General features: G+C 38.9%; 1 protein-coding gene across 2 annotated transcripts; it reads right to left on the bottom strand.

Moving 5' to 3' along the window:
• Positions 1-37,771: 37,771 nt before the first annotated feature.
• THBS2 (thrombospondin 2) lies at positions 37,772-70,787 on the bottom strand. 2 transcript variants are annotated; one of them, XM_063390559.1, is made up of 22 exons: positions 70,752-70,787; positions 69,299-69,373; positions 67,816-68,372; positions 66,236-66,320; positions 61,619-61,812; positions 60,740-60,880; positions 60,413-60,509; positions 59,528-59,698; positions 58,531-58,707; positions 57,625-57,798; positions 57,057-57,184; positions 56,758-56,910; positions 55,490-55,708; positions 52,318-52,425; positions 50,377-50,536; positions 48,791-48,909; positions 48,140-48,374; positions 45,043-45,270; positions 44,316-44,587; positions 43,224-43,321; positions 40,956-41,095; positions 37,772-40,284 (listed from the first exon to the last, which is right to left on the bottom strand). In XM_063390559.1, exons 2-22 carry the CDS (start codon positions 69,366-69,368, stop codon positions 40,277-40,279), a joined length of 3,534 nt encoding a protein of 1,177 aa, XP_063246629.1. In that variant the 5' UTR covers positions 69,369-69,373; positions 70,752-70,787; the 3' UTR covers positions 37,772-40,276. The 2 variants fall into 2 exon arrangements, with proteins under 2 accessions (XP_063246629.1, XP_063246628.1); XM_063390558.1 differs by lacking the exon at positions 70,752-70,787 and adding an exon at positions 70,515-70,734.
• Between the last annotated feature and the right edge of the window lie 1,302 nt (positions 70,788-72,089).

The following is a 72,089-nucleotide window of genomic DNA, read 5'->3' as shown; positions in this document are numbered from 1 at the left end:
GCACAATATTACTGTTCCAAGTTTTAGATTTCAAGTTTTTCTGTCTGAAGAGATACTTTCCATGGTCCAGGCTGGATTGATCAAATGGTTTCTTTTCTCCAGGGTTTGTCAGCTGAAAACTTTACTGTAAATCATGGCCCCCCCTCCATTCTCTAAATATATATTAAAAGAGAGCAGCATATTGGAGGTATTGCTAACAAAACTGCAGCACACCTTGAGTTCTGCTCTAGGTAACCTCCTTAACAGATAAATGCATAGCCATGCTCTACATTAGACATGTTTTTGTAAAAATAAATTGGTTGCTTGATCAAGCAATCCTTCTTGATAGAAAAAAAGAAGAGAACTCAAATGCAACACAAAGGTTGAAGTGGGACAAGGCAACAGTGTAGACAAAATCCTCGAGAACTTGACTTAAGGGCATAAAAGTTATTAAAGTGAATCAGATTATGCTCACATTATTTCTGGAACCAGGTTGCTGACATTAGCTAATTATGCTGCTTAGAGGAATTGAAAAATTGTCGTTATGTACCTCTTTATTTCAGGCTCACATGGCATACTCTATTTTTTACACATGCTTAGAGATTTTAGGACTTCCAAAGCATCATTACCCACTGAATGCTAGACTTTAAAAGACTGGGCAAAAGTATTTTATGGTTATTGCAGCAAAGATTTAATAGATCTTTCTATTTGTTATGCACTGCTCTAATATCTGCTCAATACCCAGCCATGTTAGAAATTTCTAGCACACTGTCAACTATGCATCTGATAAGCTAAAGAAATTAACCTTTCCTCATCTAGCAGCTGGCATCTGATGCCTGGTTTTGCTCAGAGAGTAATCTTTTCCCTCTGGGTAGCTGAGACTGAATTTTATGATAAAGCTTATAGAAAATGCAGGACATGAGGGCTGTGTCTACATTAATTAGACAGAGTTGGTGTTACCAGAAAGTGAAACAATCTTCAGAGCCAGTAATTCACACCGGAACAGGTCCCAGCATGGTTTTGACCTGGATTTCTCCCAAATCCACGAGAATGGTGCTGGGATTAGCACGACCAGGGAGTTATTACCCAGTCTGCATCTAGCTATGCAGTACTGGATCTGGGGAGACGTGGACGTGCCCAGATTGTGACACTTCTCTGCAAGGACAGGGAACAAATGTTTCCATTTGCTGTTCAATTTACTAGCAAGGATGTGCCCACCAAGATAAGTTTTCAAAGAAGTGTAAGGGCTAGTGATGCATTTGTTACAAGCATTTTGGCCAGGTATTAAACTGCCACAGGAATGTGGCAAACACCAACATTTCAGGCACTTCATTCGCTTAGCTCATTCCCAAAAAATGATCACCGAGTTCATTATCAGAGAGATACATGTGTTCTGTGGAAACATTTCTGTTGGAAATATTTAACAAACATGTTAAAGCCAGAAATATGGGGTTTGTTCTTGCTAATTCTCCTAGCAGCCACAATCTATTTTTTTTAGTTTGTTACTCATGTCCTTCAGTACATGCAAGTGTGCAACTGCCATGGTCAAGGAAGAAAAAACTTCCGGATAAAAAGGATATTTATATGATCCCAGGGCTGAGAGACATTAGGAAAGGAGTGTAGGTCTTGCAGAAGAGAAACAGAGCCAGTTACTGTTTGTGACACTGATGAGCTATCTTTCCTGAAGAAAGAGCTACAAAATATATGGCAAAAATTGATGTACTATCACTATCTTGTCTTAATATTGTTTGTTTGAGTTTTTTAATTGTATGTTTATTTATCTAGCAATGTGGCTTACAGAACATAAATGAGTTCAGGCAGCTTAAAAACTCCTTTAAAGTCTCCAGAGAAGTTTTAGATAAAAAAGTGGGTTAGTTCCTGTCTTACTGTATTGCAGGAGTTTATGGTCCACCAGGATAATGAGCAAGGAAAGCTTCCTAATGGGAAATTAAGTGTTTTTATACTGGATATGATTTAATTATTCATTTTTATTCTAATTTATTTCATTAGTGTTAACAGACAATTAACAATTACTTTTTTCCACTTGAAAAAAACTGATCTGAGGAGAAAGAGACATTTGCTAAGATGTCTTTAAAAATTAGGTCAAAATTCTTATTACCTGCAGGAGATATAAATTAGCAGATAATTTCTAAAATATAAGATAATAAAGTTTTGTTCTCTAGAAAGTTTTAAAGAGAAAGTTTAACTTATTATGTGCATTTCTTTGTTTTATTGATGATATGCTAAAGGGGATAAGTTTTGTAGTCAAGTTAATGTAAAAGTTATCATTTTTCGCATCCTCAAGGTAAAACCTTACGTGTTGGAAAACTTATTTTAAAATTGTGTTTTTCTTTAGTTAAGTGTAAATTTCAGAACTGGGAACTGCTCATGATTAGAAAACAGGCTTCACCTTAAGAAAACTACTGACACATCTGAAAAAAAATTCATAAAGACATTGGAGAAGAAGTTCCTATTTATGTTAGGAGAAACCATACATCAAAATCTCATATGGATAAAAGCCATTGACCACAGCCCCTCAGAGAGCAAGGTAGGAAAATGTGGGGAGATGCTGGGACTAATACACAGGCAGAAGACTAAATGCTGAAAATTTATACTAAGCAAGTGTCTTAACTAATTATATCAGGTATTCTATTATTTTTGGCTACTTTAAAGAAATTGCCATCTGAATTTCACCCTTTCTAACTGCTTTTGGTGCATATTTTTTTTACTAAAACATTTTAAGCTGGAAAATCAGAATGTTTTGCCCATAAAAGGTCAAAATTTTCTGGCAGCTTGAAATGTAAGCTGACCATCAAAGTTAACTTTTCTGCATATTTCTGCTTCCACTTTGCTGTTTGTGACATGTGGTGTAACCAAGTGTACCCATTCAGTTTGTCTATCATCACTGCAAAATTATAAAACTATAAAACTATAACACTATAAAATTATAAAATTATAAAATTTGCTTTCCCCAGGAAGTAGTACATCTTTGAAAACAGCCAGCCCTGCAGATCTAGACAGAAATCAAGGTGCATGTTTTGAGTCCATTGCAGAAAAAAAATTTGACCCTGCACTGTCTATATACATGTGTACGTAATGTGCTCCTAATTATTTTTGCATTATATGTATTTTATACACAAAACCCCACAAGCCTGAATGAGATGAAACCTGGAAAAAAAACGCTAGGGGTCCCTCTTGGCAATGAAGCACTCTGCAGCATTGAAAAGAACAGAGCCAATTCCTGAGACAAATTTAGCTTTACTGGAAATGCCTTCTCTTGAGAAGGGGGGAAGGATGGAAAAAAGGGAAAGATAATTTATGGCTTTCTGTTCAAAACCTTCCTGGACCAAATTCACTTTTGCACTTTTTGTCACCTTCCAGCTCTGAAACGGAGACTGGCCTAAGCCGTGTAAGGGCTCATCTATCCTCTCTTGAACTTCCCTGCTGGATTTGAAGGCATCAGCACTTCAAAAGAGCCCAAATACGGCTTGAACCTGGACTTGGAGGGGGTGGGGACCTGCCAAGACTGAACTCAGTGCTCAGCCTTCAACAGCCCTGTAAGAATGCGGTTGAGAAAGGGAGAGGAGATTCATTTCTAATGAATGCAGTTTGAAATATATACTTCAAGACTTAAATGAATAGGTTTTTAGTTACAGTGTGGTGCAGGGAAGAGTAGATGTGGAACAACTGCTTACACAGACACAAAACAGTCTCTCATTCTCTCACTCTCCCTGGGTCCCTTAGGATGCGATTGGACAGATGGATGCAAAAAACGCCTAGGAAGACAGACAGAGAAAAAAATCTTATGTAACAAAAATGTAATTAAATCCTCTGGTAATGAGGCCAAGAGCTTGTAATTGCACATTTTCTGGGCATGCTATTTACACCAATTGCAAGTTTCCTGCTCTAAAAATACTTATCAAGAAAATCTTTCTAGTTGTATTCTTACAGGGGCTAGAATTAACATAATTTCTGTATAAAACCAGCTGGGAGAAAAATTGTGAAGTTTTAAAATTCATTTTATATGCACTAAATCTCATTGTTTGCAGCAGATTGTTTTCAATGAAAACATTTGGCAAGAGATACTGTTGTGACAATTTTTTCCAGCACTCTTACTATTGCACTGTGTCTGTTGTATCTTATGTTTCCCCTATTTTTTTTGTGACAAAGGAAAGAACAAATAGCTCAGAAATCCAATGCTGGATTTACAGTCTCCACTTGTACCTGTGCAATGAAATCATAGAGTGTTTGCAAACATGGCGTGTATAGAAGGCTATAAAAAGTTACAAAGACAGAATTTTCAAGTTCTTTTCAAGTTCTTCATAGAATCACAGAGGGGTTTCAGTTCAAAGAGAGTTTAAAGGTCCTCTAGTTCCAACCCCCCTGCCAGGGGCAAGGACACCTTCCACTAAACAGAGTTCCTCTAAGAACTATGCAACGTGGGCTGGAACACTTCCAGGGATGTCATATCCACAACTTCTTTAGGCAGCCTGTTCCAGCTCTTCACCACCCTCACAGATAAGAATTTCTTCCTAATATCTAATCTAAAGTTGCCCTCTTGTCCTATCACTTGAAGTAAATTAGATGCTTGTCATTTCCCACTGGATTTCAATGGGAATTGTGGACCTAGTTCTCTTCAGTATTTTAGGAAATCTCATTTAAAAGATGAGTTATGAGTTCCATTGCTGTTACACTGTATGTAATTAGGCTTTCTAATGAGCTCAAGGTCAGTGAAGTACCATATATTTTGCTTAAGGTCTCTGAAATTTTGGTAAATCCCAGTTAAAAGACCCAGACTGCAAACTGTCAGGATTATCTCAAGTCTCCTGGCCAACCCAGTATCTTTCTTTTCTCCGATTGACATAGTCATAGATTAAGAGTGAAGCAAAGACACCTGAACTCATTATGTGGTGGTATCAAAAGTTTCCATTTAGCATGGGTCTGTTTCTACCTAAAAAAGTTCCTCACAGGAAAAAAAGAAAACTGAAATTGATAAATTTGACCTTTCACTTGGGAATAGTAAACATCCAACTTCCTGGGCTATAGCCCTCGTGCAGAGAACCTCAAACCAGTCTTGCGTGTGCTCTGTGTGGATCCATCTTATTACATATATGCAGCTTATGTAAGGAATTTGTACCCTATGCATCTGCTCAGAGGATGCACATGGGTCTTGTGTCTCCTTGGTACATCTCATAATAAGGTGGCTTGCAGACTAATTCATGGCTGGGTCCTGAACTGGGCCTGGGAGTTGTTGGGAAAGCTTTAATTCCACTGAATCAAATCCATAATAAGGAATATTCTAATAATTTGCCAGTAGATAAGAATGAACTCCCATGTCCATATCTATTTCTTGGCTCTGTTCAATTTATGGTGCAGACTAAATGCACATACTTCTGTCCTGGAAATATCTAGAAATAATTTGACAGCTGATAAATATGAATAAACTGCAATAGCAAACCCCAATGATCTCTAAAGTCACAAGGTAGAGCAGAAATTAAACTAAGAAATACCAGCTTCAGATGTAAGGTTCCAGTCTTCTTTTTAAATGGGTAGGTGAAACAACCCTTCACCTTTACCTATCTCCTTGGATGAGTGTGAAAATCAAATTAATCCAGATTAGTTTCTCTCTTGTTATTCAAAGGTACACTAACAAAGAAGGCGACCTGTACAATATTGTGCCTGAACATAGTTTCTTAAATGCCTTGCACAGTAAAATAAATAAATATTTTTAAAAAAAGGTATACAGAAAAGAGTGGGTATTCAGAAAAGTGTTCCTTGGTGTCCTTCCATTCAGCTTCAAAATAGTTGCAATGGGCCACAACATAGGGAATGACATGTCATTAAACACATTATTTTGGTAAATAGGAGAAAGTCACTAAATTCACCCTTCTGAAAGTAGCCCTTGGAATCAGAAGTGCAGGTAGATGAATGTCTAATAACTGAACTGTGGATATGTTTCTACTTCAAGTAAAAACAACTGAAAACATCCTACAAGTGGATTTTGTCAAGTCGGGTGTACACATATAAACTGCTACCAAGTACAAGAAACATTGTGAAGTACAGATGTGTTTATAAATCTGGAGTTCTCTGTGTTCCATTGGAATTGTTTTCAAATAGCCTTAAAATCAGTAACATCTACACTGAAAATCCACTTGTTTATTAATATTTATTTAATTAAGATGAGGATTATTCACTGTCTGCCTCTACCTGGTGAATTTTTGTGTTAGGAGGCCTGAGTGAGCATACTTGGATCCAGTTGGATCTAAGTTTACTTGGATCCGGAGTTGACTCATCAGTGAAGAGGCAATCTGTGACCAAAATATGGAGGTGCCCAGCTGGATATCAGCTGCTGCATGGTCTGCCTGAATTCCTTGGGTCTGCCCTAAACAATGTTATGACTGGTGGGAGAAGTTTGGGATTAAAACTTTTGGAGCACTTTATAAGACTCAAACCCACATGAAACCAGATTTATTGGCCCTGTTACTCACAGAGCAACACCTCAAGGTATGGCTTTTTCCTACAAGTAATTTCCAAGCACCTGACAGGCCTCACAGGTGACTTTCTGGTGTCAGCAGGTGCTGCCAGGTGACACTGAACACCACCAGCTGATACCCAGGCTGGAAGCTCATGTGGCACAAAAAGCTGTGGCCTGAGGCAGCCACTGAGTTGGTCTGTGGGTCATAGCCTGACAGGAATGGTTGCAAGCTGCCTCACTCAGGAAAGAGCAGCACTTTGGCACAATTGCTTTGATGACAGAGTCTATACCCTGGCTTTTACTTGGAGAACAGTGTGAGGGCCCGGCAGGGAGAAAAGTTGTCCCAGTATTTGTCTCAGGAGACTGAGCCTTGAACGGCATGCTACACTCAAGCCCACCCTTTGCCTGGCTCAAGCAGATCATTTTCAGTTTTCTCTCATTCAGCACAGAGCAGAACCTCACAGCATGGGACATAACTTTGTCTGGGAGTTTTTGAGGCTGCAGTCATGATCATGAGATACCATTCATCAAATGAGTCAACATCCGGAGCTATCACTTAGGCTCTGAGAAAACTTTAGCATTAAAAAGATTTATGCCAGAGAACATATGATTTGGTTTACCATATGCTGTTTTATCTGATAAAGATAAGTGAAGAGCAGTTGCCAAGAGAAGAGAAGCAAAGAGCAAAAACAATGCAACAGAAATGTTTTCATTTAGTTCACCTTTAAGATATTGTCTAAATATCTAGAAATAATTCCCAGCTATATTTATCCCAAGCCTGTAAAATCCTTTCCCATCACTACAGAGCCTTTGCAGGATTTGCCCAGGGTTTCTTAGAGTCCCTTCCCTCCACGTACTGTCAAGATTTCAAGTCCTTCTGAACAGTTTCAAATTCCAAAAAAATTACTGAATAATGAAACAGTCTCCAATCTCATTTGTTCAAGGTCTGACTTGGACAAAAAAAGAGTAAAATACAGTGAGACTTATAAACCAAGTGCTTTACTGAGACTGCCTGAACAAAGCCAGGACCGTAGCAATTAGTGAGCACTACAGATCACGTCAACAGCTTGCAGTGATAATGCTATTCAAAGGTTTTATTTACAATCCCTGCATCCAATATGGGCCAGTGTTTTCTCAACAATGAGAAGAGGTTTTTTTTAAGCAGTCACACTGAAAAGTAAAGTTCTATTGCAATTGATTATTTTTCTTGTTTTTGTTTCTAGTTCATTTTCTAGAGTTTTATTTCACTTTATCTCACAGAGTATGTCTAACAAGAAAAGCCCATAGAATGAGAAATTTTACTCACTTGCTGTCATTGGCATGTCTTCAGCTTACAAGGACATGACTCTTGAATGTCTTCCACCAAAAAAAATTAAGGCACTGTCATATATGTAATTTGTCTGTCATTCCTAAAATTTTCTGTTAAAAGTGAAATGGTTTTCCCCATTTGCACATCACATAGTACATGAGACCAAAATTTATGGTTGTTCTTTTCCTAGGAATGCATTATTTTATAGGGTTTGAACTGATTAACATATGAATCATATCCACTAATTGATGTTAGCTTTAAGATAATTTGCTAGAATTACTTATTACTGAAACCTTGCATTACAATTAGAGATCATAAGATCTCATATTAAAATAGGAAAGTACAATGATACAGTCCTGGTTTATCTCATTGTAAAGAGCCAATGAATTTCAGATTTACTTTGGGTCTAAGTTGCCATAATTATTAGATTTCCAAATCTGGGTATCAATTCAAGCTTTTCCATTTTTCAACATTATAATTTACCATCTAAAAATTTTTCTGTCACATTTTCTAACATGAAAATTTGTTTCAATAAATAACCAAATACCTGTTTTAAAATTCAAGTAACAGTAATATCAGAATATGAGAAAAGTGTCAAGAAAGCCATTGCAATATGAGTGCAAAGAGAGACAAGAGACACATGAATGCAATTGTCTGAAAAATGGACAGCAATGAGACAAAGGAATAAGATTATGCTAAAATACTTCAGAACTCTATAGAAGACAAACTTTATGGTGAATATTCAATTTTTTTTAACCACAGAGTCAACTATGAAACTTGGAAAATAGAACAGGTGATGAAATTGTGCACAACTGACACTAAAGAAGGAATTTGACATTTGTCTAAGCAATTTATCAAATTAACAAGTGAACATGTTTTTATACAGGTTTGTTTTTCTCATCACATACTTTTTAATTAGTAGTGGATCTGTGCTGGTTTTAACATAAGCACAAAATTAAACTCCAAACAAACCACTCCCCTTCCCTACCCCTCCCGGTAAGGGAGGGACAAAAAGGAAGAGATTATGACAAAAAAAAGAGATATCATTGTTGCATTGTATCCCCACACCCAAGCAAATGTTTCCAAATAGGGAAAAGGATTTCAGTTTCACCTCAGAACTTTTAAGGGAAGAGCACCAGAAACTTCTGTGTTTCCTTCACTGTAATTGACCCAGTGCCAGCACAGAGGCACCAGTTGGATCTTTGGGATGTTTCTCAAAACCTGTAGCTGTTTGTATTGGACAGCAAGCCAAAAAATCCTCCTAAAACCTTAAGTACATAAGAAAGAGCACAGAGGTGCTCAGAGCTTTTTGAGTTGTCTTAGCCAGATGTAAATGGGCTTCTCTGCATCTGTGCATGGCTTTTGCTTTTGTTTTATATAGTTTGTTTTTTTCTCTTTAATTAAAACCTTTTGCTTTTCAAAACACATCCGATGAGCCATCTTGCAAATTATTATTAAGCCACTTCTGAGAGGTTGCAGGTCAGCCCTCAGAGCATGATGAACCCTCGTGGATAACTGCGTGGAACCCTGATAACACGCTGGCCCCACGCAGAATTTCATCAGACCATTGGCTGAGGTAACAATTTGCTAAAAGTGCAAAGCAGTGGAACAATACGTGCACAATAACAAGAGTAGTATTAATAGAAAAAAAAAAAAAAAAAAAAAAAAAAAAAAAAAAGGTGTTTTACCCAAAATAACCGGTATTCATCAATGGGAAGTAAAGCAAGCTGACAGACATTCCCTGCAGGTAGAGTCTGTGTGGTTTTCCCAGACAAAGGCAATATGGCAACCATTCCTTCACTGTGCCACATGGTATTCCACAGGGAATGAGGGCAATAATGAAGGCAATATGCCGTGGCTCATACTTCCCACCCCCCAGCCCAAAACAATAAAAAGCAGTGATAAATAAACTTCCAGAAGCAACATCATCCAAGTAGGGGTTGCCACACTGCTGTGCCGAGCTCAGTCCTGCACAGGTGCTCCTGCTGCAGCTGCGAACTTCGCGCCACGCTGCAGGGTCACCCTGCTGCTCTTCCCCCTGCTCCGCTCAGCCGTGCTCTTCTCAGCCCAGCTGGACCAAACTGGGTCGGGGCTGTCCCACTGCTACCAGCAGCTTCCCTGCTGGTGCTGTCCTTTCAGTGCTGCATCTGGTCTTATCGTGTTTTGGATTCTGTCTCTTCCAGCGCTAAAGGTTCACAGTTGCACTCCAAACAGAAAGGGAGAGGGGGCCAGCAGGACAGCAGTGGTATCAAATCCTCAGGGATTGATGCTTACACCTCCCCAGAGCAAGGAAAAATGGTCAACTTCCAGTAAATGATATCAGGCTTTTCCTGAAAAAAAATGCACCCCCAGAGATACTAACAACATAGTAACAACCACACAGCACTAAACTCAGCTCCACTCTGTGACCAGGACAATATCTCACCTGCATGATAACCAAAAAAAGGAATAATTAAAGCAATTTGATTCTATAGAATTATATTTGTTTCTAAGTATTATTTTAAAAGCCCTCTTACCATTTTTTTGCTTAATCCCCTCTGTGGTTAACTGGTTCTTCATACATCCAACAGATTTCAAATACTCAGTAGCCTAAAGTGCACTGTCTTGGCACTGCTAGGGACCAGGACAATATGCACAGACTTGTACAGACTTTGTGAAAAAGAAATTCCCTTTAATCATGTCATCCACTCTCCAATAATCACTCTGGCCATACTTCCTCTCCCTCAATTATGTTATTACTAGAGAGTAAATGAAGAAGGGGGGCCTAGGTCAGCTTCTATACAAAGATACACCCGTACAGACATGTCTACTCTTTTGTCCTTTGTTCACTTTTATATAATCCCTGTAAATCCACAATGTAGTCAGGACTAAAGGAACTTTCTCTGATTTTTTTATCAGCTGTCACTTCTTTAATACTAATACCATCCCAAACCACTAGGAAAGGATTCATTTGTGGAAGAACTGGGCGTGCTTGCCTAGATGTGGCTCAGCATTGTCAGGTTTGAGAAGTAATAGGGCTACTACAATAAAGTTCATAACCACCAGGAAGAGTAAACATATTTTCCTGGAGCAGTGGGATGTATTCCTAGTCCAATTACAGTTACAAACATTTTATATAATTTTTGAAAATGTATTCCCTGTTTACTTCTCTCACTGTTGTATTTGGCAGAGTAAGGATTTCAGACACTGTAAGAACATCATTTAAATCTGAAACACACCTGTACATTTACTTTTCTGTATATCATACTCACAGTTCATCAATGACAGAGGTTCTCTCAGTTTAATCCTGTGTTGGATCTGTCTGGGATGAAGTTAATTTTCTCCATAGTAACCTGCAATGTGCTGTGTTTTGAATTTGTGACTAAAACAAAGATGGTGTTAGAGAAGCATTTGCTGAACAGTTCTTGCACAACATTAAAGAGTTAATCTTTCTAACTCTTCCCCTCAGTGAGTAAATTTGGGATGCACAAAAAGCTGAGACATGATGCACCCAGGAGAGATGATCCTAAGTAACAAAAGGATATTCCATGCCATATAACATCATGCTCAGAAATAAAACAAAGCGGGGGGATTTGGGCATGGTTTTCTTGTAGACTGGGTAGGCATCAATTTACTTGGGGGAGGTGATGAATTATTTGGTTTTCCATTATTTGTTTTGTTTTCTTTCTTCTTCCTCTTTCCTTTGCTTACTTAGCTACCTAGCTTTATCTCAAACCATGATCTTTCTTAGTTTTGCTCTTCCTGTAATTTCTCCTGTCCCACTGGGGAAGGACGGAGGGAGTAAGTGTTTGAACTGTGCTTAGTTGCCTAACTGTAGTTAATCTATAGCAGATCATTAAAATGTTCATCCCATCTGACTTCAGCTACCAAGAGCCAGATACCAATGCTAACCTAAATATTTCTTCTCTCTCCCTCTATAATCAATTGTGAGGTACAGGTAAGGACAGCCAAGAGCTGATTTGCAGTCTTTATCAGTCTCTCTCCACCCATTGACTGAAGAGGGAACTTGACAATAGTGAAAGAGGACAAAGCCTTGAGCTGGCATGGGCAAACTGTTAGGTATCTGCTTCACTACCTGGGCAGGTTTTGGATACCTAGTTTTGGATTGCCTGCACAGAAATCTGTGCACAGTAACCCTTAAGTGTCCTGATACATGATCTGTGTTTCTTGAATAAGAATTTGAGTCCAAAACTCCATGGAGAACTGCCCCACCTGTTTTGCAGTGTTCATGTACCAAAATTGCCAGATTAAATCAGGTTAAAATCAAATGTTTGGAAAAAAAAGTCTTTTTCCAACCCAGCATATCTTCTCACCAGGAATCATTCTCTCCAGCCTTGCTCTTCAGTCCAGGACTTTTCACAGCCACAGCTTTTGCAGAAGCTCCCCTGGGGCTCTGGGTGGGCCCCCTGATGCACTCTGGCCACGCAGCTGCCCCAAGCCACCCTGTGGGCTCACTGCCTGAACTGCCTGCTGTGCCAGGCACTGGCAGCGTGGACTCCACACGTCCTCCCTCAGCTCCGTGTTTGCTGTCAGAAAAAAGGCACTATTGCTCCATTTGTCCAGTGAATTGTGCCTGAGCCTCTGTCTTCTATGTTAGTCTAAGGCCATGTCATTTTAGGGAAGGATGTTATCCTGTGAGCAGTACAATGTGAGTGAACAAAGGGCACAGCCCATCCACGAGACTCAGACCTGCTGTGCATTTTTCTCTGGGCACGAGCAGTAAATTTGACGTGCACAGGAGGCATTTAGCTTCCGCTGCATGTGCAGCCCACATGGGATGGAGACGTTCAGGGGTTTCAGCCAGCCCTTCCCAGAACCTGTGCACTTGCACAGTGCTGGGCTGCACAGCACTTCCAAACAAGGCACACAGCAGTCTGCAATCTTGGGACTTATGATGGAGAGAATGCCTGGGGTCTGCAGATGGAAAGTCTGATAAAACCATCTGCCCTGCAAAGGCTACCAGTCAGCCAAGGCATGTACTGCATTTCCACTTCAAAAGACTGTTCAAGGTGAAAAATAAAAAAGCCCAGGAAATCCTGGATGCTTCGAAGGCTGGCATCTGGGGTATCACAGCTCTCTTGCCAGCACTGCCCATGTTAGACTACTGAAATCTTAGAGACGTTTGTCTAGGTGAGGCTCAAACACAGGAGTGACTGCAGTGCAAACACTAATTTGATAGATGTTATGACAGGAACAATAGAAAGAGGTGTGTTGCCAAGCACAGTTCTGAGTTGCAAAGGGAAATAATGGAAACATGAGGTAAAGTATTATTTTTGGATATCGGAGAGTGCATAGTATGGAATATTTTGGAATTAATTTCTATTTGTTTGGCGGCTTGTTTGATTGGGACAGATAGCATTTGGATTTTGTTTTTTCTTCTTACCACATTTTTTGGCTTTTAGACATGAAACATCATGAAAGGAAAAATTATTTCCATACTCTCAGAGCTCTGCTTTGCCTTTTAATGACCCTTTCTATTCTCTTAAGGCTTTGTGACACACCTATGTTAAAAACTCAGTGCTGAGCATAGTAGATAAAACAGTGTCCTCTGACTTCATAAGAATGAATATCTGTTAGATATCACTGCTGATTGAAAGTGTGTGAATAACAAGAAAATAGGGGACATACTGAACTTAAAGAAAAATAAACCTTGGACAAAATTGACTGACACGTAGAAAAAAAAGAGTAATTATTTGCCCTGGAAGTTGTTGCTGTGCCTTTGATGCTCATTAAAGTTTCAGAGGGACAATTTCAAAATCATCCCTGTGAGGGGCCCAAATGCAGCAGTAAAGTGAGTTAGGAATGCAGCAGTGAAGATGAATTAGTAATGATAGCTGAAGATCAGTTGATAAACTTTGAACTCAGGTTCTAAATGGAACATCATCAAAAGGATCATCTTCACTGCAAAATAAAAATCAGGTTGTTAGTATAAGGAGCTACCATTATGTGTACATATCATGCACTTCTAGACTACTTTTCTCTTTCAAACACTCAGGAAAGTGACACCATGAGCAACTGTGTGCTTTTTTCATATACAGGACATGGTTGAGCCTTTCAGATATTCCTCTTACCAGAGATAATGCTGGTAATATACTTGAATTAAAAAAAAAATAAAATTCTCCCCTCAGAATTACTATATCTGGCACTGTAGAGGAATTTATTTTTTACTTAGAACATAGATTGTGACCATATGCAGTGCTGTTCTTTTAACTGTTCCTGCTGTTTTCTTTCCTTTAGACAGTTCCCATACTGGAGAGCTCCTGGAAATAATTTTGGAGTCAGAAATTCTTTCTGTGTAAAAAATTTGAGACTTCCTGCTGCTGTGGGATATGAGCCAGCAGACAGGAGATTTGGACTTGCTTGCCAGCTCCTTGCACAGTGCGTGGCAGAAGAAAGGTCCATAATACCATCAAAGTTTGCTGTGGAGGTTTTCCACTTAAGAAACAAGGCAACAATGAGTGTTAAACACTAGAACAGAAAGAGAAATAAAAGTATTATTTGGTTGTTCAGGACAGGTACATATGTAGATTTTCACCCTGATTTTCATGAAGAGGGAACAGTATCAGATGTGGCACCTGTCCCACTTACTACTCTTTCTGGCATGTCTCTTCCCCTTATCCAATGCATATTCTGGACCTGGACCACACACAAGGGCTTTGCCAGTCTGATGGTAGCACATGAGCATCCCAAGTCCTCATTCCAGAAACAAGGGAAAACAGTTCCCAGAACGGCTCCTCCCAGAATAAACTCAGGGGAATATGCTCTGCTCTGGAGTTGGGAAAACATGCCAGTGCAGTCATAATGTGTTATCACTTTTGTTAGCAAGATAGGAAAAAAAAACTTGTTACGAGTGAAATTTGAGCTCTAGGGAAAATCAAGAAGAGGTTGATGTTAGGTCCAGTGACAACAGGATTAAACTCTGTGTCTTTACTGCCAAATTTAAAAGGCTTCTTGGGCAAATGTGCTAAAAGTGTTAAAACATAATTGAGGAACTTCAATCAAAATAATCTCTCCTAGGGATTTCAGATCACTTACTCACATGTTTCCAAACTACAACTTCTATGGGGGAGAAACTTTGATTTCTCTAGAAACACCTCCATTAGCTGCCAGCCACAAACTGGCAAATCAGCACCATGCTATTATTTTTCATCTGGAAATCTTAGCTGAGGTTGTTATTAGTTCAGGAGTCTCTCTATGTCCTGTTGCTTTACCCAATAAGTTTCCTTAAGACACATATTTTAAATATCATTTAAAATGCAAATACAAACGGGACAAAAACAGGGCCAAGGGTGGTAGTATCCAAGTTGGGAATGTATGGCAAGCAAGTGTATAAGGAGAAGAGATTTCATGATTAGGAGGTGCAAAAATACACAGGAAAAAGGAAATCAAATCATTATTGGACTGGAGTAGCCATTAAATCTTTGGCGGGAATTGCAGTTCTGTAATGGACTTTTGACTATGGACCTCAAATGCAGGGCTGTGGTAAAGTAAATAAAGGCCAAACTTCTGTGGCTGGCTTGACAGGACAGGCAGCTGGAGCTGTCCTTTCCTTTAATGAGACCTGCTCCACCCATACTGCACCTGAGTTCATTCTTGCTGCTGCCATGTCCCACGTCATGTGCCAAATGCTAGAACAAGAAGAAGAAGAAAAAAAAGCAAACATAAATATTTATTCTTTGCCTCGTAACAAATTTACAGTGTTTGGCAAAGGTTAAAATTCCTAGCCATATGCTTTTTCTAGGTTTCTTGTTGTAGCTTTTCTTTGTGCTAAACAATATTTTTTATCTATCCTACAATCAACAAGCAGATTTCAGAGGAGGGAGGAGATGATCTAATGTGCCTCATAAGGGACGAACTTCTCATTTCCTCAAGGAAGCAGAAAACACAGTGAAAATAAAAAAAAATAATTAAAAAAAAATTAAAAAAAAAAAAAAAAAGTTTTTCATTAAAGTACAGAAGTAATCCATTCAGGAAAGAGTTTGCTAGGCCTCAGGAGCATGACTGAACCACAGTATTGAATATTTATCCCTTACCTAATCACTTTCCTAATACATGCTTTTAGTGCAATGCTTTCTGAAGAGCGGTAGAGGCAATCAAACCATTCGATGTCAAACACAGAGTACCAGAATTTTCCAGTCAGTAGCTGTCTAACAGCTGCTGCACCTATGTAAAAGCATATTCTGCTCCTTGCTGGAGCTTGACTATTACAGTCAATAGTGGTTTAGTCTATATAATCAAGAAGGCTTTATTCTGCTGCCCCCACATAGGCTTCCTCATTGGAGATATGTTAAGGGGTACACTCATTGGATCCAAGGGATCCACACAGAGCTGGAAAGTATGTTACAGGACCTGCAGAGGATTAATGCCTTCCTGGTGAGTGGGTGGGGTATTAAATCCTCACATACAAGCAGCTGTATGGATGTTGATGACGTCTGGAAAGTTATTCTATTAACTGTTGCCAAGGATCTGCCATAGTGTCAAGTTAATTATTCAGTATGGGTTCCATTAATTTTATTGACTTGACTGTCAGTGAGTTCTCAGACTTTAGTTCATATACAGAAGCCTGAATAAAGCTGGAGCTGAATCCCACCCTCACTGAACAGAGCCCAGAACGGTTTACTCAGTTCTTTCTTGATCTTAATCCCGCTGTATTGCAGTAGAGACATGTGTCTTCTTTCCTACTTAGAAAAAGATCTTGATTTTCCAGTTCTGTGCTTTTAGGTATTGAGTATTTGAATATTTGTTTTCACCCCAGAATATCTAAAACCAGAGCTAGTCTTAATTCCAAATGCCAAATTCAACCTCTTTACTTGGAAATTTTCAGATCTCTAAATAGCCACATCTGCTTTGAGCCACGTTCACAGCCAGGTTCCAGCCTTTTCCAGGTTCCATGCTCGCCTGCCACAGGCTGGATTCCTCTGGTCAGGACCTGTGCCCAGGCTGTGCCTGCAGGCTCAGCACTTCCCAGCTGAGGGACCACTGACTGCCACGACCAAAGCTCTGCTCCATTCCCTCTGACCTCCATCCTGACATCTCCTTGTATGTAATTAACTGTCCCAGCTACAGTGCTATCCAGCTGCAGGATTTTTAGCCAATGAGTCACTTACCTCCCTGCCAAAAAGGCTTTGTTTTTTCCTTCTTTATTTGTTTTGCTTTGCTTTGTTTCTGTGTAACAGGCAGCCAAACACGTTAGCCTTTCTTTAGGGATTCCCGTATTCTGGGCAACTGTAGCGTATGCAAATCTTTCTCACAAGGAATTCTCAGGAAAAAGCAACCTCAGTTATAGACGTTTTTACTTACTGGCTATGAAAGACCAACTTCCCAGCTTCTGGGAGTCCTGATAAGCTGTGGGTCACACCACTCGTTCAGAGACTTGCACTCCTCTGCCACAGGCAATTTCTGCACCACTGCTTAAAGATCTCCCTAGCACAGCCATTGATAATGGAAACAGTAGGAAATCAAACACATAGCTCTACAGAGAAGCATGCAGACAGATGATTCTATTGGCAAAGGTATGCTAGCAGTCTTGTTATATTTAGATTTCAGGCTTTGTTTTCCTCGGAGGAACTAATTGTTTCTAAATCCCTGAAAGTGACTAAGAAAGGAATTGTTTCTAAATCCCATCATGTATGCATGAACAAAGCAGCTTAAGGTACTTCATTTTATCCTAGTTCTGTGAGTGCTGGTAAACACAAGCGAGCAGGCAGATAGGCAGTGACTTGAAGCTTGTGGTGAAAGCAGTTCTGAATGATGAGGGATCCATGCCCACTGTCTCCTCCATGGCATCTTTCACACAGTACAAAACCCACTGATAAAGTTTGTCCAAATTTTCTTATCTGACTCCAAACTTGTGTGAAATGCACAGTTACCTGAGGTAGAATATATTTCAGGGCAATGTATGTGTAGGTTATACAAACACTTGGCATAAACCTATGCAATACAAGTAACATTTGAACTCACCAGTGGCTTTAGCCATTGTCAGGGATTTGAATACATATGGCAATCCAAGACAAATAGGGAGCTCAGAAAAAAATTATAGTGGACACAGTCAAATTTTTGCAGCATTGAGAGGACAGAACTTCTATTACAAATAGCATTTTTTTTTAACCTACAAACCCAAACACTTTAAAAAAACCACATTATGTGTCCTTGAATGCCTCTTACACAGGAATTGGAAACAGCAAAAGGAACTACACAGCAAAATGTGGTGCAAGTCTGACTGTGGAAAATGCTCTTGTGAATCAGAAGGGGGGTAGGTTCAGACACAGACTTCCTTAGTTCTTTCACATGGCTAGAAGTCATGAAATTGTTTTCATGACCAGTCATGAAGCTTTTCTCTGTGGCTGGAAAAATGAAAAGTTTTTAGCTTTGAGCAGTTTACACACATCAGGAAAGAAGATTTTTTAGAGTTAGGATTGGAGTCTTTTAATTGTTTTTAGGGGCTGATGCAGAGATTCTGAAACAGCAGATATATTCCCATTTTAAAAGATTGAACACAATTATTCCTTGAAGTTAATTTTTTTTTCCCTTACCCAACAAAAGATGACATAACAAATCAGGGAACACATAGGCTCAATAAAGTCCAGGATGACTTAACACAGCACATCAATGAGTGTATAGCTGGGTACTGTAGCACATTTTCTGTTTAAGCAGAATTCACTAGGAAAATACTATAATTTTTCTCTGAATTCATCTTTTACTCTGAAGTACAGCTATGCAAAACTGACATTGTTCTACTCAAGGTACCTGCTCTTTCCCTGCATCAATATCTAATATTCTAAATTCAGGGTTTAAAAAATACACTGTTTCTCTTCTCTATTGCAGGCCACAGTGTACAGTCTTTTCAGTAAGATTTTACATGAATTATGATTCCAGAATCTTTATTGTTAATTTTGGAGCCAGAAGGAGCTCAGATTGACTTTTAGATTTTGTGTTTAATTTTTCAAGGTTTTCAGCCAATTGAGACAACCTTCTAGCTGTAATTTGAGCAGATTTTTCATGGAACTTCTCAAAGACAATATATAGATCCACAAATTCAAGACACTCTTAGACAGAATATTCAAACTATTCTAAATTCCTGCTTAATAATAAAATTATTAAGCTTTCTGAAAGGATTCTTCTGGTTTTTTGTCTTTAATGTCCATGCAGAAATTTTGTCAGGACTTAAATTACAATTTTGGTTTTTGGTCAAATGAATAAGAAATAGGCTGAAACCTGCAACGCATTTATCCTTCTCTTAATGATACTTGTTATGTTAGGAAGCTACAGAGCAGATCGTAATACTCAAAGAATTATCTCAGTAATGTTAGCAGCAGTCTAGAGACAGAAAATGGCAAAATGCTCCTCTTTGGAATATTGTTAGTGTCTGTACAAACCTGGTCATTCAGATTATAGGAGAGCTAAGGTAGTATTTGTAAATATTTCCAAAATGGCTAGTAAGTCTCTATTAAGATCTCCCCAGGCTTGTCTTTCAATCAGTTCTAATCTTCAAGTCCAAAATATTTTAAAAATATTCAAATGCTCTCAGTGAAATCTGATTTATTTTTTTGTTCCTTACAAGGCCTCATTTACATGGCCTCCCTGTCACAGAATTGATAACTCTCCATCTTAATGAAGTGCAGAAATGCTTCTTACTGAGAAAATATTCTGGTGATAGATATCTTCCTGATTCTTAATCCTTTCTTTAGAACAACAATAAAGAAAATACAGGTCACTTGATTTTTTTCCTTCACCAGGTCACTTCTTAATATTCCTAAGTGACATCAGTCCTGTTGGAAAGGGATATACATCAGGTCTACACAATACTCAGTCATGTTTAAGTACTACTTGTGTTTAGGAACATAAGTGACTCTTAGCTTCTGCAGCCCTCCAAAAGTAAGCCATAGGTAGGGATTGTAGATAATGATCCATGTCCTAATTTAGCCAAAAATTCCCAAAGTACATACTCAAGGGTTTTTTTCCATCACTAAACATTTTCTGAAGGATCTTCAGGAGCTGATATGGTTCTGAAAATATACTTTCTACCTAGTTAACTTTTGCTTTCTGCTTCTTAGCAAGCTTACCTATCTGTCCGGAGAACATCCGTTCACCATCATCACCCACCCTACTTTCACCTGATTCTGCCTTTGCTTTATTTAATTATTTTCCTTTTATACCCACCATTGCTCCAGCTCACATTTGATATAATAGGGTACAGTAAATAAACTCTAGTCCAATCCACCAGTGGATAAAAACTGGAATGTCTAAACAAAAAATAATTTGGAAGCAATGGATTTGCAAGTCATCATGTGGGTTATGCATTTCTACCCTTTCCTAAGCCTGCTTGTTTCCATTAGAGGACCTTTCAAGAGAAGACTCTCTCTTACCTTCTTCTTACCTTCTACTGACAGAATGGGCTCTAATGACCACTGGAACCTCCAAGGACCACTGCATAGCAAAAAAAAACCAAAAAAACAAAAAAACAAAAAACAAAACCAGAAAAGAGAAGAATGTGTCCATGAGACAGAAGGTTTAGTTCTTTTATCACTATTGCAGAAATTTAATCAGATTTGACCAAAATTTTTCATTAGATTTTTCATTGCCAAGGAAGATTTTTTAGATCATATTGACCCAGACAAAACAATTACAGAGTCATCTGAACTATAAATATTCCTCTTTCTTTCTTTAGCCTTGGCTGTTATTTTTTTTCCTTGACTTAAGCAATACTATTTCATTCTGGAAGGTTCAAGGGGAGTGAATCAAAAAATTAGTAAATACATATAAGATGGATAAATAACAGAACCCCACTATGGTTCATTTAACTCTCACTAGCCATGAGAAAAGAGTTCTGGGGTCTCACAAGGGTTATAGCTCTCATATAGATTTCCAAAGATTATGACACTTGAGACTACAGATTTAAGATGCATTAATACATAGCATTGTACAATCCCCTCACAGTATGATGTGTTTGTGTGTTTATGAAGCATCTTGGGAGGTTAATGAGTGGAAGTGCATACTACAGATTCTCCACATATTTTACTGTGCTTGAGACATGAAGATAATGAAAAAAGCTCTTATTATGTCCTGATAAATGGTAGCAGAGAATTTTAAAAGAAGAGAACATATTGCTTTAGCTTCCCTCAGAGACCCAGACGTGCCTCTCCTTTTTAACCAGTGCAGAAGACTGGTTAAGTTAAAAGACGTATCTTCAAATGGTAGCCATTCCTCCTCTTTCCACAAAGTTTATTGAAACACTTCTGCAGTGCTTGCTCCAGCTGTCAGTTGTCAGGGTGTCTTTTTGCCAAAAACTCTCAATCTATCTAGCTATACAAATCTCACTGTTCTTGGAAGCAGGTCTGATTTCATGACCGAGCTCTCCAAGAGCTGACTTCTGCACTGGTGCACAAGAGGATAGCTCAGGTCAAACATTGGAATCAGCAAGGTAATTTTTCATAAACAAAGGAGACCTAGACTGAAGAGTGTGGTAAATCAGACTGAGGAACTCTGGCAAAGAGAAACATTTTCCTGTCTGCATAGTAGAGAGTACAGCTGAAGCTGGGTGTGTGACCTCAAAAGTCACAAAAGAAAAATCTGTTTTTTCTACCACATGTGTTGCTGATGTGTTATTACATGCCCTTTTAGAAACCAAATTAACCCATGCAGAATGCAAAATAAACTATACTGGTTTCAGTAGTTATGTATGACAGTATAGGCTACTCTCAAAAAAAAAAAAAAAACACCTGGATGAAATTTATCAGAACGAGCAATAGGTAGTGTTTGAAAGAAATAATCAAGCTGACATATAAGAGATGGAGAGCAACTACTAAAGAATGTGATGTGGGACTAATAGTAACCAGCTGGTGGAATAACAACCAGCATTGTTGTACAGATGCAAAAAAACACCAGTCAAACAAACCCAAACAAAGCATGTCTGCATATTCAAATAAGAACCCAGCCCACAAAATAAATGAAGTTGTTCTGCTTTCTTCTGTACTGTGCAGACATTGCTTAATGGAGGGCTATGTAAGGGACAGGGCTCTGTACTTCAAGAAAGATGTGAACTAACTGGAGAGAGTTGAAAACTGATCAGCTGTCTGAAAAATTTGAATTAAAAGGAAAGATTAAACAAATTGAGATTGGCCAAAAATGAGAAGACATAAAAGTCCTAAATTGCTACTCAGTTTATTAAAAGAAAGACTTTTACCCAGTTTCACAGTGGTAAATATATACTATCTAAATACCTATGAGACAATCAGAGTTATTCTGTCTTGTGTATGACAACACCTATTTTCCTACCCAAACTTGGATTAGAAATGACAACTTAATCCTTCTCCATTACTCAATTAGTATTTATGTGCCTATACAATAATGAGAAAATCTATTTAATGTTTCAATTGTAAATTCTTCTGTCCCTTTGTTTCTTTTCCAGTGTTTGAACTTCAATCCATATTATATTTATTTCAATAATATAAAATTGCACTAATTGTGTGTGACATTTTCTATGATAATATGGCCACATCCTGTCATGTCATATTCATGAATGTGTGGAACACCTGCAAACTCATCCATTGACCTGAAAAAGAAAATCATGTGTGGTCATGCATCCAAGTCTTTTGCAAGCATGTATATGAATTCTACTTTCCATTCAAGCTAGTTCTATTTTAAAAAATAAAAATAAATGCCCTGTGTCTGCACTTTTGGTTTTGGGCATCTAATAAAATATGTAAAATTTTTCCTGGTCACTATTTTCTCTTTATATCTAAATATCAAACAGTAGGCATTCAATGACACTTTTCACACAGGTTTCCCTGTTACCCAATCCTTCAGTCCCTGCAAACCCACCCCTACCTCCAGAGCTCTTTTGTTACAGGCTCGTAATCTGAGGCTAGGCTATCTATCAGCCAGTGCTCATATTAAGCACTTTTCTTGCCCCATAGAAACTATAAATTATGCTGAAACACCTTGTTACACCATAAGTATCATTGATAGGCAGGAGCCATCTCACTAAAATTAGGCATGGCAGGCAGAACTGTCTCAAGCCACAAGTTCATAGAATCCTATATTTAATATGTATTGATTTAATGGTATAAATATAGGTGTCTACAAAGTTAACAGCATTTTGCACTGGGAAGAGACTATTATTACAAAGACTTCTTGAACTCCTGAGAACACAGTGAAACCGCTGATCTGCAGCTTCTCCTCGTGCCTGTGGAATCCTTGGTTCATACACAACCCTTTCACAACCCTTTCAACAGGTGTGATGAGATACAGAATGGTTCCTCCCTCCATCCAAACAGAACAGCAGGGCTGAGGTTTCATTTCTGAGAATGCACCAGGAAGAGCAGAGGTGACTATCATGAAAATGGGTAAACAATTTTTATGACATTTAAAAAAAAACCACACCACATGTTTCTCCAATACAGAATTTCTTGAAATAAAAAGATGAAGCCTTCTCCACCAACACAGCCTGTGTCAATATCATAAATTGCCTGAGAAAGCCAAAGGTCATTTCCAGTGGGATGCCAGCAAAGCTGAAGCTACATTGCAACACAGCACGTCCTATTTAGTTCCCTAGTGAAGAAGCAGCAGAAATTCATGCAGCGGGATGGCTGTTGTCCTGCTGGAAGGCAAAGCTTTGTACTGAAAGAGCACAGCAGGGAAAATAGCTCTAAGGAACAGATACAAATTCTGGCTCAAATTCCTATATGGGATTACTTATTTGATATTCTGGTTTCTGAAAAAGTGAGCATGAATGCAACTGTAACTTGTCTGTATGGCTGGCAAAAACCTTTTACACAGTCTGCATCCCTGAACCACCTGGTTTGGAAGGCCTGCTTCTCTGCTTAACTAAAAGACCATCAAAACTGGTATGAACCACAAATTACCTCGAGTTTTACAAAGAGTCAGCCCTACCAAGTCTTTCAGAACAGAGAAGTTCAGAATAATATTTGAGTGCATCTGAATAACAATTTTTCAGGGCCCTGTGTGGGCTTCTTCCTTCCTTCCCTCCCTGCCTCCCTCCTAGGGGTTTAGCTGGAGGGAGGTTGAGCTGTTGTACCCTTTAAAATCTCTGTCAGTAAGACAGAAGTCAAAGATTTGGACCACAAGCTTTAGCACTAGAAGATAACTATGAATTTAGTAATATAAGGCTTATATTTAGAGAGTCTCACTCTTCTATCTGAATAGATTTTGAGGAGAATAGCATTGAAAAACCCATGTCCTTTCTATCTAAGCTACACAAAACCTTATCTACCAATGAAAATGAAAATTATATACAGTCATTGGTTATGGGATTTAAAACTGATAGCAATCCCATTATCATAGTCCTGCCATCAATAAACATTTGTCGTTTATTAGAAAGAACCCAAAACAGTTAATGTCAATATGCATTCAGAAAGAACAACTACCTCAAAGAATTCTTGTAGGCAAAATTCCCTCTTTTTTTTTTTTTTCCCCAAGCTTCAGGACTAGGATTTCTGAAGTTCTTTTTTAGTCTGCTTTTTGAGTGAGAACACATCCCATCCTTCCTGCAGAGCTTCTCTATTTTTCAAGCCCTCATCACCTCATCCTTGTACAGAATGGAGCTGTTTAATTGTGGCCATAGGTGGTCTAATAAAATATCGCTGTACCATTTCTTCAAGGGCTCCTTTGGCTTCTTGTGTCATTTTTCCTGCTCAGAATCGGTGTTTACTTTGGACCCTTTTGCTGGAATGGCTCCTGATTTGATGAATCCCTTGGCTACCACTGCCCCTTGACCCTGTTCAGGACCAGGAATGTTTCTCCAAGGCTGGCAGTCTGTGCTCACTCCAGGCTCACTCCTCGCTCTCCGAGGAGGAACGGCCCTTTCACGACACGTAGTCTGCATGGAGGAGTCCTGACATCACCACAATTGGCTTCCCTTGAACACTGGTGGTAGGAGATGCAATTCAAGGAGAGGTGAAAGGCACAGGAGGATAGGGGAAAAAATGGTCCTCTTCCAGTCACAGATCAAATGTGTCTTTTCTTCACCAGAGTGAGAAACAGACCTCTTCGATGGGACAACAGGGATTTGAGACTGTTGGCCTGTGTACAGCTGGGACTCCAGCTGAGCTGCTGTTGCTTGTTTAGGAACAACAATTGTACTCAGTCAGGAGCTTCAGAAAACAGCTTGTGTTTGGAGAGGCAGGATGATGCTGCTATTGCTGGGAATATCTATGCACGAGTATCCTCATGTCCCCACTCTGACTGCAGTGAGAACAGAGAGCTCTCAGCACTTTGTTGGCAGTGATCATCACCTCATGATTAGGTCCATGGACAATTAAGGCTTTCAGATATTCCCACACAGAAGTGACGAAGAGTTGCAAACATGAGATTCTGGTTCTCACTGCTGTTATGAAGTGTGACCACTGAAACATTTATTTCCACTTTGAGTAGTTGTCCATGTGAACTCCCCTGTTGGTATGCACACACAGTATGGGGTTGCAACTTGAAATCTTTGGCCAGCAGGATCTGCTGGGGACATTCCTACTTCTTCTATGTCCACCTGCTGTGATGCCAAAATTGTGAAGGGCAGTTCATGTATAATAGCACACTTTCTGCTCAGCTTTCATTTTCTTCCAGGATAATCATTGGTACGATAGTCAATAGATGCAGTAGTGTTATCTTAACAGTGCTAATTAGGCAGCTGTTCCCTGAAAGTTCTTTAATCAGATTTAGTTTGTAGTCAGCTATCAAATGAAACCTTCTTTGGGATAAGCTGTTCACACTGGGATTGCTGGATTGAAACAATGCCCATCTTTTAAGACAAAATTACTTCTTGCCTAAAGAAAGCATCTTTTTACCAAGAAGGACCTCAGAAACTGCAAGAAGTATTTAAAGAGACCTCGTCAGCATCTGTAGCCGTGTTCTAACCTAATTATCCATGTGGAGACTGGGATAACTGCTTTTTTACAGAGACCAGCAGCTTTGTTAAATTCAATAATAAAAAGGAAAGCAACATTATATACTTTTGCTTCTTTACCTTATATCCATGCTGGTTCAGAAAGGAACTCACAACACTGAGTAGAATCACAGCAGCAAAGGACATCCAGATCTTGAAAGAACAAATCAGTCCTGCTCTCAAAGGGGCCAACCATTCCTCCAGTACACCCATAGTAGCAAACAACTGATACAGACAAGTGGAAAAGCAACCAGCTGTCCAAACAGAAAGTAGGTTGCACAGAATTTGGGCAGTACTGTACATGAGAGGGGACCACAAAATAAACTTCTGAAAAAATTAAACTTCATACTGGATATTTGTGTTCTGGAGAGTGGTTTTACAAGACATATGATGCAATCCTTCTGCTCTGCTTCTAATCAGATTTGGGGCATTTTTTAACCAGCATGTTAAAAAACTAGGACACCTGAAAACACTACAGTGGAAATCAAGAAAGGTGTTTTGGGCCCTATAATGTGTTACTTATGAGAATAAATTGATACTGGATTGCATGGAAGGAAGTGATATAGGAAAAAACCCAGAGCTTCAAATATATAAAAGGTTGCCACAGAGTTTGGCAGTGAAATATTGTCTGTGTTCACTGTGGATAGGACAAGAAGTAATTGGTTCAAAGAGCAGCTAGAAATATTTCATGAATTAGGGAAATTCTTCTGTCTGTAGCTGTGGTTAAGCATAATATCTAGGGCAGTTGTGAGATTCCTTCTCTGAAGAATGGACCAAGAAAACGATCTGCCAGGAATGGGTTAGCGTCTGCCCTGTCTTGAGGAGAAAGCATGCATATGGGCCATGTATTTTTCCTGTTTTACAGCAATGATTTGATATAGTGTAAACCTATTTTTCATTGAAATAGAAGAAGCAGACCCTTGAAAGGCATAAGTTTTTTCCCCTAACTCTTTTCCTACCTTTCCCCCTGAATGCACATCTTTTACTTTTATCCATATTACTATAGAAAATGTCAGTGTCCAATACCATGAAGGAAGAGAATTAGTCTAAAAGATCTTACCTGCTAGAGGACAAACTAAACTCATTCCTCACAGCTTTTCAAATCCTGCCTAAGACTTCCCATTAGATACTAGTGAGAAAGGACAAAATCCGAGATTTGGGAAAATTGTGTTTTGTTCTGTTCTTTTATGACCTTCTATGGTAATTAGGGGAAACTCCCTTGACCTGCCTATTACACAGTTCTCCATCTGCCCTTCCCTCCACTCAAGACTTCCACACAGGCTTGAACACGTGTACCTTTAATTTTGGGCACTTAACAAATTTTCCAGGACAGCAAAATGCACCCCAAACTGTGCTGGTGCAGTACTCAGCAAGTTATCCATGAGGCTTGACTAGCACCAATAAAGAAGAAAGAAATTACAAGTTAGTTTTGTCCTTTTGTTTTAGCTTCACGTGAATAGGGTTCTGAGGTATTTCCAGGGACACAAGCAACTCCATGGGCATTGGAACTAATGACTGGCTTCCAATCCATTTTGTCTTTTAGCTGAATTTTCATTCCTCATGAGCTTTATAAGACATCAAAGAGAAAGAGATTAGAGATCTGCTAATTATGAGGAAAGATTTCAGTCTTTTTGTAACTCACTAGTAAAAAGAGAATCCACATGGAAGAGAAAATTTAATCAATCCTATTGGCACAAAAATCATATATATTTTATAATCTTCAAAATGTCTGTCAAATTCAGCTCTGTCAAGTCAATTAAAAAACTGTCCAATGGGCTGAAAACTTCTGTAAGTTATTTACTACCAGATGATAGACAGATGGAGAGCATGGTTGTGCCAGCTTCATTTCTTTGAGAAACTGGATTTATAAGAACCCTACTTCAGTTATTAGTTAATTTTTCACAGTAAAATTGATACAAAGCATGTCTTGTATCCTTAATGGTTTACTTCTTTTGACTGTATTTTTTTTTCTGTTTTAAACTTTCCTTATTTCAGCTATTGTCAAAACAAATGATTTTTTGTCAGAGGAATAAAGAGGTGGAAGTCTTTGTGCATCATCACAATTCTCTCCAAGTGTCTGACTTTCTGATGGAAAGCAGGTATCTTGGGACCACTCAAGTAGTTCTGTTAGTGGTTAAAGCCAGTTCCAGTTCTAGACATCTACTGGTCTAAGCAGGACTACACTCACTTTCTGCATCTGTCTAATATAGTAGTCAGGACCCTGTCTTCCTTCAAGATCTGTGTAATTTGATAATCTGCATGTGGTACTAAATGCAGGGTAAATACAAGATAACTGCACAGCCTCACACATATCACATATCTTAAAATCAGATTTAACTTCACCACTTATTACGGATTTTCAGTCTAATTTGCTGTTGAAGCTTTGCCATTAACAATGAAGCACCTGAATCCAGTGCTTCTAGCAGACTGTGTAAAAGCTCTTTTATTTTTCCATCATTTTCTATAGGGTCACAGAGGCTGAAGTGGGAATAGACTGCTGGAAAATGTCTAGCCCAATATCCCCACTCCAAGCAGAGCCAGCTGGAACAATTACTCAAAACTGATTTTTGGTTTAGTGATGAGGTTTCTTATATCCAAGCAATGGCCTATATATCACAGCAGCATTACTAAATTTTTAGGAGGTGACTTATACCTATTCCAATATTGTTAATAACTCTAAAATTCGCAATGCCAGGTGAATGCAGCTGCTAGGATCCAGAATCACAAGCATTTGGGTCCTGCTGTCTGGTCATAGTTCTTTTGCTTAAGCTCAGAAATAAGTCATTAATGACTCATTCTATTCAAATGCCTAAGTACAGGGAGGTGAGTCAAACACAAGGTCAACTTGGATGAAGTCATTCCAGTCAACACAGGCAGTGAATCCTCCTGAATCTACATAGTCAAACAAGCACTTGCTCTCATCTGCCTGGATAAAATAAGGTGCACCATGAAAAAATGATTTTATTTATATCCCACTAGGAGTTTGTAAGAGAAATTTTCTCACTTAAAGGCTGTACCAGAAAAAAAAGGAATAATTATGATTTTATATTCATTTTTGAGTAGGTATATTGGTTTGGAAAGACAGGTGTCTGTCCATGAAAGCCAGAGCTTCCCTTGGAATGGAGAAGGAGGGGTAAAGTCCCTCTCTCTGACTTATTATAATTTTGAAATTAAGGGGCTTTCAGGCAAAGATATGGGAATAGGAATAGCTATTCTTTACTAGGAATATCAAAAATAAAAATTTAGTCATCTGAAAAGGCAAACAAACAAACAAAAAGAAAACAATGACAGGGTCAGAATACCACTCGACACCCTGTTGGTCAGGGTGTTGGTAGCAGTCCAGTTAACTCCTGGAGTGACAGATGTGGTTCTGTTGGAGCAGAGAAGGGTAAGTTTCCCTCTGAAGGTCAAGTGGTGGTGAGATGGATCTGGTCTTTCTCTGGGAATCCAGTGGAAACAGACTGTCCTGGTGTCCTGGCATTCTGAATCTCAGGTTTTATTCAGGTGGAAATACTTGGCTCCTCCCCCTGGGTGGAGCATCTCCCAATGGGATGATGTAATTTTATCAGACATGCAGTGAGCCTCAGTGGCCCATTAACAGCAGATATCTGCTGAGGGAGGATGGGTGCTGGAAGAGATAAAGAAAACACCTCCCCAACCAGTTTCAACAGAGGCAATAGAATACCTGCTTTTGGTTATATCTTGCATTGCAACTCAAGACAGTAGACAATAGGAATGGTGTTTTCCCTCCAAAGAACATCCAAAAGAACGGTTTTTTAAGTGCACATTTCTTTTGACTTGAACTTGAGCTTTTCAGCTTTACTTGTCCTATCTTCTACATCTAAAAAAAAAAAAAAAAAAAATTGTTCCAAGAAAAGACTGTTTTCCTACACTAACTAAAAAGAATGTATAAAAAGTTAAGGCAGGTGTAGATATCTACTTGGATATTTAAATGCCATTTCTGGTTGGATTTGGTGGTTGGTTTTCTTGCCTTCTCCCCTTCCTCCCCTGCCCCCATTTATTTACCATAACATCTTCTGTCTCACACATCTGGAAATAAACCTTATTTCTATATCTGCAAATGGGGCATTGTGGTATACATACCAAATGGAATGGCCAATCCTTTATGACCAGCATTCCTTTGGGAAACATGATTTAACAGTTGCCCTCAGCTCAGCATTAGGAATCTCAAATAATTTATGTTTTCATTTTTAAGAACTCTCAGTATTTCTTAGCTATGAACATGGATCAGTGGCCTTCATACTATTCTGAAAGTATTAAAAAAAGAGAAAAGAGAAAAATCTCCCAAGCAAAAGGAATAAAAGTGAAGATTACCATCTCTGTAAACTCACTCTGAGGAAGATAACATCTGTATTTTATGCATAAATCAAACTCTTCATCTTGTCTTTGAACAAGTGAAGCAAGAATTTGGCTTTCTGATTTTATACTTGCTTAATAAAAAATGCACACCAACAAAGAAAGCCTAGCAGCTGGCTTCTGATGCACACAGCACAGCAGTTCCCCAGGGTATTCTGCCAGGCATTTTAAGTGGTTCAGATACAGGCTGCAGATACTCTCTGCAGACTAGACCATACATTTCTGCAAGTACCGAGTATGACCTGAGCAGAGTATTTTTCTCCCCCTGTCCACCTCTTTTGTGTGGTTTGTCAGTTGCTATAAAATTTTGTGCAATTTTGTTGCTGCTGCTTCTCCTGTACTCATTCCTCTAAGCCACATCTGGAAAGTTACATGTCTCCATCTGACTGATTTCTGCTGGCTTTTCAATAGCTTCAGTAAAGTGATATTGGCATAAATACTGAAAAGAAATGGAGGCCCCTTTGCAGCACAAATCATCACAGTATGCCTCCATCTGCCACTGAGCCTGAAAGTTTAGTACTGATATTTTTTGCCTATGACTATTTTGAGTTAGCAGATATGCTGCTAACAGGAATTGTGCAATAAGTGCATTTTCCATCGTGAATTGCATGCAAAGCCCCGTGCATGTGAGCATTTACTTTGAATATGTCTAAATGCAGGTTTGTCTACAGACATAGTCACAAATGCTTTGTGAATGTCTCACAGGGTGAGTAGAGTGAGTGAAGTAAATATCCTTGACTCAGTAATCAGCAGAAAACCTATATTAATAGACTTTATTAATCGAGTTTCCCAAGGTTTTGTGCCTCAGAGTTGAACCACACAAATTCAAATGCGCTCCCCACCATGCATTATCTCAGTCTCATCAAAAGGGTCGGACTTTTTCCTTCCTCCATGGCAGCATCTCTGGCACTCATGAAGCTCCATAACACTTTCTAAATAAGAAAAAAGGTCTCTCTGACAGTTAAACAATTCTCTTTATAGTATACAAAATGTGTTTCATTTAGTACGAAAACAAGGAGAATTGGTTTTTTGCATTTTACTCCCTGAAGTATCATCAATAGAAGGGAATGAAAATTAACTTTAGATAAAGTAACAGATATGTTGGCATTCATAGTTCTGTATTACACAAGATTTTTTAAAAAATCCCCTTGGCTCAATATACTTCAGGAAATTAAACTGAAGAAAATTTAGAAATCCCTAAAAGCCCCCATCAAGAACACCTATTTGATGCTGTTGGGCCTGGCAAATAGCAGAACCAATTCCTACCATTGGCCTTTTTGTCTTAATTTTAATTGATGTGTAATGCTGACTGACTCCCACCACCTTGGCATTCCCATGCACTTCCCAGATCTGTGGCAGGTAAAAATGAAAGGATTTTCTATCTTCCCCTCTCCTAGGGGTATAGGTTACCCTTAGGAGAAATGGAACAACTTCTCATGCAATAGAGACGTCACAGACATAAATATGTGCCACAGTCCCAGATGATGAGATAGAAAATTATGGTTATGACAGGAAATTAAAATGGTCTGAGATTGTTTCCTTTTGAATTAATAACTTTCACAGTTTCAGTCTTATTTTACATTTCAAACACAAAACATTTGCAACATAAATGCCAAGCTTTTTGCTAAAAAATGAAGTTTGTATCTCAGAATTTTGAACATGTCAATGAAAAACTGGTAGTCATAATGCAAATTGCCCACACTGTCTTATCCCACAAGGACACATGTATGCAGACTATTGAATCAACAGTACAAGAGGTAAAGATACTTCCTATTATTACCTTATTTATTAATCACAGTGAAATGTTTACAGTTTCCTGCAAAAATTAATCTTTCTTCTTGAGAAATACCAGTTCAGTGTCTTGAATTGTTTAGATGTCACAGCCCAAAGGTTTTCCAAGCCATTCCCCAGTGTTAAAAATTTACTAGAATATTGCAGGAAGGGGCACAAAAATGTAAATTGGTAATGTCTTTTCCATATCCACATGGAAATACAGCATCAAAATTGGACAGAAAAGTGAACTTCCTCTTTATAAGAAGGTCATATGTGCAAACACACACATTAATTTCTTTTGAAACTATAGAAATTAATGCAACAGTCTTACAAATAATCTTTTATTTCTGAAAGTACTACAAAAACTACAGTAGCTCCACTCTGTTTTGGGAATTGTGCATGACCTAAGAAGTTTATGTGAAGTAATGGTTGATATGAAATAGGCTGTGATTTACCAACTGCATTGTTAGATCACAGTATTTAATGCTCTGTCAGGATCAAAAACAGAAGGAAGAAAGCGTGTACATAATTATGGAGCTAAACAATGCACACTTTCTGAGAAATAGGACCCACCACATTATGAACTTGCCCTGGACAGGAATGAAAATTCACAAGCAATGATCTCTCCAGTATTATAACACTACCGTGGTTTGCACTAGAGTTTCTCTAAGGACTCTTTCAAATCATTCCATGCTCTGGGACATACAGGAGCACTGTGAAACCCCAGATTGTAGAAGGAAACGAAAGCAGTGCTGGCACAAATGTTCCAGAAATAAGCAAGTAACACTGTTTAATTTTAGTCTGTATGCATCATTGAGAAAATAAATAAATCTTTAGTGCAGTATTCAGGTGTTAAACCTGGAACTAGGTTGTTCACAGATGCATTGACATAAGGAGAGGGGAAAGTATTTTTAGCACAGGCAACACAGAAGCCATGGAGCTGATCTGCAAAGCTCTGTGCCTGAAGTAACTATCCATGGCCTTGGCACATATTCCCCACTTCTCTGTAGAAGACTGCACCCAAGAGAGCTGTAAACAGGACTTCTTACCTTGGCTATTTTTTGGCTGTCATGACAGGTCAAGTGGATTCATGCCACAGATGCCAGGTTCTGATTTCAGTAATTCAGTTGTACTATCTCATCAGAAGGCTGTCAGTGCCTTCTGGAAGAGAACTGGAAGAGGAAAGTTCTTCCCTTCCACAAAAGAGTCAAATGGTTTTGGATAGAACATTCCTGCACAGGGCATGTGATTTCTGTAAAAAACAGACTTCATATCTTCCATGCATTTAAGGATGGTTGCTAATAACAAAAATAATCTCCTCATTTTTTTTTGTTGCTGCAGATTGCTTTTTACAGAAAAAAGCAATAGTAAGAACTGAAAAGATTACATGAAACACCCTTCAATCACTGCAAAAAAGTGGATATTATCCACACATCTTCAAATATAATATAGTAAATATTCCACTTTGAAAATATTCCATAAACATTATTTGTCGTAATAATAGACAGTATAATGAATACCAGCATCATTTGTAATATTAGGCATTAGCGCCAAAACATTTTTTATGTATTCAAAACTGTAGATATGTTTGAAAGTCTTACGGTGATTTGGTCTCAACCTGCCAAATCTAACAAGATAGCAGGAAAGAGTTCTTTTGATCTACATCTCCAGCATAGTGCTCCATGGTTGAATGGATAACTAGAAGGTAAACAAGAGAATATGGAAGCATTCAGTTAAGATTATCTATCTCAATTTCTCTTAAAGGGAGGTTAATCCATTTTTAGAGGAAATTATGAACAGGAAGTTCTAGGAGCTGATATTTTTCATATTGTTGCCACAATAACTTGTACCTTCTTGTTTTAAAATGGATGGTCTTGTGATAAAGTCATTGCCCTGGTGTTCAGAATCTCTCTGCTTCATTTCTGTTCAGCTATAGCTTCCCTTTCCCTTATGTTTAGGAGCAGGAGGATATTATCTTCTCACACCATAGGGATGGCTGATGCTAGGCATAAAGAACAACAGGTGTCTTGATTGTCCAGTGAGGGACAATACAGCTTCTATGCAGAGTTGGGAAATCTTCCTATCTATAACCATAAATTGCTTGATTTCTTTCCATTTAATGAATAATACTGATTTAAGGTACATTTCAAGTTTGGACACCAGTCTCTTTGGTGGAGACATCAAGTAAGATGACTCCCCCCAAAAAATTATCATTGTTGACCATTTTAATATTGTTAAATAAACAAAGAAAACTAAAAAAGTCTTCAACCAAAAGCAACAAATTGAATCCTAAGGAGGGATTTGGAACTGTAGAAAAAAATTGTGCCCTCAGTGTAAAATTGATTTTTCTTCTTTCTCACATTAGTGGGGGCTTTACATTGATATATTAATAACAATTCTGAAAGCAAAGTATTCTTTATTTCTGTCTTAAAACAATATTAAAAAGGAAGAATTTCCAAGAAGAAAAAACAAACCAATAATGTGGCCTATTGCCATTTTACTGCCTGTGTATGCTCCATTTCTCTGAAAACTTTGCAAATCTTAACCTAAGCATTTAACAGTGTTCTGGTTTTCTTCCCTCCCTTTTATGAGCATTGGAACTTTTTAAAGGGAGAACTGTTGTTTTCTAGAAGTAATTGACAATATCTTTGGAACTTAATCTCACTTGAGAAAGCAATTGATCTTCCATTCGTCACTAGTTTCAGCTCAAAACACTGTCCCTATTTCTTCAGCATCCAGGGTGAGCTACTGCATAGAGTTAAACCCACTGGATTACATCCACATCCAGATGGGTGGTCCCTTGCTTCTTGTTGCAAAAACCTAGACACTGAGCTGAATTTTTAAAAACCAGGACAGATTAATTTTCTTGGGCTCCAGCTCCAAAATACTGTAAACTCAAAAATACTCCAGTCTCACCAGCAAGGAGTCCCTTAAAAATGTCTTTCTTTTGGAGGTTGTTGCTGAAGGCAGAAGCAGCAGGTCCAGGAAGTAAACTGGATTGAATGATCAGACAACAACTGCCTTGGATGAAATTGAAACCATCAGGTTTCTTTTTCTTCACATATATGAAAAGAAATGCATTGATCAAAAATTATCCATTTCAGCTGCTAAAAGTGCCTGCAGAGTGCTATCTTCTCCTTTGTTTTATTTTCCATCGATATTATTTAAAGAGAAAAATATCAGCTCATAAAGGGGGTGTCAAGACTATCTACCATAAATTACTGAATGACTATGTAATCTCAATGACTAAAATAATTTTTTAAGTTACAAGTTACCTTATTGCAGCTTTTGCTAAGATTTGAAGTGTGATTTGCAATGCAGAGCTCTTCCAGAGACTGGTGCATTTAGCAGTGCTGAAAAAAGTTCAGAAATGACAGCAGGTATCTGAAAAGAAATTCACTTGCTTCTAAAGGAGAAACACCAAATACTCCTAGCTTTAAATATATCAGGAACAGGTAATGATCAGTGATAATTGACAAGAGAAAAGATTGTGAAAGATCTGTTCAACTCATTTGCCTGATTCCAACTGCAGCCAGTAGCAACTGGCTAGGGAAGGCATTAAGAACAAGCCAAGCACAGAATGATACTTAACCTTGCAAAATATGTAGATTTTTCTCTTTATGTGTGCATGTGCATATAAGACATATCTGCACAAGAGCTAAAATGAGAGATTTGGAGACAAATGGGGAGCATTCTATACCTACAACAAAATATCAACAACACAATAGCTGATCTTTTCAGCAAGCAGAGGAAATTCTTGTACCTTTGATGTACCACATGAACCCGTTACAGACACATGCACACAAGCACTAAAACAAAGTAGGATATTGTTTTTCTAACACACTGTTTTATGATGAAATATATACTATTCTTTTCTTTCCAAAGTCTGGGAGAAATCAAGCCTGTCAATGAAATTAAACAGCAACAGACATGAAATTATAAAAGGAAATTTATATTGCATAGAGTTTATAATCCATCTACAGAGCTCTCAATAGGAGGACAAAATTGGGATTAAAAATCTGGGATATTAATATGAATAACAATAATATTTGCAGTTAGTGCAAAAACAGTGCAGGCACAAAGGCAGACCCACCCATTAACTGCCTGGGGCTAAGAATGATGTTTCCCCTCTAGGAGTGCTAATGTATGGGTTTTAATGATAACTAGTTGACAACTTCCTCTAGCGAATTTCATACTGGCAGCTTTCAAGAAGCAGGATAATAGATTAGAAGAACCTTTGGTTTAATCAGCATCAGGTTTCTTTTCCTTCAAAGTCTCCCTTCCTGATCTACAAGGGTGGTCTGCCCCACAATGGAAACAACGCTGTGCCAAGTTATTACATAGTTATATTTCTTTTTCAAATGGCTTTAGAGAGCAGATGTTCCCATGCAAGCATTGGAGCTCTTGCTCTGGGGATGTCTGCAGCACAAACTGAACACTGAATTTCATCCAGCTATCACTCCAGTCCATAGCAAAACTCCCACGGAGCTGACCAAGAGGAGGGTGACAGTCTGTTCAGCTCCTGCGCCACCGCGTAGCTAGCAAGGAGTATACACATTTGTTAACATCCATGATACTATCATTTGGGCTGCCTGATGCGCAAAATCACAGGTGGAATGTGAAAAAAAACCTTGTGTGAAATTATTTCCTTCCTTTCTGGAAGAAACAATGGCAAGTCTGCTTCTCTTACAGTGGACAAATCCTTAGATACTATGAGTTCAGCTTAACTTTTCCGAATTCAGTGGCTTATGCAAAGTTTACCCAAAACCTTCACGTTTTAGAAGTGGTCAAGAAGTCTCATCAGAACTTAATCTTTGGAGGGTCTTGGGATTTCAGGATTTCCTGGTTTTCTGGCTGGCCCAAAACCAGTTAGATACATACAAGATAGAACAAGTATTTTAAAGGTGAGGAAATTCATCACTGAATTTTAGTTGGTGGAAACCTGATGCTCAGGGAAGTGAAAAAAATTCTTCCATGTATTATTCATGTATTAGTGGCAGAATCCTTGCCTGCTCTACTCAGCTTCCCCTTATGAGAAAAAACAGCCTCTCCACAGAAATTTCAGACCTTCTTTCTCCATACCTATCTCTTTTTTGGAACCAGATGTGCAGACTCTAAAATTTTTAAATGTGTGTTTGTACTGGATTATGCAAATACTTCTGAGTATGTTCAAAAGCCTTAAAAAAGGTAGTTAGAACACTGGACACAGGTCAGAGGATGCCACTGCTTTAGGCAAACCTGCTCATTCACAACAATTTTGCCTTTTTTGGTCCTTCCCTCCTGTTTTTCTGAGAGACCCTGTAATAGTGCTGAAGTGCTGCTGTTATGTTTTCACACATTTCCAGTAATTTTATTTCCCTGTCTTTAATTTTGTAGGGGCTTGTTTGGTGCCATGAAAAGGTTCTTTTTCCCACAGATTCATAAATAAGTGCTCATGTTCAAAACTCTTGTGAAGACCCATACCAGAGTTTTACAAAACTCTTGAGAAAATGGATAACAAGTTCTTGGTCACTCTGTTAGCTGAATAATGTCAATCACTGCTGTCCTTGCAGCTGTCTACAAGACTGAACATTTTTATTGTTTTAAAGGACTCATCAAAAAATGTACTGAAGACTACAAGGCTTTCTTGTGTAATGTTTCAAGTACTCTCACAGGAATCAAAAGCCAAGGAAACCAAATAGCTGGGATATTTGTAAGGCCAAGAAAAGTTAGAACTTGTGTTCACACCTCAAAACTGGCATTTTGACATGCTGGGCATTCTTATTTTTCCTAATCCAATTCCAATTCCCCTCCCTGTGAGTAGTTTATGCTCATGGGAAAGATGTCTCTTGCTAAGAATTATTTTCTTGTATTTTATTCTTTTTTGTTTGTGGTGATTCACTGGTTCTGGAAACTCTCCAGCAGGAAGGCAATCCCCACTCACACCAATGAATCCCAGTGACTCAGATGGGACTCAGAAGCAGCAGTTGCAAAATAAGATATATTTGTTCAAACACACGGGCCAAGACACAATACAGAGAAGCAGGACCAAAATTTCTCATTCACAATGCTATAAATAAAATTTGTGATTGTTTGCCAGATAAGACTTCCTGGGAATGATGTCTTGTCAGAGATACTAGGAAACCTGCTGTTGACAATCTTAGAAGACAATCAATGATTTTTTTGGCAAAGCAAGAGATTTCCCAGATTATTTGAAATGAACCGGTTTACAGCAAGGCAAGAGGCTTCACTAAGGACAGTGAAATGGAATGTTTTCTTTAAAGAAAAACTGTAGCTATAAAAAAGGTAAGGAGATGTTGGATTATAAAACCTTTTTACAGTTTATTTCCTATTATTAATTTCTTAAAATATATATATAAAAATGAGGATCTGACTAAATGAATCAGGACGTCAATTGATAAATGTCTGTCCTTGTAAACAAATAAATAACTATTTACAATCTTTGGCAAAACAAAATGAAGTTTCATCAATCTCACTCTCTCACACACACTTGCAAGGAAAAAAAAAGGAAGAAATAAAAAAACCATCATAAATAATTTACATAGAATAGGAAAATTATGATACAGTCCAAATATTAACATCTTCATCCCTAAACTGATGTCTCTCTCTGACAAAACAAAAAACCCTACACAGCCATTACTCATTACATTTGATGAAGTCATCCTCCCTTCTGATTGGAACTTGGGGATGTCATTTGAAACACCAAAAGAAACTGAAATATTTAAAAAACCTCATGAAGAGGATTTGCAAAAAACAAAACAAAAAAATCCAAAACAAAAGAAAAACCAGGAATAAAACAAACTGAAATTTAAAAAAAAATGATAATATGGATACTATAAAGTGTGCAATAAAGCCAGCAACTGTTGATTCCTTTCTAATGAATATAGCCACAAAATCTATTTCAAAAGGAGAAAAAGTTGATTTGACATTTAGCTCACTGTGCCCTAGAAGAAGGCAGAGGTACTGTATTCTTCTATCAGGTATCCCATCTATGAATAAAATTACGCCAGCCTGTGCTCTTTTTGTGAACAAAGCTCATACATCTTAAACAAAATAAAAAAGTTAAACATGTCTATACTATTGTTTATCTGAATAACTGTTGTATCTGTTTAGAATAAACACTGGTACCCCTTCAGTATTATTTAAGAAGTTCTATATACAGCAGACATAGGTAACAATATAAAAATATTAAAGTTAGGGTAATTGGATATATATTAAGGTTCCATTTGTAAATTCCTTATTATTATTCATTTAACTTTAAAGTATACATGACTATAACCCATGGAACTATACTTAAGTTTAGGCCATGCTTTGACAATATCTACATATTGTGATATACTTTCAAAAATTGCTTTAAAATATCATTATTTGTAAATGTATTATTGATGGATTATACACTTAAAATCAATTATCAGAGAAGGCAGCTTGGTGTGATAATCACAATAAATACTAACAAAATATTTATAAATGGAACCTTAAATTCATATGTTACCAAATTAGGTAATGGTGGTGTTGCCACCTTTTCAAAAACCCACATCAGGATTCAGGATGTCAAAGTGCTTTTTGCAGCAGAGGTGGAAAAGTGGTTCAGGTTCAGTTTGCTCCACATGGTCATGGTATATTCTTTATTACAAGGCAAGGCAGAATATGATGAAAACAGGGCAACTGGAAATAATTTTTTGAAAGTCAGACAGTAGTGATAGCTTCAGGTGTTTAAAGGAATCACTCTTTCACATAAGAGTTTCTAGTTCAATTCTGTTTGGCCTAAATAAAACCCCTACTAAAGAATGCTTTAGGTTGCAAATCTGACCGTCCTACCAATAATAATAATTTTAAATACTAAGAGCATCCTTATCAACTAAGCACCTTTTTGAATCAAAAAATGTTTATAATTGATCTTTAATATCCAAAGTAATTTTCACTGTTGGTGTGGGCTTCCATTACTTTCCTAAAATTAGACCCAGAAGCTCTGTGTTACTGAAGTCCAGTCTTGATCAGAGCAAGGAAGTGTCAACCACACACCCAAAAAATTAAGACACATTTTTCCTCACTTAAACATCATGACTGATAATCATCATCCCCCCCGCCCTTTTTCTCCATATATATAAATACATTAAGTAATTACATTTTTATATGTAAACGTCATTCTTTTAAAATGACAAGTAAACAAACAAACAAAGTTTTGCTGTTTTCACTCCACAAAAGTGTTCTAATGTATCAATCTGCTTTTGCTTCAGTGGTGGGTCCGACGTTCACGTTTAGGTTTCATTAGTCCTGGCTGTGAGAAGGCACTTGGGTGGAAGGGTGGCTGAAGCCCTCCTGGCAGCTGGGAGGATCCTGGAGAGTGGAGCATGAGGAAAGAAGGCAGGAGGTACACAAAAATAGAAACTGGGAGTACCAGGGTGTACTGAGGTGTCTGGGTTGCATAGCATCTACAGTACTTTGCTGGTAATGCAGCAACCATTGCTCAAGCATCTGAAAGAAATGGGAAAAAATATATTAATTGTGGTTGGGGGTGGCTTTGTTTAGGAAGTCAATCACACAAGAACTCCACCATGATACACTTAAGAGATGCATCACAATGTTTTCTGTTCTTCATTTTCCTGCAAATGGGAGGACATTTATTTAAAAACACATGTGTCTACATATAGAGAGACAAACGTGTATGTGCAGCTATGCATCTAAATGTATATACAAAATCATATACAAAAAAACTGGAAAAGAATTTTCTGTATTTCAAAGCATTTCAGACAAGGCATTAAAAACAAACATGCTCATTAAAGATATCTGCTCTCTTTTCCATGCATCTTGAAAGAGGGATGATCCAGAAGAATCTCTCTGCCCGCAGGACATATTGAAATAGCCTACAGAGGACAGTGGATATGCAGAGAGAATTCTAAGAAAGTCTTTCTCAGAAATTTCTATCTCATTTTTTCCAGGTGAATAGTATTAAACATCTGGGGTTTATTATTCAAATTGAAATTACTCTAGGGGCAAGGGGCATTCATGCATTTCACCAAAGGTTTATGCCATACTAGATTATAGATTGCTTTTCATTTAGAGGATACTTTTCATTTAGACACTTTGTGCTTGTTCCACAAGTTATGAAAGGCTTAGGCATCTTCCAGACATTTTTTGTAACTAACCTCTGCATTCATATTTGAGGTCAGAGAAGTAGACCATCTCTTGAGAGAAGACAAAAAGACCTAACCGTCCACCAGCAAAAGTTGTATCATAGATTGGTCCAGAATCCACCATGACTTGTTTCCCTTCATAAACCAGAACTCTGTAAAGAAGAACATACATTAAACAAGGAGGCTAATGCAGAGTCTAGTGTAAGAGCTGGAAACAGTCTCTAAAAACTGGAACAGAATTAATTTTGAGGAGGCACCAGAAAACCCAATCTCATTGCAAGGATCACTTCTCATCTCTATCTCACACCCACCTGGCTGGCAGCCATAACACATTAATCAGAAGCAGTGGGGCTGCTCCTTAAGTGATTTTATGCACACCATCTGCAAAAGATTTTCCAGTTCTTTATTTAGAACAGTCATGTCTCCTGGAATGAACTATGTCATGTGCTAGCATCCACTGATAAGCCCCTGTCCCAGTGAACTCAGGGGTTAGCACACAACCTCGTCACATCACTGAGCAAGGCTGTCTTTGCAGCTGTGTGAACAGCTGATTTATTTATCTTTAGGTGCAAGGGCCAACATCAGAAATTGGAAGAACCATCCCTTTAGAGTCAAACAAAACATTAATTGGAGACATGCTGAATCTCAATTTCAGACATTTTAAGAGCTTAATGAAAGCTGGAAGGATTTGGACACAAACAGCTAGACTAATATTAAATTGGAAAAGAATTTTTTTTTTGGGGGGAGGTTTTTTTTAGTATTTCAGGCATCCACCCTGGAGACAAAAGACCTCGAAAGGCAGCACTTCATTTTCTTTCTTTATCAGAGAGACTGCATTTCTGCAAACTTGCATCCTCTAACTATCCTGGAAGACCTTGAGATAGTCTAGATTTTTAGGCTCCGAGTCTCTGGGCCAAATGAGAAATTACTCTATAGTTTGTTAATTAAACTAGTCTTTGGACACAAGGATTAGGGGCAGATTTCTGTTTAGACAGAAATGCGTGTCTAGCACTTGTAATAAAGTGTTCTTGTTCCTGAAAAGTGCACAAAGACAAGTATGAAACTGCTCCCTGAGATCAGTATTTAATAGATGGTGAAAAGAATAGTAAAAAAAGACAGATTTTCATGTTCATATAATCCTACTTAATATAATTCTCAAAATATCAAGAACCCAAAACATATGGGAAGAGTTTAATAGTTCATTCAACCTACCAAAAAAAATTACGTAGCACTGATCATGTTCATATGGAATTGATATTTCTGTACAAATAAAATTGTTTCATGACTGCATTGGTGAAAAAATTAATTTATTTTCTATCAGAACACCCTAAAGGATGAAGGAATTTACCCAAACCACAGAATTTGCCATGCTAGATTGATCTAATGTGATACCAGTGGTAACATCTCTTGTCTGACACTATGTAGATTTTGTAAAGGAATTTAGAGGTAACAGCAACATGAATGAAAAAAAAAAAATCAAGTCTCCTTTTGACCTATATCAGTCAATGCTTTCCACTGCAATACACTGAAGCATAAATAAACCTGTTTCTTGGAAAGAGAGGAGTAACTTTGTCTATCCTAATTTGTCTACACGTTCTCTTTCACAGACAAATGAAAACCCCCTGCATATAAGAAGAAGCAAGACCTCTGGAGGTAAGGTCTGACTCTACCCCGTGAAAAATATCTTTCTTTTACAGCTCCAGTAGTTAGTAGAAGATAAAACTGACATGGGCAGTTAATGCTCAGCCTTTGGAACATCAGCTAAACAGCTGGGCTCTACAGAAAGTCATTTGCCACAGCTCTTTGTGTGCATTACAGATGTGCTCATGGCCACTTCTGCAGTGTCTTGTTTAAGCCACTACAGGAGACAGGATGCTGAAGTAGACAGGCCCTTGGCCCACTTCCCCAAGGCAATGCTCATGTTTGTAATTATTTTCATTCACTGAAATTCCACAGGCTGGGGAGCAATCTCATGTTCTAATCTTGCTTTGAGTTTTGCTCAGAAATTTTTGGTCTCTTTACAGAAAAGCTATTGAGAAAGAAGTCTATTTTTTTTCTTTAATTTAGGGGTATTTAGCTGATGTAAATATTGAACGATCCAGAATAAATTAAATACATCTGAAGTTATTCTGAAGATAACAAAATGTTCCCACAATGTTGGACAAACTGCCACACAAGTCACATAATTATCAGAAACAAAAATGAAGCTGGTAACATAGCTTTTAAATCAACAGAGACAAAAGCATTGCTACTAGAAAATGTAGAGGAAATATTTCTTACTTTATTAATCCTGTTTTAGGTCTATGAATCAAATGCCACCTGTAAGCAGTATAATCTTTCCAGCCAATGTTCTTGGGATCATGCCACAAAGTACGCACCTACAGCGGGAATACAAAGACCCTATTAGAAACACACCGTGCCCCAGTAACTCTACATCCACCATAGTAACTGCCAAAGCTTATTGTCTGCAGAGTGTGAAACTGAAAATAGTTTAACATTTGACTATCATCAAAAGACTTCTTTAATGGGGTGAGAGTAATGGAAATTTCCATCTTAAACTGTTGATTCAGTTATTCATCCGCAGTTTCATGGCTAGTCACTGAAGACCATTACCATAAGAACCTTGACTTTCCTTATGATGTCACAGAATCAGCTAAATTGGAAGAGACCCACAAGGATCATCAAATCCAAGTTGTGGCCATGCAAAGGACCATCCCCAAGAGCCACATCATGTGTTCAAGAGTATGGTCCAAATGCTTCTGCAACTCTTTGGATTTGCACGTACACACAACCAGGATGACAGAGTTGATGCTCCATGAGTGCCTCCAGTGATGGAAAGGAACTGCAGCTTGCACAGATGTTTACTGCCTGTGGGCTGCTCCTTGAAGATTTCCACTCAGTCCTGTCAATTCCTATCCACATCTGAAGCCCTACTAACCTAATTTCCAAAATGCACACGTTTCTTCCATTGGAACATTTCTTCCATTTGCAACAGCAGCACTTTTTCTTTTTAAAATGTCTTTTCTCTTTTTCTGTCTCTGCTTACTGTACTCTAAACCATGTATAATTCAAACAAGCTGGAACACCAAAGAAGCAAGTGCCAATACAGAAGGAGCAAAGGATTTATGAATAACTGAGACAACTCTCTCATTTTACTTTTGATCACATCTCATATTTCCTTTTATACATGTGATTTTCTTTGAAATACAATCAATGCATGTGTTACTATTGACACTACTAATAAGGGAATTGAAGAAAAACTGATAAATATCTGCAAAAATTGAGGTGTGAAAGGAAATTCTTCTTGAAACATGTCCCTTATTTTTAAAACATTAATCATGCACTGTTGGCCTGAAGTTTTTAATCTCTCACCTGTCCAGGGGTGTTTCCTGTGTGCCAGAGAGCATTTCGTAAGTGTTCACCAGTACCAGTTGTTGAATTCACTACTTTGAGCGACACACCAGAATAGCCATAAGCCCTGGTGGGTTTGTCCTCCCAGTAGGTCTGAGTGACCTGCTTCCACATCAGAACGTAAAATCGACTGCTGGACTGGTAGCCAAACACAAAGCCAGCATAGTCATCGTCACGGTCGGTGTTAACGTAGAACGTCCCACTGAAGTCAACAGAGCTGAACTCGTCGTAGCCTGGGAGAGGACAAGAGACAAACCATTGAGTTACAGTGCTGGGTCCACTTACACACACCCAAGAGTCCTAGCTACAGCCTGAATTTTGGCAGGAGACATAAGTGGTTTTTCTCAGTTTTCTCACCTGCAGAAGAGGAGGTAACTACACTTGCCTGCATGGAGACTTCTGGAGAGAAATAAGTTGCTTACAAGGGGCATTGAAGACAGTAGGCACTATAGTTATATAAATTTTTTCTGTTGTGTATTTTATCTATGTAACAGTAAGTGATGAGATGAATGGACAACAAATGCAGGCAGCATTGAGCTGTTTATACTTGAGGCGTATACACTGGCTCCATGGTTACTCCAAAGTTTGCAGCTCCAAAAAAGTGCATTTACCTACCTTTTTTCCCCTTTCCTTATCACAGAATCACTGGTTACTTTTCCAAAGATGATGACTGACATCTGGTACTCACCTACAGCTATTCCAGGATCAGAGTTAGCAGTCTGCACCAGTTCCTTGCCTTGGTGGCGAATAACCCAGTTGGGATCAATCTGAGCTGTTCCCTTGGGGTCCAGGGGGACCATCTGGAACTTTCTGAAATCAGTTTCACTGATGGCATTGTTTTCAGGGCACACATCATAGATATCTGGAACATTGTCATTGTCAAAGTCATCTTTGCAAATATCACCTCTGCCATCACCTGTAAGCAATGTGAATAAGCAGAGGCAATTGTTAGCCATTTATCCAGCCCCAGTCTATACACCACTTTGGAATGAGGGTGGGAGAAGCTGGAAGTTTGCTATGTCGATGTAATTCACTAATGCTTGCATTACATTTTCAGTTTGATTTGTTCCAGATGTGGACACAACACCACATTTTAATATATGCTGTGCAAATCAATTCAAAGAATTGCATTAAAGTCTTCATCTTCCACACATTACTTATTTTTTATACATTGTTGAACATATTAAACTTTTTTCAGACTACTATCACCGTCTTAAGATTCTTCCTGCAACAATCCATCTAAGATGCTTCAGATTGCAAATGTGTTACCTCTATGTCGAAAGAAAGGGGGAAGAGTTTTGCAGTAAAATATGCATACATGCTTAGACATTCTTCCACTTGTAGATAGAACCATTTGACTTAAAAAAACATAGGGCTTCAGAAAAATGCATGAGAAAAGAAGGCAGCACTGCATTCAACAGGACTAGCCTCAGAGGACTGAAAAAATTAAGTTTTATTATATGAATTACAGGACGTTTTTTAAAGAATAAAAAAGTACAGCTCATCTATAGCTGTGCTTCTGCTCAACACTTTTACTACACTCGATATTTTGGAAGAAGGAAAAATTATTTCCTTTCTTAGTTTACCTATAATAATAATGGAAACCAGGAGATGTGACTTGCCTCAAATAGCAAGAAGTGAAATGAAACATCTATAAAAAAGCTCATTGCCAATGCCTCTATTATTCCATGGCATACAATAGCACAAAGACCTGAAAATAATGTAGAAAAGCATGGCTAGACAGGTATAAGAAACAAATTTCCAGATGGCTCCAATTTTTATGACAGAAACCCCTGGATATTACACTGGCTACTAATGCAAAACCTGTGCTGCCAACTAATTTGCTTCTATCCTGACATAGCAGAGCATCTGCTTGCTTTTATTTTCCCAGTGTTTTATGACTGCCCTAAGAACACAAAAATTAACACAGTGGGAAATAGCAATGACCCAGCTCATTCAATACTGACCTACTATTAGATGTTTCCCAGAAAAATGGAAAGCTACGTTACCATGACTAACCAACACAGTGTTACCCAAGTACGGAGCTTTTAGACAGAAAGCAGAATGAGTTTTAGTCAACAAACAAAAAGAAAAGAGTAATTAGAGGAAATTGAAACACCTAGTATCTCAGGGCTCTCTGCAGATCAGATACGTGGTAAAATGGTCCCATTTTCCATCCTGGATATCTGCCATAGACAACTCCAAATCCTGACCAGCTGTGTGTTCCTCCACCTGTTTGTCTTAGCCCTCATTGGAGAAAAGGGAACAAATTTCCTACTTTGTTTCCTTTGCCAAATCAAAGAGATAATTCACAGAAGAATCTAATTATTCACCAAAAGTCCAGCTGATGTTCATTTGGTAGTGAGTTGCTGCTGACAACATTCATTCCCTGTCCAGAAAGTTAGAAAGTGTTTGTTTATCCAGTCACATCCAACAGCTCTCTCCAGGGCCCCATCCTGATATGCTAAAACTCACATCTTCAAGAGCATGGGATCAAGTTTTGGCTTTATTTACCCCTTTTTCCAAGATTTCTGTTGGACCTGCTGCTAATGACAGTGATGAGCTGGCTAAACTGATTAAATGTATGGTTTTTCTGAATCATTAATCCATACATCAATGTAGTTTCCTTTACAAGAACCAGGTAATGGATGACTTAAACTTTCTCATCTTGGAGTCAGCCTTTTTCTGGATTTATGAAATTAAGGGGCTATTCCAGGGACTGGCAAGTATTCTGGACACCTACTACAGGACTGAAAGGTTATATAAATTAAGAGCTACTACTGACTACCAACCAGAAACTTCCTACTGACAGCAGCTGTTTTACCAGGAAATCAGACAAGGCTCAGGATTTCATCTTTCTAAATGTACCTAAAAACATATTGTGTAGGTAATAAATTCTGCTTTCAGTTTCTACAGCACAGCCACAGAATGACTCCAGCAAGCTGTATAACTTGGAACAGAAATTGCTTACCTGCCTTTATTGCAACGGTCATTCTTGTAAACATATTTGGTGGTTTTCAAAGGATCATAAACATTTTCAAAATTAAAATTATAATTGTGAAACTATCTCTATTTCATTATTTAAATAATGTCAAGCACAGAGAAGGACTGTTTGAGGTGACCAACATTTTACCAAAAAAAAAAAAAAAAAGGAAAAAAAGAGCAATAACATATCCATTTTTTTAAACTGTGACATATATATCATCAAGACATATTTAAAGCAGTCTGTAAAGAAAATTTGAGAAGAACTGCTCAGGAGTCAATTTTTAAAAAAAGTTAAAAATTAACAGTACTTTTAGACTTAAAAAATCCTGAAGAGATAGTCTTTCAAAATAGTTTTTCAAAATAAAACAGAGCAGGAAACCAATTTTTTTTTCCATTTTGGTTTTCGGATGGTAACTTGTTTTGAAAGTGAAACAGCTCACTTTTCATTTTTTAAGACATTTGTAATTCAAGCTATTTGAAATATTTTCTGACACTTTTATTATTTCAATTAAATATGAAAATAAGAATATTAACAAAAACATGTATTCTTTTGATTTTAAAAATTTGTTAAAGGCTTTCTTCTACATGTATGTGCATGTTAGAACTCCTGTCTAAGATGTTTCCTAATGCTCTATAACCCTTGCCCAAACTGACCAGTTCAATTCCATCAAATTCCATGGTGTCTCAAATGTCAAAAGCAGCTCAGTTTGATGTGAAGTCTCTCTTCACCAGATGTTAATACTCCAAGATCAAAATCAGATACTGAGAACTAAATGAAATTCATATGACCTGATTCTTACCATCTGAGTCCTCCTGCCCAGGGTTGTATCTGAGGCGGCAGTTGTCCCTGTCATCCGGGACACCATCATTGTCATCATCAGGATCACAGGCATCTCCTTTGCCATCCTGATCGTGGTCAGCCTGGTTAGCGTTGGGGATGTAAGGGCAGTTATCCTGGTTGTTCTGGTGGCCATCTTCGTCTATGTCCTCATTGTTGTCACACTGGTCACCAACAAGGTCATTGTCTGCATCAGTCTACCCCAAAAAAGAATTGTACAGAGTAATTTTATTATTTTTACTCAATACGAAAGTACAGCCTGGTACTTGACTGTTCAACACTTCTCTTCAAGGGCTTCTGTAGTGACAAATACCACAATGACTGAAGTACAAGCATAACCTCAAGCTAGTATGGCTACTTATTCTCTCAGTGGGTGAGATCTGGTCCCCAGGGTATTTGCAGGGCAGGGCTTTATTTGCAGATGAACTAAAGCAATCATCACTGCACTTCCCTTTCATCTGGTACAAAGGGGTCTCACAACATGAGATGTGAAAGTGAGCAATACAGAACCACCTCTTCAGCTGTCCAGTACAGGAACTGATAGCAATTCCTGTGTTCTTTTCTCTGCCCTTGTTCTGATGTTACCATTAAGGAAACTGTTTTCATCATTTACCTGGTCTGGATTGTGCATCAATGGACAATTATCACACTGATCACCAACCCCATCACCATCTGTATCACTCTGGTCTGTGTTGTAGACGTAAGGGCAATTATCTCGTTCATTAAAAATGTCTAGGGGAAAAAATCCAATGACATATTAAAAAAATCAAAATGATACAACATCCAACACAGATAGCCATAGACTGTAGGAGTCACCAGTACAGAAGCAAGGCTCTAAAGGGGCTCATAAGCTTTCTAATTGCTAAAACATGATCACTACAAATAGTTAAGACTAATATTAGGAAAAAAAGTTATAGTATCAATTCCATTTTTCCTATGATGACAACTTTTTCTGTATGTATTTTTCTATGGAAGAATAAGGGCTGATTATGTTTTAAGAATTTAGTCCGTTTCATTGAATAACAGGTAAAGAGGTGTGGTATATGTTTTAAAAATACTTTGGTTTGGATTTTATTCCCCCACTCTAAGAAACTGCATAGAATGCACAGCTATATCATCTTCAAACTTCTTACCTTTTGTATAGAAACAACTGTATTAATATTCAGCTGACTCAGCATTAAATAATTTACCAGACCATGTGCATCATAATTGTATAGCATCATTAATTGTACAGCGTGCCGAATTTTCAAAAGAAACCGTTCCTCCTCTGGAAACTTCATTATAAAACCAGCAATCTACTTCAAAATTATAAGATTAAAAGAAATATACACATGTTGGCATATCTGTCTGGGAAAGATACAAGGACACTTCCCTGTATTACATGATCCTTGTATATTTGGATAATCTTTCAGCCAATAACATACGATTGGATATTTCTTCAAATGCAGAGCTACCATTAGTACTAGTATGAACCTGATGATCAGAAAGAGGATGAGAGAACATCAAAATTTGCAGAAGCTGCAGTCAGATAAGCATCCAAATGTTTAAAACATTATTGAGGAAAACCCAGAGCTAGATTTCTTCAACTTTGAGTATTTCTGTATCCCCACACACTTGAAATGCCGCAGGTATTTTTTGATTTTTGAACAATATGCAAATGTTTTTCCCTCATCTTAATTCTGATGAAATTATACAGGAATGTACTGATGGAGGAAATAAGGACTTTTAACAATATTTTAAAACATACAAAAAATGTGTAATTGGATTACCGTGAGTTTTGCATACTTATACATTCATAGAAAAACAGATTACTTTACTATGGATATTGTCTTATCTGTGTGAATGCTCTGATGTTCTTTTCCCTCCCTAAAAGGAAAAGGAAAAGTCAACACAAGTGTCATATTAGACTCTGATTACTTTGGAACACAAATGAAGGAAAGATTTTTTTTCTTTTTTAAGATTACGTTGATAAAGGCTTGCTTGATTTATTCTTTAGTAATATTAATTGTAGTCCATTAGGGACCGTATGGGCAACTATACTACACGGGGCAGATGAACCTCAGCCTTCTTTGTCTTCTACATTTTTGAGCTGCTAGACCAATTTTACGCCACGTATAAAAACAAGTACCGCATCTTACTGGACATAAAGCAAAGTGCACTTGTGGAACAGCACCTAATTCTCAAAAGCGAAATTCATACCATCTCCATCAATGTCCACAGCACATGAGTCACCCTCCCCATTGTTGTCTGTGTCAATCTGAGCAGGGTTGTGCACGTAGGGACAATTGTCACAGCGGTCACCAACTTCATCCTTGTCATAATCAAACTGGCGAGGGTTGAACAGAAGAGGGCAATTGTCCTAGTAAGAAAAAAATAGATTTCACAATGTAAATCACAACTCATGAGAGCATGCTGTGAAGTGGTACTCCTGTTCAAAAATCAAATATTAATCCATTATTTTTTCAACGGACAAGCTGTACCTATACTGAAGGTCTTGGTGGTAACCTTGGTGGTGGTCTTGGTCCAGGATGGCATCTGGACAGCCTGGCTCATTGTCTGTTTTGTACAAAACATGTGAATTGTGTTCCATATCTCACAGGGAGAGCAACAGGCATTTTAAACTGAACCTCTACTCAGACATTTAAATAAATGTGTGTCACTGGTACATGTACTTGAAAAAACTCAGAACATGTTACAAAGTCAGGTCAACTTCAGCTGCATTTTATAATTTTTGAAAAACAAAAATGAAACAACGAGAATTGTTACTCTGACTTTTTTGAAACAAACTAGTGTTAGTATTTTCAAGTTTATATTACATATTATGATTTTTCAATTTAAACAAGTATTGACTTTTTGTTGGTTGTGTTCTATTGAACAAGATAATAAAATATAAAATGTTTTTAAACATGTTAAAATGAAATACTCTCATTTACCAAAAATATTTTCTCTGAGACCATGAGACCTGAGACCTCCTAATGGAATTTTGCAAATTTCCTATCACTTTAGTTTCAAAATCTGCCAGAAGAATAACTCTTACATTTCACATATTCCCAAATTGTGCATGGACTTTTGCATAGGCACAAGAAATTACTCAGTGTGCAATGCAAAGAAGAAAGAAAGAAAACCAAAACAGTGGGAGTGAGGGCTACATCAGTAGCATGGAATCTGAAGAGAGGTCATCAGGAAAAACATCTTTAAAATATTTTACTCTGCTAAATAGAAAAAACCCCATATTTAATAGGAAATAATTTTTAGCAAAATATTTTAAATTCCCCAGAAATACATTTCATATACTCAATGGCAACATATAGAGGCAAGTCAAATTCTTATGCTGTTCATAAAACAATTTCTATCTACAAATTTTAAAAATACACATAGACTATACTTTATCAAATGATTATTTGGGGGTTTTTTTTAAGTTTTCCAAATAGAGACCAAATGAACACACCTCTTACCCAACTTGAACCATCTGAAGCTCTAGAGCATCTAGGTTCCTTCCGAAGGGAACAAAGAGGAACAGTAAAATTCTGTTACTAATTCACTCATCCTACACATGTTCTGAAAAGCCAGGGTGAAGCAAACTCTCAAAGTGCCTCTATCTTTTTGTTGAATGTACAAGGCAGCAGTTTTAGACTAAGTGTCTATCTTTTAGGCTCTGCAGGTAAAGGAATTTGTCTTCTGGGCAGATCTGAGGGCAAGTATGAACCAGGCTATTTTCCTCCTATCATTTTCCTGTGATACTGCCTGTGTTTATAGTTGTTTTAGAAACAAGTTACAGTGGATAAAAATAACAACATATATGTAACATTCAGTAGCTTTTCAAATACAATAGTCTTGTCATTCTCCCATTACAATATAAAAAAATCCAATACCACTTTTCAATAAACTGTTTTCATGTACATAACTGAACTCTAAACTGTTACAGATTAGTTCCTGGGGTTCCCCAGACTGTTTTGCTCTCAATAGTTCTACTCTCCTTTGACTGAACACAGCTTTACTCTGCACTACACATCTCACAGGGAAAGAAGTGCAGAATAACTCAGCTGAAGCTCTGAACAGTAAAGTTCACATCTATTGTGATGGTTTTCCTTAAAATCAGATGTTTAGGTCAAATGTACTGCAGACAGATACATGTCTTACTTTGTCATCTTCAACGCCGTCATTGTCATCATCCTCATCACAAGCATCTCCTTTGCCATCTTTATCAAAGTCTTCTTGGCCAGAGTTAGGCAGAAGGGGGCAGTTATCCTGGTCAAAATAAATAATCAGAAGTTATGTTTACATTATATCAGAATAACTTGCCTGAGCAGAAGAGTAGATATGGTACACCAGAGACTATAAAACAAGAGCAATCAGCAAAGTACTATTTACAGTGCCTGTTTTTTTGTTGCCAAAGGTAGCATTCATTTGCTGCTTTCATACTGTAAATTAAGTGAAATGCAGCTGGCAAATCATTCTGTTTCCCAGCTGCTATTACAGTGACATTTCTAGTAAATTTTTGAGGGAACTAGCAGAGAACAAACACACCACATGCACAGACATGCACTTTTACAACAACTTTATATAGGCAATTCATGAGATATGTTGGAAGATTACATTAAAAATGACAAGGTTTTGTTGCCAGAAAAATTAAAAAACAAGCCAAGAGAAGGTCTTCAGAAACAGCTGTTCATATGGAAAGTTACTACACAGCAATGGAAAGTACTACACAACAATGAAGGGGAACACTCTAAGAAAGGATTTTGAAAAAAGTGTCTTTATACTTTTCTGCAAAACACTACCTTTGCACTCCCATGGCTTTAAAAATAATAGGCAAAAATATCTCTCTATTTTGTATCACAGCTTTGTAAAGAATGATTGTTTTTAAATAAAAAATTCTTAATTTACACTGAAAAATAAGAGTAAAATAGCTTGCCAAACTTTTAATATGCACTTTTAAATACTAAAATCAGCTAAAATGGATTGCAATTCTACCACTTGCTATGCATAAATACATCTGTGAAAACACACTTTGTTATTCTAATTTTTGCTCATGTTCCAGATCTACCTCACCCAAAACTGAATATGTCAAAAGAGTGCAGAAATATCTCTTTTGTAACACATACTCTAAAAAATAAATATTATAGCAGGATGTTTTCAATCTCAGTGTTTCTAATAGTACAGATAATTTAAGAAAAAGAGAACTGGAAATATTGTGGAAATATAGTGAAATATCGAATCCCCAAAATTTTTACCAAATACCTGTGAAGAGTCTTGACTGTCCACCTCAGCTCCAGTTACCAATGACACAGTGATACAAAATTTTTGAAACAATGGGAGAAACTAGTCACAAAAGTAAGTTAATTTTCAGTCACTATCACTTCAAGGAAAAAAGTTTTTTAAAATCAAATTATTCAAAAAGAGTATTTTTTAAAGAATATAAGGGCCTGAAAATTTATGGTATTTTTAAGGTTGGGATTTTTTTGATACTTTTTAAGGGTTGGTGGGTGGGGAGGTCCCCTTAAATGAAGCACTTGTGTCTATTAGATCAACACATATTACACAAAACATGAAACAATCTTTGGAAACACAATTTTTTCTGAATGGGTTCAACATGTTCTGTTTAACCAGAACTAATGCTTTGTGTTACATCACAAGTGAACACGTGCAGATTCTGATGACAGGAACTGAAAGAAGTATATATGAACTGCAACAGCTGAGTTGGCTGAATCCACAATGAACAGACATCAATTACAGTGAAAAAGATCAACATTTGAGGCCCAAATTTCCATCCATACCTGAAACTCTTGAGCTGATAGAGCCCAGATTCCCACAAATGACTTATTCTCTCTGATTTCAAACTTTCCTAGTCTCTTGATCTGTACGTGCTTTATCTGCTACAGTAGTCTAGAGCTTAGTAATTTTTGCATTTCTTTCCTCATTTTTAAAGCAGCTTTTGTGCTAGAACTTCAAAAAGATTTATAGGTAGATCACTTTAACACAGAGGAGAAGCAAAAATGTTTCAGGTCTGGGAAAAGAAACCCTCAAAAACCTCAGAAGAGAAAGCCTTACAGCCATGAGTGATTAGCAAAATGCTGCCTAGTGAACATATACAGGTTGTCAGTGGTCCCATAGGTAGGTGTTTAAAATTGAACACCTGCATATGCCTTCTACTCTGACAAAACTCCTCCATCCCAGCTGCTTAATTTGCTGCTGCAAACACTGTATGTCCCTCTGTATTGTGCCTGTCATTCAACCATCAGCAAGGCCACCACTCAGAACTAGGATCCAGGGAACTGCCTGTCAGGGGGTGCCCTCACCCCTCAGCTATTTGGGCTATTGTTAAACTGATGGAACAACTTTCAGCCTGGTTTCATACATCAGGATAAGACCTATGAAGAGGCTCACCATTTTTGAGCAATTCCCACTGGAAGGAACCTCAGGCCATGAAACCAAGAAGGACTTACTGTGTGCTTCAGATGAGCACAGAACCAGGTCCCAGGGAACATACCATGTGGACACACACTACTAAACCTACATGCCACCATTTTTAGGCTCCCAGGTGCTGATTTTTCTCATTGCTGTAGTAACGTTTCATTGTTCAGTACAACAGCACAGCTGCACAGCAAGATTGGACAGGTCCCATTTGCCAGGTGTAGAGCCAATGGGCAGGTCATTCCCCTTGGGAGGGTGAGAGCTGGGATTTCACATCTCTGAAGGGTGAGAGAAGCTGAATCTCTCATCCTATCCCTGTGAGCCTTTGCAATAAGGAGAACTCTAATTAGTCACATTCTTACGCTCTTAGGTTCCTATTGTTAAAAATTATCTCAGGCACTGAATCCAGATTTCACAGTGTGTGGTCTGCTTAACTCTTGAAAAGGAAGGGTAATTCAAGACAGCACTTTGAACCCTAGCCCTTACATGGCTGTCAGTGTCTTTTTACAAGCGCTGCAGGTAGGATTTCACGCTCCCCTGGGCCCTGAGATTCCTGTTTGGTTCTCACTAGATGTGTGCTTCTCACCCATGCATTAGGCAACTCCTGCTCAGTGTACTAACTCCATTCACAAGCATCCCAATTGTCCATGTATTCTGAGTAGGAAGAAATCCAAAGCAGAGGACTCTGGTTTTAATTTTGAGAATCCCTTACTATATCTTACCAGATTAAGTGAATACACATTTCACAGCATCTCCTAGAAAACGAGCATGCTGTAACAGTCAGATCTTACTGAAAGCAATCACCAGCTTCATGAATTAAAAGGGTTACTCGGAACTATTTAGGAAAAAGTGAACATTTTGTTAACACATGGCATTTTTATCAACCTTTTTCACCTACCTTCACACAGTGGTATGTTGCATTAGCAGCACAGACCAAATTATTATTAGGCCAGCCATCCAAATCTGAATCCTCACCACAGATGCGTCCATCACCAGCATAACCTGTCCTACATTCACATTTGTACATTGGATCACTGAAATGGCCCAGATAGATGCACTCTGCAGACTTATGGCAGCTGTGTGTCTTGTCCTTGCACGGATTCTCAGGTTCACAGACCTATAAAGGATGGAGCATATTCACTGAAACCTGATAATCACAGCCAACTGTTTGTGCCTCAACTTTGTCAAAATCAGACCAGTTATTTAGAAGTCTGAAGACAGAAACTTTGTTTTGATTCTGGTTAGTAAATCATACTGCTCTGTCAGTTCACAACTTCAACAAATATGTACAATGACAATTATTAGAACAGACCACAGGAAAAATTGGACATTATTTAAAAAGAAGTTAAATTGGTTAACAATTTCAGAACTGTATCTGCCTTCTTCAAGATGTCATTAAACCCCAGAAATTACCTGCAACAGAAATGAGATTGTACTCACTTCTTTTCTGTAGTGTTCTGCCTGACAGTATAAAACGACTACCTTATTTTCTTAAATCAAAAAGATCCTAAAGAATTCTGGTGTTCACCTCATGTAGGTTTTTTTACCTCTCCCTTATCACTACATTTTTCATTGACAGTATTTGAGAATCTTACACAGATGGTTCACATGTACAATTCACAAGCTGAGCTAACCACAAATTGATTCAACAGCAACAAAGAGAGGGCAAACCATAACTTCCACTTCAACATTTTTGTCTTTTCTAGGAAACTGTAGTCTTCAACCTCACTTCTACTTTCTGCTGTCCTTTACCATCAATAAGCTTTGGCCCCATGGCATTTATGGAGTGAGAACTTCAAACATTTGTCTGATAACACTGACATTAACAGCATATTTATGAAAAAAACAATCCTAATTCTTCAGTTTCCCTTCTCCAGAGCAGGTATATTAAGCTAAGAGAAAGGAGTGCAAAGCAGGGAAATGTTTGCTCCTGGAATTTTAGGCTCATTTGGTACAGCTGAGCAAATGGCTAAAGAAAATCAAACTCTTTAAAAAAGCCAATCCCAAATTCACTGTTTTGTTACTCAAAACAAAAGTACTCTGAAACAACAGTTATTTATTTCAGACTATTTTTCTTTGGTACCCATGTTCATCTTATGCCATCATTCAAAGATACTTCAGACGAGAATTACTCAAAGCCATCAAATTCCCTTCAATATCGCTTACTTGCTTCTCTGTCTTGGCAACTTCGAGCCCTACTCCATAGGGCTGACTTCCTTTATAGCGTGGAGGACACGGCAAGCAGTGGAAACCCGGATTTGTGTTCACACAGCGATGGACCTGATTCACTTTAAAGCAAACATCTGACACAGCTATACACTGCAGGTAAAGGAAGAAAGAAAGAAAGAAAGAAAGAAAGAAAGAAAGAAAGAAAGAAAGGAGAAACCAATGAGATGGCTGTGTAATTCAAAAATAATGCATTTTTCATGGTGATTTCCTGACGGAAATGGAAACAAAGCCAATACCTCATCAAGATCCTCACAGACGGTCCCATTGCCAAGGTATCCTGCTGGGCATGCCCCACATGACCAAGACCCATCCGGGTAACTGTTGCATTCTGCTCCAGGAAAGCAAGGATTTGACAAACACCCATCTGGCAAAGACACACAAAACTGAAAATTAAGCAAGGAGCATAAAAGGCATGTAAAATCTCATTTAAGAAACAGGTATTGTCTGATCATTAGCTTAAATCATGTTGATGCAACAGTCTCTTATAAAACCCCTAAAGTTAGGATTATTAAGTACATTTACAACTAATTTTATTGATTTAATATGAAAAAATTACAGATTTCTGCATCCAGTTGAATGCATTACAGCATATTCAACCCCTATTTAAGAAAGGCGTACTTGTTCAAGAAAGTTGGTATCGCGAATATAAATAAAATCCCACTAAATAGTACTAAAAATAGTTAAAAGTCCTCTACTGAAACAAAGGTATAATTAGCAGATTCCTGTAGTGTCACTTCATATTTACCCTTTAAAGAGATAACAGCAATAGTAATTAGTCAGACTGAGTAAAGAATGAATACCAACCAATTGGGCAATCCTTCTTATTGCACATATCATGTTGCTTGGTATCTCCCACACACGGCTTTCCTCCATACTGGGGCTCTGGACTGTTACAGAGGCGGGACCGCTCACGAATTCCTCCTCCACAGGTCACAGTGCAGGCAGACCACGGCGACCAAGGACCCCACTGGCCATTCACTAAGAGATGCAAAAGAGCAGAGAATCACAGGCAATAAAGTGAGGACAATAACCCTTCATCACATCCCTAACTAGAGACAGTTTCTCATTATGTACATAGGATGATGACGGCAGATGTTTGCACTAAGATAGCAGTATTTCAGAAACAAACAAATGAAAAACACCCAACTGCTTCATAGGCATTTTTTTGGCCAATAGTTCAAAAAACAGCATGCCACCCTCACTGGATATGCAAAGAGAAAAAAAGGAGGAAAAATTATATGGAAGGAAAGTGAAAGTGTATGGAACGAAAGGTCTCTAAAAAAGGTTTAGAAGTATAGACAAACAACAAAGAATTATAATAGCAATTAATTTTGTCCCGTGTGTAAAAAATGCATGCATAAATATTGAAGAAAACTGATTACTAGGGGATTCTATGCCCATTCCTAACAAGTACAGAGACAGCTTCCTTTTAGAAAGGAAGTGTTTATTTTTGATATGCAGAGATACGTTGCAAAAATGGAAATTTTTCAAACTCTCAATATTTAAAGCCAAATTATAACTTGGAAGATTTACAAAACCTCTGACTGCATTGTTGCCTTCATTTTCAAAACGCGCTTGTGTGCTATTTCACTTGTAAGATAAAACTGTATTTTCCACCACAGAAATTCACTGCCATTTAGATCTGAATAAAGAGAAGGAATTCATCTGGAATATTATTGTGTTACTTTCGATTCAAGACCACAGACATACCTGGACATGGAACCTTCTCACACTTCTCCGTTTCACGCCCATTTCCCACGCAGTTCTTCCCTCCCATCTGGGGAACAGGAGAATTGCAGAGGCGGATGCGGGTGATATTTCCCACTCCACAGGTAACGGAACAGGAAGACCAGGGAGACCAGTGACTCCAGCCACCGTCTTGACGTACTGCCAGAGAAAAGAGCAAAACTCAAGCAAACAGCCCACCTGCGGCAGTAACACAAACTCACTTGTGAGGTTAGCCTTCTAATGAGCCTCTCACCACCTCTGATGAATGCCTCACCTCTCTCCCACCATTTCATTCGTGAAGCCCAGCATACCAGCTCAGGTACTCAAGAATAGCTTTCTCAGGAATTTCAGTAACCAATATATTACTAACAATTATGTCAGACATTTTACTTAAAAATAAACTTTTCCAACAAAACAAACATTTTTTCAAAACGCACATTTGGACATCTTGCAGTCTCAGCTGCTAGATATTGTCGTAGGTGCTATATTAGCCCAGGTATCACAGGTATTTGCAATAACTACACTTCTGGATTATTATCCTTGTAAGTGCCTTAAACGTAAAAGCGGTTGGATATTTTACAGAAATCTTCCATGATTACTGTATTCTTAAACACAGCTAAGTTAATGGAACAGCCCAACAATCAATGAATGGCATATGTAAACACAGCCTTGCATATCATGTTTACAAACTAAGTGTTGTCTCCAAACTGAGTTTAAACAAAATACTCCAGTTCATAATGCTAAAGAAAGGATCACTCATCATCTTTTTTTTTAATGTAGTTGAGCCCAGACTGTACATACATACTAAATTGTCAGGAAAGGGAAGAATGTGTGAACAGGGAAAACTGACAAAGAATCTAATGACAGCTACTTTAATTGTGCATATAGAATTTCTCAAGTACATACTGTCCTGACTGAACTTGGTTTAGCTTTGAGATGTCCAAAGAAGCTTCTAAAAAGGAAGAAATTTATTACTTACTGCGATGGTCACATTTCTTAAAGCTGCACATCCTTGTTTGGATGTGTGGGCCTGTACAAGCACTCCTGGTGACATCACAGGACCTTCCTCGCATCTGTGTCCCAGAGCCACAGGTAACCGAGCATTTTGTCCAGTCTGACCATGGTGACCAGCCCTCCTCACTGTCATCAGCTGCAGAGCAAAGGATAAGAAAAAGTGCATAGTTTGAGAGTTGCTCTATTATCCTATTTAGAAGATACTCTCTTCTCTTTTTCTGCAGAGTATGTACTTTAACATTTAGATCTCTCCTTTTCTTATTTTGCTTTCCCAAGCTGCCACTGATATTATGGAATTATGGAGAGGTTAGTTCAGATAAGAATCCTGGATCTTCATGAACTTGTTTGCAGTATGTTTGCAGGAAGCACTGATCTGTGAAGGAAGAACATCTTATCTCTAGAATGGACCGAGCCAAAACCTAAGTCCAAACTGCCTTTGGCTTCAGAATATAAGTCAGTGTGATAAGATGTGGCCCCACCTTTGAAAGCTGCATAATGGTGAACATGATCAACAGCACACTGTATGAATATGCCCTATGCTCTGACTGGGCAAAAAAAAAGTGAAACATGACTGGGGAGAAGCATGCTTTTAACATTTTATGCCCAAGGTAGCTAAGAACATTGTCATCTTAATTCTAAGCAACCAATATAATCAATGAAGATAGACCAAGTCCTTCAGAGGGTAACTGAAAGCACCCAAGTTACTTTGTATGATCTTTGCAGACATACAAGTTCTATATTTGATCTTACCTGTCTTGACATCTTACTTGTTTTGAGCTTTCAAAAACACAAGTAGTGATTCTAAATAACGCCAAAGACTACCTATCTTTCTCCTCAGCTAAATACTCACAGTGAGAGCAGACTGGACAGCATTCACCGTCAACAAACACTGGATCAGCACAGGAGACTGCTGGGCAGGTGATTTGATTGCACACAATTTTGGAATCCTAAAAGAGAAGAAATCAAATTACTGATTTATGCTCACAGAGAGGTAAATGAAGGTAGGCACCTGGGGAACTATCATGTGTGGAAATGTTGTGCTTTGTTCTATCATGGACATAGGGACTACTTTTATAAATGTCACTAAGTCCAGCCAAGCTCTAAGTAAATATGACCTGACATGGACAGGTGAGCTGGAACTCCATTTTTGCAGAGAAGAATATTTCCAAAACCTTACCTGGCAAACGCATTTGGTGCAGCTATCTACAATCCAGCTTTCATTATCTGCAAAGACACGGCCATCCTGCCAGCAAACTGGTTGGTTCTTCAGTGTTTTGTTAGGCCCAATCAGTTCCCACATAATTTGGTTCTCTTCAGACTAGAAGATGAAGTTAATGAAAACAAATTGTGTATTTCATAAGCAAACTGTTTTAAAGGAAGGATCATCACAAAGAAGATGATCAAAAGTATTTCAGTCCTGCATAGCTATTCTTCTGGCAACGGTACAAACACAGTAACACAATACTAAGGGAAATCTGTCCTTAGCCATTTTGCTTTTCTCTAGTACAGCTCATCTTTAGGTGAGAAGATTCTAGTCCTGACACATACAGCATTAGTAACAAAATTCCTTCAGAAATAATTAGCTGATGCAGAATAAGAAGAGGGGCAGATTTCAGCAAAACATGACCATTATACTTCAACTGTGAAAATCCCATACATTTGCTTGCAGTTTACGTACCCCATGTAGCCACTTACTGATGTATTCCAAGAAGGTGGAAACAGGGTAATAAGGCTTTACCAGTATGCAAGCAAGGTTGGGATTGCTAGCTTTCAATTTCCAAACCTTTAGAAGGATTTTCCCTGTATATGAGTGCAGGTGTGTGTGTGTGCTCTTTTAGACTCAGTCTGTGAAAGCCAAGCCTTGATTAAAGTGTTATACTCAAGAACTACCAAATTAGCCTCAATGAAAAGAAGACATCTTTACATTATGTAGATATACTAACAGGTGTTCATGTGTAATACAGAAATCTCTCTTAAATTCCCTGGCATAAAATAAGGAAGGAAAGAGCACTGCACAGCAGACGTCTGTCAGTTCTCCAGACTTGCAGGTACCTACCACTTTCTGGAGGTTATCGGCCAAGTTGTTCACCACGATGCGCAGGCCGGTGAGCTCTGTGAACATTGATCCCAGCTCCTCGCAGGAGCGGTCGCAGAACTCGGCCTTCGCCGGTTTCTCACCCACGTACTCTGTTGTGACTGCAGGGCCCAAGTGAAGGATTTCAGTGCTCTCATTGATGGTGTTCACTTCAGCTGAGAGCAAGAGAACAAAACAGAAGAGCAGCATATACAAAGTTCTTCCACAGATTACAGATTCCTGCTGAAATCACAGATTGGCACCCATGGGCAGGGTTTAAACACATCTATTTTGGCACAGCTTCATGCTTATTATACCCAAGAATAAAAGAGGGGTTAGATGTCAGCTGGTTCCAATTATAGGCTTTCCCTTTTCAAAATTAAGAGCCAAGCTATGTCTCACATGGCCCTCACTTCAAAATTGTTGGCACTGCAACACATTCATTTATGAAGAAGGCTAACAAAAGGACACAGCATCAAAAAAGCAAGCCTATTTTATCCACTCAGACATAAAGGGTTTCAGATTTTTTCATGACCTATCACATTTCCTCAAGACAAAGAAAAAGGCAGGAGAAAGTTTCCTTGCAGAAAGTCGGTGCTCTTATTCGGTCCATAAATTCCACAGTTGGATCAAATTTGGACCATTATGCAATGTATACCAGACTTTGGGCTGCTCTATATTGCACTGCTCAGAGCTCAGAGGAGCTGTTGTAAAAATAGTTTCATTCTGAAGTGAAATGGAGATCAAGCTATGATCAGACAGATTATTTGATTTGTCACTCCAAACACTCCTCAAAATGGCAGATTGTAATTAAAACAGAACTTTGTATGCTCTAGACAGGGAGAACTGGACATGTTCTAATATAATTTTAAAAGACATCCCTGTCTACAGTAAATTCCTGAAAAAAAACATAACAGAAAGCATGATTTTAATTAACAAAAAAAAGCAAATAGATAATTAAATAAAACAGTCTATGCTGCCTAGTCTATTTAAATGCTTGACATGAGTCAAGCATTTAAATCTTCATCAGGTAAATGTCTTATGGATGCTTTCCCTAAGGACTCCATGATAAAGTTGGTACCAGCTATACAGCAATCCATACTTCCCTATCTCTTTATTAAGACTTATTTACCGGATTTGGTGATGTTGGAATAGCTCAAGGTTACCAAAGAGAAAGGACGAGCATAGGATATAGTAATTTAAAAAGAAAAAAATCAGCACAGGAACATGTGCCATAAAACACATGCTTCAAAACCCCAATACCATTCAGTGTTGACAAATCACCGAAGGTGGGAAAGCTTCAGAAATGTTAAGGGCTTGTCTTGTCTTAATGCTTTACAATGTAAAGTGTTATATATAACAATGTAAAGTGTTATATATAAATATAAAAGGAAATGAAAACAGAAGCATAGTATTCTTCATTCATTTGGAAGTTTAAAAGTAAAAGAAAAAATAACAAACCCACAATATGACATTAAGTGACTGCTTCTCAACCAAACTTAAAATTATTGGCTTGATGCGCTTTTAAATAAGCTATGAAACATCTGCCACCAGCCAAGGTCTACAAAAAATTATTCGCAGTTTTCCAAAGTCAAAGCAATTGTCCAGCTTCATTTACAGGATGGGAGAAAACCACATAGCAGATCAGAACTCTGTGTCATAACAGTTTATTTCAGCTGCTTTTTGATTCCCTGGAAAGAATGCAATTTTCCTACCACATTGAAACACTAGATTTCTCAGATCCCCCCACAGCACTTCTCAGATCATTAATTTCATATTTTTCAAGCCAACATGGAGTGTGCCTTGACCGGAACATTCTGAGGACATTAATAAAGTTGCAATCTCAGCAGGAAACATAAACCAAAACTATGTTAGAAGAACTAAATCCTCACTTCCTACTGGTACTTGGCAGTGACTGAAAGAAGATGCCTGGGGATCACTGGGAAATCAGGTCTCTGCTGCTGGCTTCCTGCTAATTTCCTAAGGACCAGATGATTAAAATGAGAAACCAGAAGAGCAAAATGCGCATCCTCTCACATATGTAAATATCATTCTGTTGATATAACTCAAGAAAGGGTTTTTATTGATGTGCCTATTTAGGTGTGTTTTTGTCATCTTTCCTATTCAGTGCAGTGTATGAATCCTGTCTAAAAGATTTGCAGGTACCACACTACAGACATACTTTCCTACCTCCAACCAAACAGCATTCCCTAGCCACCATTTCACCATATGTCACATTCCCATATTAGGCTTAAAGACACATTGGGAAGACACAGTCCTGTCTCCTTTTGTGTCCTTAGGGCTGAGGGAACTTCATTGGTAACATCAGCCCTGCTGTTACGGGACATTAACACACAAATATGTCATCTTGATGCCTGTAGTTCAGTTAAATGAGTGAGCCATCAAAATGGGAAAATACCTTGTGGTCAATAACATCATTCATGGCTTTCCAACTGTGGTAATTGTCATTAGCACCATCCCCCAGGTTTCAATACTGGGCCCAGTATTGTTTAAACCATCCACCAACGACTTGAATGAAGAGACAGATGCCTCCTCAGCAAGTTCACTGATGACACAAAGCTGGGAGGAGCGACCAAAACCCCCAAGGGCTGTGCAGACCTTCAGAAGAACCTCAACAGACTGGAGAGACGGCAGAGAAGAACCATTCTGCCCCTCTCCTCATCCTCAGCCACATCTGGACTACTGTGTCCAACTCTAGGCTTCTCAGTACAAGAAAGATACGGAGCTCCTAGACTGGAGTCCAGCCACAGACTACAAAGTTAATTAAGGGATACCTCTTGTGAGGAAAGGCTGAGGGAGCTGGGCCTGTTCACCCTCAAGAACAACTGAGCAGGGACTTCATCAAGGTGTATAGATATCTGAAGAGGATGGAGCCAGGCTCTGTTCACAAGAGGCACTGGGCAGAAACTGATGCAAAGGAAGTTTCACCTGAATAAGAACAACTTCCTTATTGTGTGTGTGGGTGACCAAGCACTAGAACAGTTGTCCAGAGAGATTGTGGAGTCTTCCTCACTGGAGATGCTCAAGAATCATCTGGACACAGTCCTGTGCCAGGTGCTCTTGGCTGACCCTCCTTGAGCAGGGAGGTTACAGTGATGACACCCTGTGGTCCTTTTAACCTGACCCACTCCATGAGTATGTAATTAAGCAGGATAGGCAATGTGAGATTCTGACATGCACATAAAAAACCTCTCAAGTAATTTTGATGGCATCACTGTGATATTAGTTCCTTTCTGTTGCTGCACAAGAAATTTCCTTCTTGTAGTGTTTTCTTGGTGTTGCAAAGTAAAAGTAAAAATGTTGTGAATTGAATTATTTACTAAATAATTCCCAGAAAGGATAAAAAAAAAAACCCCAAATCTGTATAATTTATAGAACTGAAAATTTGGCAATTGACAGATGTGATAAAAACACATTAAGAAAATATCATCTGTTGGTTAGCTGTGCAAGAATTCCTCTTAAGGTATGTATTAGCATGAAGAACTCAGTTATTCCTTAAACTCCCACTGGTTTCTTCTTCATAGCAGAGGTACAGTAACATCCCATTTCTACTTGGTGACATTTAGTACTCCTCTGCAGAAGTCAAGATCTACTGCGGTTTAGTTTATTGGTTTTGAATAAGCAAGGAAAAAAAATGAGTTCAGTCTGCTTAACTGATTTTCTGTATGTCACATATTTTAGCAAAGTAACACAAACGGTGGCATTTCAGGTGTCAGGAGTTTCAAACAAAACCCTGAAGTCCTGCCTTGTGCACCCACAACATTCCTCTGACAGATTGAGCTGGCTCTGATTCTTGACTAAGCTCTCATCAGCTACAAGCATTGGGAAGTAAAACAGTCAGCACCTCCTATGAGCTTGAGTACAAAACCTCAGCACATATTTGACAAATAATCCTAATTCTTTTATGAGGAATCCACTACGCTCCTACACATACAGTGCCCCCCTTCTGGCGGGGTAAGTATGAACTGGACTACCAAGAATGTAGTCCAGTCCAAGAATGTCGTCCAGTCCAAGAATGTCAGCCCATAACACACATACCTTCCACATCTCTTCCTTTGATTTCTTATTTTCCTGAGGTTGTTTTGATGAACAATACTTTGGGAGTCAAACCCAAAGCCTCTTTCAGTCAAAGGTATTGCCAAGGAATTCAGTGTCTTTAAGAATGGCAGACTAGCTTGTTGGCCCATTGACAGTCAGCAGCAGAATTCAGAACCAACATTATCTGTCTCAAGTGCAAAGAATTGCAGAAAACTCATGTGTGAAAATATATATTTTCCTACATATGCTTTTTTCCCTTCCATTTCTACTAATTTCTGGCTCAACACTTTTTTTCCAACTTAAAAACAGAGGTTCAGAGTTATAAACTTAAGTAACTGAACTAAAATAATAGGCTAGACAGTAGAAATGACATCATATAAACATATAACATATAAGTAGCCATTGCAACCAAAAAGCAACTCTTTCTCTTTTTCATTCCAAAAAGATCTGTTGCATGGTTTCAGGATAATATTTCACGACTGACATTTCTAATTTTCAGATTCAACTGAACAGTATTAACAAGATAAAAAAAAGCCTTACTTGACTGGCTTCTCTGGCATCCTTTCTTACGCAGAACATCCTCTATTGAAGTATCAAAGATTAACTGAATATTTTGCAAAAGACCCTGTAATAATAATTTTAAAAAGCAATTAAAAGCAGTAAGATCAACTTTTGAGTAACTAATAACTGACCTGTCTCAATTCCATGCTACTGACTGGATTCAGACATAAGCAAGTACATAAAAAACAATTTACAAGGCACTAAACCTGACACACAGAAAAAAAAAAAAGTGGTTATAGCTTTGTTATAGACAATTTCAGTACTATAAAACACAAAGCTAGATATGTTCTGAAACGTCATAATAAAAGATATTAATCTGATACAAGCTCAAATCTCCATTTTCATAGGGAAGTTTAGATTTGTCATAGGGTTAAAGCCAACTTTCCTGCACCATCACACTTCCATCCTCAGCCAGTCCTTCCCATGCACCACAGTTCACTGCCTCCTCCATTGTGCTGACACTACGCTGAGACAACACTCCAAAAACAGGTATCAGACTGGTATCTACTTCACTTGGGGAAGAAAAAAAACTCAAAGAAGAAAAAACCCCACTTAATTAAAAAAAAGATTGTTTCAGTGAGCCACCTAACGGTACAGCTTCAGAACCTGTTGTATGAGCACTACTGATGGAGTAACTCAGTCATGGAGGCAGGCATGGAAAAGCTGTGGGCAAGAATTTCCAAAGTCCCTGCCAAAACTGATCATCCCATGGAGCCAAACTCCAGCATGTCAGGCTCTGGCTGAAAACTAGATGGCACAACATGATGAGAAATAAAGGGCTTTTTGAAACTTTTGGAGCCATGAGTTCAAGTCTGACTTCAGCCGTGTCTGAAAAGGATCCACCTCCTAAAGCAGTTGGGCCAGGTCACATCACTAGATTATATGAGGCAGAAGGTCATTTTCATTTGATAGGAAAACCAGAAAGCTTCTAATTGCTTCATCTCAAATGTTTTCTACAAAAACAAAAATCTCATTCACAGGACTGGTCGAGACTTTTTATTCTATTTATTTTAAAAAATTTTTCCTCTTTTTTTAAATTTAAATTGAAAAGAAATATTCAAAACTGCAGACCAGGGTGTTCTGTTACAGGATGGATAAACACCACAAGCTTCAGCTCCATTAAAAATTCTTTTTTTTCTTCTTTTTTCAAATAAAAATTAAAAATATTGACATGTCCTCATTATTTGAATAGATATATTTCAATGTAAAAACAGTTCTTCAAGAAATTTGCAAAAAATTCTACAAATCACCAACAAAATCCCAACATCTCTAGAAGTCTTACATCTGGAAGAGAAAAGGGATGGTTGCATAGGACGAAAAACTGGTTTTGCACACTTTTTTTTGCTTTAGACTTTGCTTTGCCTTTGCTTTCAGGAACCCAAAAATCACACAGCACAGATCCAGCAATTAATAACAGCACACTCTGCTTGTTAACACCTGTGACCCCATCAAATCCAGCAGGCATTGGGACAACAAAACTGCACCTACTGCATCTTCCCAAACTACTTGCAGTTACCTTCCCAAAACACCAGAGACCCAAGCTTCTGCAGGTCACCTACCCTGAAATGATTCTCCCGAGTGGACCCTTTTGCCACGTACAGCCTGCTGCTCTCTGCTTTCAGCTGCTCATAGAAAGGCTCCTCCAGGATGAAGCTGTCAATAAGGTCACAGCCAACATAGAGGTTGTAGTTCTCCCCTGTTATCTGCACGGTGAGGTTCTTCCACTGTGAGTCAGCAAGGTCCACATCCTCCAAGGAAATCACGTTCTGGAAGCCATCCACCCAATAGATAAGGTCCAGGGTGTTGGCCCGGCCATTGGAAATGATCTCAAACTGCCTCTCACTGATGCCGGGACCCTCTAGAGCAAGGACAGTGCCTCTAGACTGCCTGTCCTGCCTCAGGGTGGCTGAAAGGATAAAGCCCTCATTCTGCCGTATTAGTTTTACGATCTTTTTGAGTTTCTCCGGCTTACATGGAGGTATATGGTCAAACCGAATGAACCGATATGCCGGCACACTGGGGTCTGGGCCCCGGAACACCTTTGCTCCAATTGTCTTTCGGTTTATGTTACTGACTTGAAGTAAATCAAAGGTAGTCTCCTCTTCCTTGTCACCATCTGAAAAAGTTAACAGTGTGTGACAATGTGTCTACAAAAAGTCTTACAAGAAACAGCTCTGTACAGTGCACTTAGTAACTGCAATTATATGACAGGCATTAAGGACAAATTAAAACCAGGACCTTCCATATGGAACTGTTCCTACAGTTGGAACTTGCCATATGGAACTGTTCCTACAAGCAGGCAAGTGAATTGTATTTTCTACCTGACATTTTCATTTACATGACAATTCTCTCCTTCTGTGCGTACAAATACTTTTTATTATACATTTATACATGTGGCTTCATATTTTATAGCACTATATAGTTCATACTTGTACATATATATATATATATGCTGTAGGCCATGTATATGCCTACACATGGATGCATGTAAAAATTTATTCATTAAATGTTTTTAATATATATGAATGGATAAGGAATTTGAGGCAATTTCCATATTTTCATTACCATATAGTGGAAAATCAAATTATGAGACTCCATGTGCCTACACGATGACTGAAAAAAAGCCTTTTAAAGACTGCAACCAAGAAATGAGATGTAAACGAGGGTCTGGCACTGTGCCAATTTGTATTCTACTTATATTTGGTCAGTAGATGTCTATTTTTTTTTTTTAATGTTCATACTACTCAGTGATTCTGTTTATGTTACTTTCACCATACATTTCCACCACATAGCAAAGTATATTATCAATTATTTCTGGGATTATATACATTTTAATCAGTAATTTTTAATGAAGGCAATTTTGAGATACATTGTGAAATCTTCATTTAGCAGTAGCAAGGTATATCTACCAAAAATATACTAGGCACTTCTAAAAAAACCCTTTATGATTACTTTGCCCACTGTAGTTCAGGTAAGCCAACACTTTACAGCTTTTAACTTTGGGAGTTAGTCTGTATCCAGTCAAGAAGTGTCTGAACTTACCCTGAGCGTTTGAGGAAACCCACAGGGTTATCAAGCCAGCAAGCCACAATAACCCTCTCCTCCTCAGCATAACTCCTAGGAATAAACCAAAAAGTAGGAGGTATTAGGGAAATTGTATTTATCAACTATAAATAGTGCAATTTTTCCCATGAAATGCCATAAACAGCAACTATACAGGTAAAATCAGAATTTTTATTTTGACTGATTCTTGTAGCACTTATTCTGGGTCTACTCTTGATGGCAGAAGTAAAATGTGACATCAGGTGAAGAGGAATTATAAATTTAAAGATCCTTTTAATGAAACTGTCCTTAATAAAAAGGAAAGACATACAGAAAATACACATATTAATTTCTTAATAAAATTTCAGTAGCTGGTATAGAGACCATATGACACTACAGGAGATACAGCTTATTGCTAGCACATCTTTGCTTTGGAGCACAACATTCAGCCAAAAATTTTCGTAGGATAATGGGATCTAAACAGTTAATAGTTCTGACTAATAGAGGTACTTTTCAGTACCTTTTTCAGTGCCATGATACAAACTCCTCTGTCTTCCACATATGTATATATCCATATATCCATATATATATATATATACATATATATATATACACACACACACAATCCTCTGCACCGAACCATAGCTGGATAAAGCAACTCTTAACGTGATGCCGGGTTTGTCCCGTAGCACTGTGCAGTTATAAACCACATAATTGCATCTCCGTATGTGTCTCAGCTCACAATGAATGGAGCAGAAGCATTCCCCGGAATGTGCAGAAATCCATTTCTCCGGGTACAGCCAAATAACTTCAGCACTGCCAACTCCACACATTATTGCAAGGACTCGGGGATGCCGCCAGCGCTTCCTGTCTACATTTTCTTTGTTCTTCACAGAACTCTTATTACCTGGCATCCCCAGGGTACCACCGCTGGCGCCAACTACCAGCAGCCGCCAAGACGCCTCTCTCACCGCTGGAACCCAGCGGTTCCCGGCGGGACAGACCCCGCCTGGGCGGCAGCGCTCTGCGGGCAGGTGCCACACACCCGCCTGCCCGCGGCTGCCCCGCTCACCCCGCACCCCGAGTCCCGCGGGGCCGGCGGCGGCGCGATGCCCACGGCCAGCTCCGAGGGGCGGCGGGACAGCGGGCTGACAGCCTCCTCCGCCGCCCGAGGGGCTTCGCGGCGGGCACGGCACCTCCCCGCCTTGCGCCTCACCTGGCACGGGGAGCCGACGGCGCGCTGGGGCTCTGTGCGGCGGGGCCGGTCGCGAGTGGAGCGCGATGCGCTGCGCCGCTGCCGTCGCAAGTCCTGCACTGCCCCGCGCCCCGCGCCCACGCCTTTATGGGCTGCGGGCCGGGCCCCGCTGTCAATCAGCGGCGCCGGGGCGCGCCCCCGGCTCGCCCCTCCGCGGCGGTGACATAACCCCCGCCGCCCCCTCCCCACCTCGCCTACCTGCGGGGCCACCGCCGGCCCGGGCCCGCCCCCGGCGGGCGGTGCAGGGGCGGTGCGGGGGGCGGGCAGGGCGGCGGCGGCCGTCCCCCGGGGAGCGGGGCGGAGGGGAGGGGAGGGGAGGGGAGGGGAGGGGAGGGGAGGGGAGGGGAGGGGAGGGGAGGGGAGGGGAGCCGAGCCAGCCGTCGGTGTGGCGAGGGCCGAGAGCCGCAGGGCCCCCGGGAGGCGGCGCCAGGCCCCGCGGCGGGGAAGGAGCGCGGCCGGGGCCGCCGGCGGGGCCAGCCGAACCGGGTTCGCGGGCGAGGAGCGCGGCCTCGGCCCCTCCGGCAGGCCCGGCTCTCCCGGGAACGCTTGTCGCTTGCGAGCGCGGTGCTCGTGCCTCCGTCGCGGAAAAACCCGGCCTTCTCGAGGGCTCAGTTCTGTCACTTTTACCCTTTTTATTTTTAAATTGTACGGCAGCCCAAAGCCGAGACTTGCCCCTGGTCAGTTGGCAAAGCGCTCACTGGATGTCAGCCAGCAGCTCCTCGAGTGAGCCCCGCACCTCGGTCCCGCTCTTCTGCACAAGAAGCAGCATCTTTCATTCCATGGAAGGCGTTGAGGGCTTATTGAGCCGTGCTCCTTGTGGACAGAGCCTTGGCTTGGGGTTAGTAAAAGCGGCACACAAGAAATCTCCCGCTTAGGCTGATCGTCGTCACGTTAGGAGAGCTGGGAACTATCTCCACAAGCAAGGACTCCAGTCACAACCATTGAATTTTAAAGGTCAACATGCTGAGGAGCAGCCAGCACAGCTTCCAGCATCCCACTCCGCAGGGAGCAGGAGGATGGATCCTGTAGTAGGTCTATGCACAGGACCTGCTGTGACATGCAGATACATTTCAGAAGTCAGTGGAGAAGACCATGATCCCAGCTGCTGAGTCCTGAACTGGGGTTGCAGAATATCTGTGGAAGAATCCTGCAGCTGTTGTGTAGAGGCATAAATTTGGTTCAGTTGCCCGCAGAATCCAAGAAATGTAGCCCTGTCAAATGCATAGGTGGCCAGACTTCATAAATCTTAACACACACACAGAAAAAGGAAACCAAACCTAAACCCAAACCCAAACCAAATCCCTCCTCTGCACAACCACCCCCCACCCAAAAGATAAAAACAAAACCGCACCAAAAAACCAGCACGGGAAGTCATTAACTTTGCCCATCACAATTTGAAATTCCAGTAGAAATAGGTGTTGATATTTCAGAGCTCAGAAGACTTCAAAAGGCTCAATCTGTCACTCCAGCAGAAAATGCCAATGCAAGCACTGCTCCCTTTCCTTTTGCCATGGAAGCTCATTCCAACTTGGCTGG

This window comes from Prinia subflava, chromosome 2, assembly GCF_021018805.1.
Source record: "Prinia subflava isolate CZ2003 ecotype Zambia chromosome 2, Cam_Psub_1.2, whole genome shotgun sequence".
In the NCBI taxonomy this organism is placed as follows: Eukaryota; Metazoa; Chordata; class Aves; order Passeriformes; family Cisticolidae; genus Prinia; species Prinia subflava.
This window is presented reverse-complemented; position numbering and strand designations above follow the sequence as displayed.

Coding starts and splice junctions, on each gene's coding strand:
- THBS2 (XM_063390559.1), bottom strand. CDS start 69,368: ATGCTGAGGAGGAGAGGGTTATTGTGGCTTGCTGGCTTGATAACCCTG. Junction 61,813..66,235: donor ATGCCAGAGAAGCCAGTCAA/GTAAGGCTTTTT, acceptor TCTTGCTCTCAG/CTGAAGTGAACACCATCAAT. Junction 57,185..57,624: donor TAAGAAGGATTGCCCAATTG/GTTGGTATTCAT, acceptor TGTCTTTGCCAG/ATGGGTGTTTGTCAAATCCT.